The sequence below is a fragment of the Silene latifolia genome, chromosome 1 (genome assembly GCF_048544455.1).
Source record: "Silene latifolia isolate original U9 population chromosome 1, ASM4854445v1, whole genome shotgun sequence".
Classification (NCBI taxonomy): Eukaryota; Viridiplantae; Streptophyta; class Magnoliopsida; order Caryophyllales; family Caryophyllaceae; genus Silene; species Silene latifolia.
The window spans coordinates 108,956,833-109,028,921 of record NC_133526.1 but is presented as its reverse complement, the minus strand read 5'-3'; the positions used below and the strand labels follow the sequence as shown (position 1 = coordinate 109,028,921).

The window sequence follows — 72,089 nt, the reverse complement described above, 5'->3', positions numbered from 1 at the left end:
ATGGACCAAGATGGAACATCAAGACAAGCTTCTCGGGTCCAATGATAGATTCCAAAGTTGTATTTATGTTCATTTTGGTAGATAGGCCACACTAGGACGTTATTTTTGTTTTTACGTTTTCCATTCTTATTGCTTTTCTTCACATGATAGTTAGTGCATCACTTTCCGCCTAAACCAAACCACCTACTACTTAAATGCATGAAAATTGACTCATATAGTTCGGATATTAGTCATCATGGACATAAAGATGTCACACAATTTTAAACCATCATCTTAGTTTATTCATTCTCGCATGCTAGATATTAGTTCACTTAAAATGAATTAAAATAAAATTGATGGGATCTTCCTCTAAAACTGAAATTGAGACTAGTCTTTATAGGCGAAACAGCTATGAATCCCTTCTTCGTCGGTAGGCATATATGACCTTACTCTCCATATGACCCCTTGTACGTTGGGTAAGTAGTTTATGTTGACTTAGTTTACCTCAACATTATAATCCGAAGAGTTTCTCGTGATTATGATGGACTAAAGATAGAATTTACAGAAATTTATCGACCAAGAATTCTAATAGTAGAATTAGCCAAAAGGTTGGCTTATCAATTTACAGATAACTGAGTCTTGGAATCATTTATATAATTCTTGAGGGAGGTCAACTGTATAAATGTCTTTGAGTCTTCGCGTTATAACAAAAAGATTGCATTAGACTTAAATCATAACGATGAGTATGCTTATTATATTTTTCTTCTTTTCGCAGTGTAGAATACGTTTTATTTTGATAATACTGCTTACAACAAATGGCTGGAAATAATGATATCCCTATGCCAAGTGCCACACTTGGACGCGAGTCCTGGCTAAAAGCTTTCATGGACCACAAGAATCAGTTCACACGACTGAAGAATGACGGGTCCAACTTTGCGGACTGGGAGGCATCATTGTGGAATGCTGCCATTGCTGACGGTAAGCTCAAGTACTTAACTGAGCCAATACCGCCAAACTCAGGCCCCAATGCAAGAGCTAACGAGTCAATTGCTTATAGTGACTTCGTTATGGAAGCGGGTGCGATAAAGAACGTACTCATTTTTGCAATGAAAACCAATTTGCAAAGACGCTTCATTGCCCAAGGTGCAAACAATATTTTCACCACGCTCACTAATGAGTTCTCAAAAGCACCGAGAATCGTTACTTATGAGCATACCTGTCGCTTCTTTGATGCGAAACTCCAGAAGGGCCAACCGGTTAGCCCACACATTCTTAACATGATTGAGAATGTCGAGAAGCTGGAGGCACTTGATTGCAAAATCAGTGAGAGCATAGTCATTGACCGTATGCTTCATTCACTTCATGATGGTTTTGCCCTCTTCAGGGCAAATTACTACATGAATGACATGAAGAAAAGTCCTTATGACCTACACTCACTTCTCGTATAGACCGAGAAGGATATGAAATTGAGTGGGAGCATGAAGCAAGATGTTCTCATGATTTCCAACAAGAATAAGGGTAAGGGCAAGGCTCACGGCGACCTAACTGTAGGAAAGCCAAAGTTTAAAAAGTCAGGAAACGGTAAGAGTGGGCCTGGTGAGACTAGTGGCTCACTAGGCAAGGCAAAGAGCAAGGACGGTAACGTTGAGTGCCACCATTGTCACAAGACTGGACATTTGAGGAGGAACTGTCCCGTGTACCGTGAGGACATAAAAGGAGGCCGCGTCACTCCTGTTGGTATGTCATCTTATATTCATATGATTGAGATTAACCATGCAAGTTTGAAAACTTGGGTACTTGATCTTGGTTGTGGTTCTCATCTGTGTAATTATTTGCAGGGCCTAAAAAACATCACACCTCTCGCAAAGGGTGATGTGGACCTGCGAGTCGGGAATGGAGCACGAGTTGCTGCAGTCTCAAAGGGAACATACGTAATCCAGCTCCCTAGTGGGTTTGAGTTATATTTATATAACTGTTACTATGTACCCAGTTTATCTAAGAACATTATTTCTGTTTCCGTACTTGATAAAGACGGTTTTTCATTTTCAATAAAGGACAATAGCTGTATTTTTTCTTTTAATGAAATGGTTTATGGCAAAGCAGTTTCCATGAATGGAATTTACATCTTAGATCAAACCACAGATATATTACATATGAATAATAAGAAATTAAAGGTTGGTGACAAAGATCAAACTTATCTATGGCATTGTCGAATGGGACACATAAATAAAAGACGTGTAAAGAAACTCATCGAGAATGGGACTATCCCCACATTTGATTTTTCTTCATTTGGCACGTGTGGATCATGTCTTATCGGCAAAATGACTCGAATTTCCTTCAAAGGTGTTGGAATGCGCGCTAGTGACCTATTAGGACTCATACATACTGAAGTATGTGGACCTATGTCAATTACCGCAAGAGATGGCTATAGATATTTCATCACTTTCACGGACGATTTGAGTAGATACGGATACGTCTACTTAATGAAGCATAAAAGTGAGTCCTTTGAAAAATTCAAGGAATACCAGAATAAGGTTGAGAACCAACTGGGAAGAAAGGTTAAAGCACTCCGTTCAGATCGGGATGGCGAATATCTTTCAAATGAGTTTGATCAACACCTTAAAGATCGTGGAATAGTTTTGCGATTAACTCCACCGGAACACCTCAATTAAATGGTGTGTCCGAACGGAGAAATCGAACATTACTTGATATGGTTCGATACATGATGAGTCACACAAGATTACACGATTCAAGATGGGGTTTTTCTCTTTTGTCATTTTGCTCTTATACTTAACCGAAGTCCGTCTAAAGCTGTCGACAAGACTCCATATGAAATGTGGAAGGGAACGGTCCCTAACTTGTCCTTTATTCGGGTTTGGGGCTGCGAGGCTTATGTCAAGTGGAGACACGAGGATAAGCTCGGCCCGCGATCGGTCAAGACATACTTTATTGGTTATCCAAAAGGAATGTTTGGTCATTACTTCTATTTGCCTACCGAACATCGAGTTTTTGTTGCGGCTAGTGCAAAGTTCTTAGAGAAATAATTTCTCGAGAACAAGTCAAGTAATAGAACCTTCGAGCTGTCGGAGATTCAAGAACCAACAACCGAGGAACAGATGGAGGAAGTTGTTCCTTCAACTGATGATACGGTTAATATTCCTCAGAAACCTAGGAGGTCGGGTAGAGTCTCTAATCCTCCAGACAGATACATTGGTATGGTCGAGGAAAATGACGTTTTACTCCTAGAGAGTAATGAACCCGCTACCTATAAAGGTGCCATGGCCTGTTCCGACTCTAAGCTATGGCTTGAAGCCATGCAATCCGAGATGGACTCAATGTATGAGAATGACGTATGGGATCTTGTTGATTTACCTAACAAGGTACGAGCTCTACAGTGCAAATGGCTTTGCAAAATAAAGCATTCTGTAGACGGGCAACCAGATACCTATAAAGCACGACTAGTGGCAAAAGGTTTCACTCAAGTGAACGGATTGCATTATGATGAAATTTTTGCACCCGTAGTTATGCTGCGTTCCATTCGGATAATATTAGCGATTGCCGCTTTTCATGACTATGAAATTTGGCAAATGGATGTGAAAACCGCCTTCTTAAACGGTTATTTGGAGGAGGAGTTGTACATGGTACAACCCGAAGATTTCATAGATCCTGAAAATCCTAAGAAAGTGTGCAAGCTTAAGCGTTCCATTTATGGACTTAAGCAAGCTTCTCGGAATTGGAATCATCGTTTCGACCAGGTGATAAAAGAGTATGGTTTCACTCGATCGGTCGAGGAACCATGCTTATATATCAAGTCGAATGGGAGCAAGATTGTTTTCTTGATATTGTATGTGGATGACATACTCTTGATTGGGAACGACATTCCTCTCTTATCTTCGGTAAAAGGATGGTTGAAGAACCATTTCCAGATGAAAGATCTGGGTGAGGCACAACGCATATTGGGAATCCGTATCTATCGAGATAGATCACGACGGATGTTATCACTGAGTCAGAAGTCTTATTTAGATAAGATTCTTGAAAGGTTCAGCATGACCAACTCCAAGAAGGGGAACCTTCCAATGACGTCTGGGATGCATTTGAGCAAGTCTCAGTCACCTACGACACCTGAAGGGGTCGAGCACATGAGTCGTGTTCCCTATATGAATGCGTCAATTCTTACAAGGACTATCCATAGTTCCTAGTTCGAATGACTCAATCACCATCTATTGTGATAATAGAGGTTCCATCTTCCAGGCTAAGGAGCCTAAGTCTAGCAACAAGTCTAGACATGTACATCGGAAGGCTCACCTGATCCGTGATTACGTGGAGCAAGAGGAGATAGTGGTTGACAAGATTGCTTCGGATGACAACATCGCGGACCCTCTTACTAAACCATTGACATATGATAAGCATGAAGGGCACGTTATTTCCATGGGAATTAAACGTGTTCCTGAGTTGTACTAGTTGATTATGGATTCGATACATTATCTTTTTCATATGCAATTTATAACTTCATCGTTTTATTTCATATTTTGTTTTTCATGTGGATTGTACGACAACATTGAACGCCACAAAGTGAACTGAATTACATTATATTTGTTTTGGTCCGTAATCGCCTACATGAGCTGATAACTCTGGCTATTATTTTGTGAAGTTGATTGATGGTGGGTTCAACGAGCCATAACTCAATTTTTATTTTCTTTTAAGATACTAATTATGTTGGAGCTTGTGTCCTCCACAGTTAGTGTGATAACATATATAAATCTCTTATAGGTTCACAAGGGTATACTTAGTATTTTATCAGTTGATTAACGTTTACTTAATAACGGTTGGCTTGCTAGAAGTTTGACGTTATTATTATACTGATGGTGGTGATCAACTGGTCCCTAAAAGTCACACCTAAAAGATGTGTGTTGAGAGATGTGATTGTATGAAAATATAATCACATTGATGCCTTATATGACTAAAAGGTTAGTCCATGTATTTGACTAAACAGTTAGTCAATGTGATGATGAGACGATTATTTAATACAATTAAATAATACCAGCTGAGACGAATTAATTGTTAAATTCGTAAATTGAATATAAACTGTTATATTTAATTAATGTATATAATGTTAGCTTAAACGAATTAAAATGTTAATTCGTAATTAAACGTAACCAGTTATATTTAATTAGGGAATTATAAATATGTTATATTTATAGTTAATGTATATATTATGCGAAATTGTCATAATAAAATGTTGACAGACCGGTATTAATAAATCGACTACAAACTGTTGTATATAGACTTATTAATACATGTCGACATAAATTGACAATTAAGATAATTAGTACACATTTATACATTTTGATAACCAACCTAAAATAAGAAGATAATTTTCTCCTTATTTTTCGTGGTTGGTGGAAAAAACCGAAATAAGAGAAAAAAGGGAAGAATAATATCTTCCCCTAATCATCTCATTTACACGGTTTTAAGTAAGGCAAGAGGGAGATGATTTTCTCTCATTCTTTTGACCTAATTCTATCATCACAAAACTAAAAACCCTAAAAATAATTATCATTTTTTGGGGATCTCATTCTAGCAAATTGAGAGGCATTTCTCAAAGAATTTTGGGTGCAACGATTAGGAGAATATCGATTTCGATATTGTTCTTAGGCCATTTTGCTAGGACTAAAGGTTAATTCTAAATCTCTATTCTTTTTGTTTATGTAATTTCATTTATGACTAGTAATTTCATATTTATAATTTCGTTATAATCCGAAATTCTTGATGAAGTATACCGATATTTCCCACAAATTAAAGGTCATAATGTAAAACAGGAAATTACACCACAATCTACTATTTCAATATGTCAATGATCAAAACTCAAAATAGCACATTTGTTATTTAAATAGTGTAAAAAACTTTCAAAATGCTAAAAAAAAAATGTTCAATCTGCCGTTATCAAACAAAACCTAAGTTTCTGCATTTTTTCGTCATGTTCAACTTAATCTTTACGGGATGTAAAAATGATGGAAGTTCAGAAAGTAGTGATTAGTTTTCTGTTAGTTAGATGGACTTTTCAAGAGAGAGATGAAGCTTTGCATTTTAGACCATTTTATGTGTGAACCGAAGGGATGAAGTAGTGGGCTAAAGGTTATTTCTAGTGGGAATGAGATTGATTGCGACGAGTTCGTTGACTAAAGTTTTTCCTTACTAGATCTAGAAAGGGGATAATAAAATTTGAAGAAAAAAGGACAATAAGAATGAGATGGAGATAGTAAGATTTATTTATGCAAAATGAAATAAATAGCAAAGTTCGTGTATATATATAATATTCAAACTTATTCAGTTTACAAACATAATACCCAAACACTTTGTTTGAGTATCTAGAATGGAGGTAGAGGAGGGGACCAGAAAAAGATTAGAAAGGGAAAGGGAGAGAGATAAGAGGGAAGATTGTTTCTTAAACTTTTTTTTTTTTAAGGAAAAATAAATTGTCTTCGATAAGGGAGACGAGGATCCATATCATCTGGAGTAAAAATTGGTATTTCATGGAGGTGAATGTGATTTATGACTTCTTAGATGTAAAACTCGGCAGAAAGGTAGTGATAGTGGTAGTGGATTGGAGGTTGTTTCGAGTATTAAGAACTAATCACAGTGGATGATGTTTTATTTTGCGGGTAAATTAGTGGGGTGGAGGGAGGGTGCATTTGTGGAGGGTGATGAGTTTAACAAGGATAGTGATAATAAATAAGGTTATTTATCAGCAAAATATCGCTTGCATTAAAACATAAAGGTAACATGAATAATAACAAAAAACCTCAAAAGATCATACTGATAAATTTAATCTTGACCCCATCAATCCAAATTAAAGTAAAATCTTAATTCTAACAACATTGTCGAGAGCAAGGGTTAGTTTCCATTGGATTGTGGATTTTTCTAGAAGTAGGGGTTTAGTTTTTCACTTGGTTGGATAAATTTGAGAGAAGTTTCGAACACGTACAAGGATCGATCTTTCAAGGGATGAAATTGTATTAGATCATGTGTGTGAATAGGGAAGAAAAATAGGGGTCTGCGTGAAGGATTTGTTAGAAATCTATATCTCATTATTACAACATATTCTTATATGTTTCAAATTTAATTTAGTCATAAAATTAATTAGAACTTATGAATGCAAACATAAGTAAATATTAAGGAAAAATCATCATTCTTACATTGATATTTCGGATCAAAGGGCACAAGTAAGATCTCCTTCTTACTTGTTCTTGAGCACTCCAAAATGGAAGAACAAAAGGATTCAAGTATAGAATCCCTCCCAAGTAATAATACCCAAGGTAACCACTTAATAAAATTAATATTATTAATACTAGAACAATATTAATTTAAATAAAAATGACCCAAAAATATTTATTTTGGTCTCTTAATTTCGGTTAAGAGAGGAAGAATTTGGAGTTTTTCTTTCTCTAGTTTTCTTAGAGAGATTTTAATTTCTTACACTAGAAATCATGTAAATTGTGAATGAATGAAAATGATAGAGAAAAACTCTCTATTTGGTCCTCCAAAAACCGGTGGAAGGAGGGATTGGGGAGCCAATGCATGGGCAAGGTGTTCTTCACAAGAGCAAGTAGGTTTGCATGACTAGGTTTAGGTAAAATGATTATGTTCTCCACTTAATTAATCAACACAATATTTTATTCTAAATCACCCCATATTTCGGTCCATTTAAGATAAAATGGATTCCATTTTATCTTTGTCAATTTGTCAATTTGTCACATGTCACAAGTCATGTAAAATTGTAATGCATTTTTAACATATTAAAAATCAACGTATTAATAAAAATACGCCGTGTACAAAATCGACTTAGTAATTCACAATTACTTGTACCAAAACACTTTACCAATTATAAATTATTCATTCAGTTCCATTGTTTCCGTAAACAATAATTTCATCTAAGCAATAAAACAATTCGATTACTTAGACCGTATCTTATTTAATCAAATTACAAAGAGACACGTAAATATTACTTCCAAATTCGTCCGTCAATTTTAAGTAATTTAATTAACCCGTATCGTCAAACGATCAATTAAATAATCAATTAAGAGTGTTACACTTTAGGTATGACCTAAGGGGATCAACTTATCGCCACCGTCGCACGACAGTAATGTCAAACTCTAGTCAGCCAATCATTACCGATATGTGTGGACCAGTTGACAGTAAAATATTACTTCCCAATTGTATTCTTAAAAATGAGACTTAAACATGTGATCATCATGATCGACAGTTGTGATCGCATTATTGTCGGAGGACCCATATTCCAACAATCTTCCACTTGTCCTCGACAAGTGTGCGTCACCAATTCTCTTATCCTATTACTATCTCCTACTCAATGCAAGGTGTCTTTCAGGTCGTACTTGCAAGTGATCATATCGAGAGTGGTTTCCTCGATCTGGAGAATAACTGATTGACCGGATTTATCTACCATAGATATCTTCCGAGCGTGGCCACGCATTTCCAGTTCATTACTCCTCGAGTGGTCCTGAGATATTGTTATAACCCTGACTAGGGGTGGACAATTCCTATCGCACTCATTCCCTTCGATTAGCCACAGCCATCATAACCCAAAATATGCCAATTTGACCCCATTTACGAAGGTCGTAGTAACACAAATCAAAGTTAATCTGAAACTGTGCCATCTTAGGCGAACAGTCTTTAGTCAAAAGAATCGACTCATTAGAATACTATAGTAGCTCTCGCCACGACCAGGCTATATAAATTTGCCAGAACTCTATAAGCGGTCATAAGGCCCGACAAAGTGTTCCTAACAGTCTGCCTATGTGATCGACTAGTCATTGTCATATGACTCCATGGCATTTAAACTTGCCATCAATCGCATCACACTCTAGTCACTTCGAGACGTCACCTCATACAAGTGACTATAGGCGAATACTATGTTAATCCGTGTTCACTTTAACGGGGTTCAATTTGTCACTACAACCCGTTTGGATGTAACAATGTATAAAGAAAAGTTAAAAGACAAGTGTGATTATGAACATGAACAAAAACAACACTTTTATTTCATTTAAAAATCTAACATAAACTTGGTACACGTTTAAGTCCCATGGACGCAACATGTCCATCATGCTTGGCCTGCGATAAGGGCTTGGTGAGCGGATCGGCTATGTTGTCATCCGTCCCAACCTTACATATCGCAATTTCCTTTCTTTCAATGAAATCTCTAATTACATGATATTTTCTAAGTACATGTCTAGATCTATTACTAGACTTCGAGTGAAACCATTTCCAATGAGTAGTATGTCATCGATATACAAGATTAGGAACACAACATTGCTCCCACTAAATTTCATGTATAAACATGGTTCCTTAACACTTCGAGTGAAACCATTCTCTTTTATAACATGATTGAATCGATGATTCCAACTTCTAGATGCTTGCTTAAGACCATAAATGGATCTCTTAAGCTTGCACACTTTGTTAGGATTCTTGGAATCAACAAAACCTTCGGGTTGTATCATGTACACCTCCTCTTCTAAATGCCCATTTAGAAAAGCGGTTTTGACATCCATTTGCCATATTTCATAATCATGAAATGCGGCAATCGCTAACAAAATCCGTATGGATCTTAGCATGGCTACGGGGGCGAAGGTCTCATCATAATGGAGACCTTGGACTTGGGTAAATCCTTTTGCCACTAGCCTAGCTTTTTAGACATCATCATGTCCTTCTATGCCATTCTTGACTTTGAAAATCCATTTGCATTGAAGAGGTCTTGCCCCTTTAGGCAAATCTACCAAATTCCAAACTTGGTTTTCATGCATAGAATCCATTTCGGACTTCATGGCTTCAAGCCATAAGGAGGAATTAGGACTAGAGATTGCGGCCTTGTAGGTGGCGGGCTCGTCACTTTCCAAAAGAAACACATCGAGTGTTCCATCTTCTTCGATAAGTCCCACATATCGATCGGGATGGCGAATAACTCGGCCCGTTCTTCTAAGAGGAGGAGGAACAACCATGCTAGACGACGAAGGAACATCTTCTTGCGTCTCTACTTCGGTTTGTGGCTCTTGAACTTCATCAAGTTCAAAATTTCTCCCACTCTGTCTCTTAGAAATAAATTCTCTTTCTAAGAAGACAGCCTCACAAGACACAAACACTTTGTTTTCTTGAGGTTTGTAGAAGTAGTATCCTCGAGAGGTCGAGGGGTAACCTACAAAGATGCATTTTTGGGATTTTGGGGCAAGCTTGTTGTCAGTCTTTGCCTTGATGTAAGCGTCACATCCCCAAATTTTCATGTAGGATATGTTAGGAACTCTTCCCTTCCACATCTCATATGGAGTCTTTTCGGTTGTCTTTGTGGGACTATTGTTCAAGGATCTAATTGCGGTTTGAATCGCAAATCCCCAAAACGAGTTTGGTAGCTCGGTTTGACTCATCATTGATCGAACCATATCACGTAGGGTTCGATTTCTCGTTTCGGCAACACCATTAAGTTGTGGTGTTCCGGGTGGAGTAAGTTGTGATATAATACCACAACCTTTCAAGTGTGAATCGAATTCAAGGCTAAGATATTCTCCACCACGATCGGACCGTAGTGCCTTAATTCTTTTGTTTAATTGGTTCTCTACTTCGTTTTGAAATTCCTTGAATTTCTCAAAAGCTTCACTTTTGTGCTTCATTAAATAGATATACCCATATCTACTCAATTCATCGGTGAAGGTTATGAAGTAGTCAAAATTTCCACGAGCGGTGATACTCATTGGTCCACACACATCGGTATGTATGAGTCCCAATAGTTCACTTGCTCGTGTCCCTTTGCCACTAAAAGAATTTCGAGTCATTTTGCCAAGAAGGCAATATTCGCATGGTCCATATGATTGAAAATCAAATGGTGTAATAACATTAGTCGAAATTAATCTTTTGATGCGATTCTCGTTTATGTGACCTAATCGACAATGCCAAATGAATGATTCATTTGGGTCACTTGATTTGAGTTTCTTTGATTGAATGTTATAGATATCATTGGTCGGATTCGAGGTTTCTAAAATGTAAATGCCATTAATGGAAGAAGCTTGGCCTATAACCAAATCATTCCTCGAAATAGTACAACGATTGTTCTTAATGACAAAACAAAATCCGTCCATGTCTAACATAGCGATAGAAATAATGTTTTTAGAGAGTGTAGGCACATAAAAACAATTATGTATATACAACTCAAATCCATTAGGCAAAGCTAATACATAAGTTCCTTTGGATTCGGCCGCTACTTGAGCTCCATTTCCAAGGCGTATATCCACATCTCCTTTGCTAAGCCTCTTCACGTCTCTTAAACCCTGTAAATGATTACAAAGGTGAGAACCACACCCGGTATCCAGTACCCATGTCGTAGTGGAAGTATAATTTATATCAATAACATAAATTTCTTTAGGAATTTTACCTTTTGGAACGATGATTCCTTCCCTTATATTTCGCAAATATACGGGACAATTCCTAAGCCAATGTCCCATGCCATAGCAATAATGGCACTCATCTTCAACTTGCTTGAAGTTTTTCCCTTTCTTTCCCTTCTTCTTGAACCTTTTGCCCTTTGAAGCAAGAACTTGATTGCTTGAGCTCCCACTAGTTTTGGCATCTTTATCTTCCAAGGACAAAGATCCTATAGATTTTATGAGGCGGTCTTCCTGAGACCGGATCACATGAGATCTTGTAGGAGGTTTAGAAGAAGTGATGAAGTTTAGGTTTCCATCCGAACCAATCCCAAAATGAAGTTCTCTAGTAGTGTCGAAATTATTGTTGAAGCAAACTTCGTCAAAAACATTGTGGCAAGACTCAATAGTTATCGGTGTAGTAGCGTTTGATGGATTCATTGTAATGAACTACAAGTATGGGGGAAAAGGAAATATTAACATTTGTCTTTTTAATATCATACTTGTAAAATAAATTAACAAGATATGAGCATTTATATAGTGACCTCTACCCAACTATTATAAATGATTCCAAGATCCAAATTTATATTAACATGGGCACGGTGTGGCCGATACATCCCTTATCAATATAACTCGGTGGATTAACTCTTTAATCGATTCTACTTTTAGAACTCTTGGTCGATAAAATTTCATTAACATTTATCTTTAGCCCAAAACACATCCGACAAGGGCACGGTGTAGCCGATTCATCCCTTATCAATACTTTTGTTGAGTTCAACCCAAATTTCGAATAAATGTGTCCATGATCCAAATCCATATTAACTTGGGCACGGTGTAGCCGATTCATCCCTTATCAACATGAATTCGGTGGGTAGACATTTATCACCCACTTCCCCTACGTAACAAGGTTTGTACCCCGGTGTGGCCGAGTGCACTCCCTCACGAAATAGGTTTTCATGGTTTCTACTTATTGGTAAGGCTAAGTCTCAATTGTTTATTTTAGCGAGAGGTCATGTCAATTTATTATCTATCACGTTTTAAGTGAACTAAAGCGGTGAACTACGATAATTATAATTGACACGGTCGATAAACTCGATCAATAGATGATGCATGTTTTAGTTATGACGATTTAGCGATGCATGCGACATATAAATAAAATGCAAAGCATAAAAATAAATCCTAGTATGGCCTTCCTAAAAATAGTAAATCTAATAAACTATTACAAATTCGGAAACCAACTCCATTGGTCCCTTGAACTTCGGTTTTGGCACGCATCTCGAGGTAACACCGTCTTTAATGGATCGCTTTCTTGAGTGGCACCGTCTTCAAGGAACTCCGGAATAAATAAATTACATAACAAATTACATAGTTTCCTATTATACATTTGTAATTAAAATAAAAATAAATCTATTAAATTACAAAACGGTGATACCAGATCACAATAAATTACAACCGAATCTATATTCCCATACATTTCGGGTAATACCAATTAAAAACTAAGGCCATACTAAGTAAAATTACATAATTCAAAAATTACATAAAATAAAATTATGACAATCATAAATAAAATGCAGCATTATAATATGTATGAACATGCCCAATTTTATGCTAAATCGCCTTTAAGGAACCAATATCGTATATTAAACGGTTTTTACGGATTTGCGTGATTCAACCTTTTAAAATCACAATGTGAACAAGGCCCTCGGGAACTGCGTCCTCGGGATCCACACTAGGCATAATCGACTCGAGGTTCTTTCGAATCTAATTAAGACAAATTAGAGTCGCCACCAAGTTTTTTGGGAACTTGGAACCATTCAAGTCAACTTTACACCTTTCATCGAAAAGCATAAAGCCAATCGACTACGAGTGATTAAAGATAAAGACTTGTACCCTATATCACTCGGTTTGAATGACTCTCGTAATCCAATGGTATTTAGACGGATCCACAAACCATAGATCTTGACTAAGGGGCGAGGGTACGTGTTAGGAAGCCCATAAGGACACCTAACCCCGCCCGTCGATAACGGCCTCTACTAAGTCAAGTATCGGATTTCAAACAAGGTCATAGCTACTACGATATATGATATGCAAACATCGTTTTAAAACCCTAACATGTGACAACAATTTCTACGTCGTTTTAGATGCAACTAAACTAACTTTGTCAAAGTTGTAATTTAGCATGTGGGTTGATTGATCTAACAACATACAAAACAAAGCAAACAAGGCTTAGGGGGAATGGGGGAGTCGTTGGGATCTATCCTATTACAACCCAGGCATTTCATGCCGACACAACGATAAATTAAAGATACAACTCGATCTAAAATACAACGCTATACACAAAACCGTACATGACGCATTACACGGCCATTCGGCCTAGGAAAACGTGCAGAAAGGGGTGGCCCACGGCTTACATGACTCACGGCCTTGGGTCACTCCTCGTAATGTGTGCTTTCACTCAATCTCATCGAATTAGACATAGGGCTACGCACCAAAGCATGCATTAGCATAAATCGGGCCATGTCGCTTTAAACAACATGCGATTTACTACGCTCTTACACGAATTGGAGCACAAGCATCTAACCAAATAAGACTAAGGTTTTTGGAAGAGGTTTTGACTCGATAAAAGAAAGATAACTTGAAAATTACAACTCGATGAACAAACGATAAATTACAAGCGACAAAACAATAAAGAACAAACGATGTAAAACAAACGAAACAAGAAAGACCAAAGGACACGGCCAAGCCATGGCCACTCTAGACACGGGTACCCTAGGTCCTAGGTCAGGTTCATTAGTTAGATCAATTGATTGCGAAACAAGTTCGAAAGCGGGCTAGAAAACAAGTTAGAAACGACGTTGATCGATTGAAAAGATGTCTTGCAAATGTGTATTCTACACGGCCTAAAGGGGTCAAATTAGGTCAAGGAGTTACGATATTAACGCTACTCATCGAGTGTTAATAGGAAGGTGCTAATCACGCACTCCTATGCTAGCGAGAAATCGAGTGAAAAGAGAGATGCGTTCAATTAGGTTATAGAATTGTTAGTTGATTTTTAAAGCTATGTCGATGTACCCTAACGTGTCTAATTAGGTTATTAAATTGATCTAATGTCATCTAAACGAGTTATATGTTAACAATCGGAGGTCATACTAACAAGTGACGGGTCCTAGGGTGGGTCGAATTACACGAAACAAGAAAGGGGTCAAAAGCGAAGAGCGAAGTTAGAATTCGTTTTATTAATGCCCTACCTTGAACACGAGGATATGTAAATGAGACGGGGGTTATGACCGACTGATGTAGCGGATTTCTTTCCCATCTCAAGTCAACGTGGGTGTTCGTGGTGGTACTTTAACTCAAACTCGGACTAAACTAGTTTCGTAGTTAATGATAACAATCGATAAACAAAATAAAACGAAACAATAAAAAACAAACATAAAAAAACGAAATAAAAGGGAGAAAGAGGAGGATTTGATGCACCCTCAACCTACATGTATCGTTGACACCGTCTTGGGTCGTAATCGATCGTAGATTTTATCTCGAGAGGCCGTCGTCGACGAAGAAACAAAGCAAACAACACGTTTTTTGCAAATCTGGACAGCAACTTTCAAACTGCGATTTCTCTCTCGTTTCACGGTCAAAATTCGATTTAAAAGATGTTTTGAAAACTAGAAAGAGAGGAGAACAGAGATCTTAAAACAATCCCTGCTCGTTTTGAGTTATTGGGCACGAAAAACGAGCACAAACAGAACTGGACAGACAGGAAAAGCCGCGAAAACAGAGTGTATAACACTCTGTTTTTCGAGGGAATTCGTGTACTCTCAAGGGCAATTTGGCTCGTAAATCTTTGTCTAATGTGTAGATGGATGTTGTATGGTTAATTTGGAACAAGAAACTCGAATTTTGATGGAGGTTTGAAGGGAGAACGAAGGGTTTCAAAGAGGACACACAAACTGATTCTCAGTTTGTAAGTCGGTTTTGTCGAGGGTTTTTGAGAGGCAATTAGGGTTTGTTTCTGGAGTTTAAAGCTTGTGAATGACGGTAGTATGTATGGAGAACTTAGAGGAATGAATATATGGTGAATAGTGGGTATTTATAAAGAGTTAAAGTAGGGTAAAAGGGAGCCATAAGCAGTCGGGCTCGGTTTGCATAGCTGCTGCCCATCAGCTATTCGTGGGGTTTTTTAGGGTTTGTATGGGGGGTTTTCTTGGTGGTTAAGCTAAGGTAATATGGGTAGGATGCTAGGGTATGGGTTAGGATTAATGGGCACGGGTTTTGGTGGTATTTGGAGCGGGTTTTGGGCTCGGGATTTGGCACGCAAAACAGGGGGGCTGCTCGTGTTTTATGCGGGCTGTTGGGGAGTGTTTGGTACGGGATTTGGGCCTTGGTTAAGGGGGTTCGAACTGGGGTTGGATGGGTAGAGGCTTAGGTTGGTTAGTGTACTCGAGATTCGTGCCAACTCGTAAAGAAAACGGGCTCAAAAACCGAGTTATAATCGAGCTCCAAAACGCGTGTTTAAAACGGGTTATAAATTTTCAAATTCGATTTTTCAAATCAAATAACACATTAAAATAAATGATTTTTCAAATCAAATACACTCATAAAAAAATTTTTCAAATCAAATATTTATTTTATTTTCAATAAAATAAATTTGAGAAAATAAATTCAAAATAAAATAAAATGAATTCATCTTAAAAAAAGCTTTAATTTAAATATCATTTAAATTAATAAAATACTCCGTCGACAACGCTCATTCTACATCGTAAAACGAACCCAAATAATGACAATAACAACTAAAGAATACATGTGTCCTATCATCATCGGGTGTTTGTCGGGTTCTCTATAAATTCCAATATCGACGGATACGGGTATCTACACACAATAAATTACATAAAATCATATTTATGCACAAGTTAATTACCCTAACCAACTTAGGACTCAAAATTAGTCTCCACTAACATATTGACAATAATTAACTTATATTTCTTAAAATTGTTCATTAATGGACTCAAAATTACAATAAAATGCCATAAACTCCAAATAAATCACAAAAATTTCAAATAAATTCAAAATTTGAAATTTAAACTCATGAACATTCTGGAAAAATACCATGACACTCATAATGTTCAAAAAACTTAGGTTAAAAATTTTGAAATTTATCGGAAAAACAATGTTGCGGTTTATCGGATTTATCAATTATAATCATAAAAACATGAGAAAAAATATATTTATCAACTTTTCAATTTTAGATCTAAAAAAGGTAATAAAATGCAACATGTGACGTTTTTCCTTAGTCATGAAGTATGTTTTAGCAATTATTCACTAATTAAAGTCACTATTTATGCTATTTTTCATCAAAAATCATAAATCATGCATAAAGACTTTATTATAGCCTATTATTTTACACACATCTTATAAAATTGCATGTGACAACATACTAAATTTCTATGACCAGATTCGAAATATTTCTCATATTAACCTATTTTTCATTTAAAATCGATTTTTATCATGAAAAATCCATATTTCGAGCATAAGAACTACAAAAATTATGAAACTTTACAGGTCATCTAAAAATAATATATGTGAAAACATATCCAAAAACCACTGGAAAATTCGAAGTTTAGCTAATTTTAGTCCGAAAAAGACATTTTTATCATAAAATCACATTTTAATGCCATTATTAAATAAAATGAACAATAAAAATCCATAAATTAACCAAAATATCCTAAATACATTTTAGGATCAGAAACTTTAACATGCAAAATTAATTTTGTGATATATCATAATAAACACAAATTTATAAGTTTTATATGTTAATCGTATAACTCGGAAAAACTATAACCGATTTGTATGCAAACAACCTAAGGCTCATGATACCGCTTGTTAGAAATCTATATCTCATTATTACAACATATTCTTATATATTTCAAATTTAATTTAGTCATAAAATTAATTAGATCTTATGCATGCAAACATAAGTAAATATTAAGGAAAAATCACCATTCTTACATTGATATTTCGGATCAAAGGGTACAAGTACGATCTCCTTCTTACTTGTTCTTGAGCACTCCAAAATGGAAGAACAAAAGGATTCAAGTATAGAATCCCTCCCAAGGAATAATACCCAAGGTAACCACTTAATAAAATTAATATTATTAATACTACAACAATATTAATTTAAATAAAAATGACCCAAAAATATTTATTTTGGTCTCTTAATTTCGGTTAAGAGAGGAAGAATTTGGAGTTTTTCTTTCTCTAGTTTTCTTAGAGAGATTTTAATTTCTTACACTAGAAATCATGTAAATTGTGAATGAATGAAAATGATGAGAAGATGGGGGCCAATACTATTGCTAAAGGGGGGGGGTTTGGGGGTGTCATAAGCCCTAGCCGTGTAGTAATGCGTTGGAATTTGGTTCACATTAAAACGTACTTCTATAGTTTGACCAGGAGATATAACATTCTAACTACCTCTAAATGTTTTTACATAATTACAATTTGATCCAGCAATAATTAAATTATAGTTGTTATTCGAAAGAAGGAGATTTGTTGCATCATTGAGTTGATTATGCAGAGTAGATATTATTGTTTTCCGTGACCAATTGAAAAACAAACAGGTATTAATGAACAAATTCTAAAAACCATCAGTCCAAGTATCATATGTATAAACTTCATATTGGTTTTATTTTCCTAAAAAAAAAGTATTTATTAATCAAAAACTCTTTTATTCTTATGTCAATATTATGTTAACGAGAATTATTTGTTGGTCATGCGGCATACATAAAATCTTAGACATGAACAATGTACTATATGTCTATATTCCATTTTATTGTGAAATTTATCAGACATTATTTTAATATCCGTGCAACGCACGGGCAAGAAAACTAGTATTTCCCTATTTCTATCCATTTCTATCTCCAACCTCCATCCGTTCCCTTCATTTTTTAGTTCATTTTAGTTCTATTAATCCCTTAATAATTACTCTCATTTCAAACAAGCCCTAAAAATTAAAAGAGCAATAGAAAGGATGAAAGGGGAGGTCAAGGTGTTGGCAATTCAAGGAAGTTGGAGTCTATGACTTAGACTGTGACGTTAAAGAGAGCATCACCCACGGAGAAAGCCCAATTTTGTAATCAATAGTAGATCCCCACCTAAGGGTATATTAGTCATTTTCGTGAACACTTTATACCCTCAGTCTGTGACCTCGTAAACCCCTTTTAAAAGCGGTGAAAACTTTACTCAGTGTGAAATCATCTGTCAATATCACTCCACCATACTCTACAACATCTATCAATGGCGGTCTAGTTATTTCTCAGATTGTAAAAATGACGACAACAGGTGGGATTACGATTACCGATCCAAATGTAGATAAACATATGGGCGGTTGTATGTCTGCTTTCTTCAACATTTTCGACCGTTCTCGCCTTCTTACTGCCAAACGCCTTCCGCCTCCTTCTGTACGTCTTCTTTGTTAATTCATTAATTAATTACTCACTCCGTTCCAATCATTTATTTATTTTAATTGAAATGCCCCTCACAAAGAATAGAAGACAAAGGAAAATTGTTTAATTGGATTTTTTGTTTATTATGTTTTCAATATCTGGTTGTTTTATTAGGACGGCGATACGTTGTCGTGTTCTGGATCACCTGCATTGTCAAGGGAATTCGAGAAACTCCACTCACCTTTGCCGGAGAAGGAAACAGAGGCAGTGCCGTTACAAGTTAACGAAACGGTTAAGTCGCCATGGAAGTTTTCGCGAGAAGCTCCACGGCTATCCCTTGATAGCCGAGCTGTTACCGACCGTAAGGGTGGCTTGAGGCCGAGGGAAATACGAATTAACACCGTAGTGGCAAATTCGGGGAAAGCCATTGATGATGAGGAGGTTGATAGAGATAATCAGCGGCGTTCTCCCAGTGTTATTGCTCGGCTCATGGGTCTAGATCAGCTACCGAGCTCTGTTGGCTCGGACAAAAGATCAGAACTCCGTCGATCTGCTTCTGAAAGCAGATCCACGGATTATTACCGATTTGTTGAAACTTCCAGTTTTTTCTCTCCTGTTAGAAATTATACAAACGAAGGCGTAGGAGACACAAAACTTGATCATTCGATTGTTAATAGGCAATCGAACAAAGATGGAACCAAAAGAATTATTAACAACAGTAATAAAACTAGTAATCAACGGAGAACAATGATAGAGAAAAGAAGTTACTACGACACAACGGATTTCTTCCCGCCCGAAATTCCGCCGAAGCAGCAGCATCAAGCGGTCTCAATCTACGGCGAAATCGAAAGGAGATTGCGAATGAAAGGAATGGATGAGCCGTCCAAAGATATCGACACTTTGAAACACATTCTCGAAGCTTTACAACTCAAAGGTCTTCTTCACTCATCATCAACATCGGGTGCCACTACAATTGATGCCAAGCTGCAGCACACCGTTGCGTATAATCGGAGATTCTACAGTGAAGAGGAATCTCCGATTGTGTTATTAAAGCCGGGGAATCGCCAGAGAAACAACTGCCACGTGTCCGCTGGGGAGCCGGTATTGAGTCAAAGGAGAGAGAGGCCGGCAAGAATTTCGACACCTTCACCCGGTCGAGGTGACAACCGGAGTTCAGGTTCAGTCTTAAGGCGGAAAAATGGTCCCTTATGCCTCGAAACGCAGAGAAATGGTAATAAAACGACGGCGGTGAGAAGATCAATATCTCCGGTTCAGTCGCCGAGAGAGATGAGACTGTCTGAGCAGACGTTTAATAGGTCTCCTGGGAGAAGGGAACTAACGGCTGAGATTTATAAGGACGAAAGAGTATTAAGTGGTCCCACATTTGCAGAGGATGAAACGTCTACCGTTTCTGCAAGTAGTTTCACTACATCCTCATATACCGACAATGAGGTACATTTTCCTTTACAGTTCTGCATTAATGAAATGTCGGTTAATTAGTTATTAATTAAGTGCTAATTAGTTATTTGTATGGGGTTTTGGTTAAAGCAGAGATGGAGATTAGAGGATTACAAAGATGGGAGGAGTCTATTAGAGAGGTGTGGTAAGTTGTTACACAACATAGCAGAGATTACAGCCAACTCCAACTCCAACACGGCTGAGTCGCAACAACCAAGTCCAGTCTCGGTTCTCGACTCATCATTTTATAAGGACGACGAGTCGTCACCTTCCCCCGTCAAGAAACGGACCATTGACTTCAAAGGTGCATTCTTTTGATTTTTTTTTTCCTTAAAATGGAGTTTTATATCTAATCATACTACATATGACAGGCGTGTTCATATTCCATTATTCTGATACTACTATTACTACTTGGGTAGATGGAAACTAATTGTACCGAGTTTTTTTTACTCCAATCACCAAAATGACTAAAAAAGATTTCTCTTGTCCAATGAATCAAGGGTCCATGTTGGACTTTTGTGACATCTCTATCGCTAACTATACTTATCTTGTCGTTGGAGAAGTTATGTTAATGAAGTAAAAAAGATCATGTTAGTGTCTAAAATTATTAATGTTGCTACTGACTGATCAAATAAACTCAACTCAGAAAATTCTCTGTTATGTAAACTCTTCTTTTAATGAAATTCAATACAATAGAGCATCAATGGGTGAGATAGAGTAAAGATGTGGTTTCTTTAGGTGGAACCCTACCCATATACTGTAGTATTCTAGTTACATTATCAATCAGTAATTGTAATTATTGTGTGTGACCGTAGTCTGCTGCGTCAAATAATAATGGACCAATTTATGATAATCAAAGACCATTTTATGTTGAATAGTACTTCAATATAATTTATTTTATAATAATAATAATAAAAAAATAGTCACTTTTTAAGTGATTGGCACCATAGGGCGGTCTTAATAGTATAATTTGTGCATTATCATTTATCAATAGATTGTATTAATTCATTGATGTCCTTTAGTTTATTGGAAGAAGGGTTGGTCAATCATTATAATTGCTAATGTTAAATGCATAGTACAACCCCAGTAAGCTGTGTATATGTGGATGGATATGCATGTTATATGCTGACCACAAGGAAGGGTGACAGGCAATTCCATTGGTAAAAGAATTCAATATCATAACAGAGCTAAAAATTTGATGCAATTTGAGATTCTTGGGGGAACAAGAAACAAATTCTAAAGATTTTTAATACTTTGATAAATTTTATCAGGTCACTAGTTTCGTGTCAGGCGTCATGAACCTTCATTCATCGCTCGACCTCTACTCTTTGGCATCGAGATCGCTACTACCAAAGTCACTAGTTTCTTGTCGGGCGTCATGAAACTTCAATCCTTTCTTGATCCCTCTGCCCTTTGCCATCAAGATCGCTACTACTAAAGTCACTAGTTTCTTGTCGGGCGTCATGAACCTTCAATCCTTCCTTGATCCCTCTGCCCTTTGCCATCAAGATCGCTACTACTAAAGCCACTAGTTTCATGGCCTCTTAATAGGTCAAAAGAGAGTTGTCCTGTAATTTAGAGAATATGTAGCAAGAAAAAGTTAATCCAAATGAATCTGCTAAATCTGACCAATTAGAGGAGAAGTAGGGCTCATGTTAGTCTAGGTCAGTATTCCAGTGGGGCTGTTTCTTGAGAAATTTTTTTTAAAAAAATTATTAAACAGGTCAGGTGTGGGTGTCTTAAACCCACACATGATCAGCTGATCCCATCACGTGGGTTGCTCTTTCTCTATGCTTTATCCACTTTGATGATGACATCTTACTTAAGGAGTGGGTTAATGACTTAATTGTGTTTAGTTTATTGTCAAGTGGGGTAATTAGTCATTGATGAAATCAAGGTTTTTTTGGTTTTATGCAAAGTTGGATACAAAACTAAACCTGTGTTACATAAACTCGGTTAGAAATATACGCAGGGGCGGATCCAGCCCATTGGCTATATGGGCTGGAGCCCAACCTGTTTTCTAAGAGAAAAAAGACTAATAATTCTTCACTGTGATTGAAAGCCATGAGTCTTTGACTGGATTGGTGGTAAAGCATTCTTGTTATATGTCGGAAGTGGGGGTTCGAATCCCATTACATCCAAGAAATTTTGCTATAATTATTTTACGTCTTTTATTTTATTTTTCTTCCTTTGGGTTTTAATGTTTTAAACTAATTAATATACACCCATTATTTATAGGTGTACAAAAATTCCCTTATTTATTTAAGATAACACAAATTATTTTAGGTGTACTTTTATTGTTTGACATGATTTTTTTTAACTTTCCTTTGTTTATGAAACTCATATTATCCAAAAAGTCCGTTGATGTATGCTTATTACTTTAACGATTTATCGGTAACATAACTAGAATAGTTATATATACTGTTAATTAGCTTCTAAGTATTTAAGTAATGTTGATAAAGTTTCGAAATCATAATTTAGAATTATTGTCTCATCTATTACGAAAATGAATTAGATAGGTATATAATACGAGTAGTAAGGGATAAAATGAGTATAATTATCAACTTCAAGCCTTTGGTATATAATAATATCTCAGAATAAAAAATTTGTATCGACAAGCAAAATTTTCTAGCCCAACGTACATTTGATTCCTGGATCCGCCCCTGAATATACGACACGGGTATGTTACATACATACATTTAGAAATGTCATATTCTTGGCAATGGTGGAGCTAGGGGCGCTAGAGGAGTCGCCCCCCCCGACGGATGGAATTTTCGAAGTTTTAAGTTAAATTTTTCGAAATTTTTTTGAGGGTGCCTTATGAAATTAGTCGTTCGCCCCCCCTAAAATTTTTCGCCCCCCCTAAGTTTAAATCCTGGCTCCGCCACTTATTTCTTGGTGACGTATCGGTTAATGTATTCTAACTACGCTTTTCCAACATCCAAGTCATTTTTAGATTACGGTAACTTGTTGATACTGGTCTTCTAACTAATAACATTAGAACTATGATGTGAGGTTAGAAACTCATGAATGTTTTTATCTTTAGTAATTGAGGAGCAGTGTAGCGATGTCTGATCTTAAGTTTAATGTTATTCGTCCATGTTTTTTCCCAGTTGATATGATATCAGTTGAATTCAATTTAGTGGCCTGCATTACAAAAGACTATAACTGTCACTTCATAAGTAGTAGTATTAATTTCGTGCATGTTTTAGGCTCAGTAAATGAATTTCTAACTACAACATCTCCGTTTTTGGCTTCCAGATCAAGCAGTAATCGAATTGGAAAACGAGCTGTGGAGCCCAACATTGGCAGCGCAATTGTTAAAGCGTGATAGTGCCATTGATTCATCAGAGAGCTCTGAATTGAATTATGTTTCAGAGGTAATTAGAGCATCAAATTACCTCCCAGATGATGACGACTTGTTCTTTTTACTAGAAAGGCAAAGTTCGGCTAGAGGCATTGGAAGAGACAAGACCAAGGCCTCAATCCTTCAAAGGAAGCTTATTTTTGACACGGTTACCGAGATTCTTGGCCGCAATCGCCAACTCCCGCCATGGAAGGTGGCGTCGTGGTCCGAGATGAGGCCGGTGTTGGACCAGATATGGTCTGAATTTCAGAAGATCAGGGAGCAATATCCGTCGGAGGATCTGTTGGGGGTCATTTGTGGGGTATTGAAGAAAGACTTGTCCCGGGATTCAATAAATGGCTGGATGGATTCCCCGGTGGAGATGTCGGAAGCAGTGCTGGATATCGAACGGCTGATATTCAAGGACTTGATTGGAGAAACCATCCAAGATCTGGGCAGAGTACAAGCACCTCGTAGGAAGTTAGTTTTCTAAATGCGCGGGAAAATAAAGATTAGAAAATTAGATAACTTTTGTGGTGTTATGTTATCTCCAATTTAGTATAGCAACTAGTGATTTTTCCAGTAAATTTGTATGGAATTGTGGACTCAGATTTGAGAATGTAGGCTTTAGCTGAAACCCAAGCAAATCTAACGGTCACTTGTCCCTTCGTTTTTCCCAGCTTTACTAGTGCTTGTTTCTTCGGTGAAATAAAAAAAGGGGCTGATTTATATCGACGACGTTTTAGTAAATATCGACGACATTTTTCAAAAAAAAGACGATAACTGCCCTTCCACTTATCCAACACTTTCTTTCTCTAAAAAATTTCCTCTCAACTTCAACTAAATTAAAAAAAAAACAATAATAATTATTAACAACACGACGGATCTTGAATCACCGGTACTTAAACAACTTAATCGCTTCATTATTTGGTTAATTTTTTGTTGCGCACCGTTAAATCTATTCGATAATTGATTTACGTCACGTATTGACTTAGTAATAACAAACATTGAAATTTTTCTGCGTAAATCTGAAATTTGTACCCCCCAAGGTTAAACCATAGACCAAACTTTGAGATCTAACGTTCAGCCATGGACCAAACGTTGGAAACCAACGTTTGCCGTGGTCCAAACGTTGGAAACCAACGTTTGCCGTGGTCCAAACGTGGGAAACCAACGTTGGTCGTGGTCCAAACGTTGGAATCCCACGTTTGGCCACAGAGATTTATTTTTATTTTTTATTTTTTTCTTTAAAAAAAAGTTAAAAAAAAAAAAATTCTCCGTGGCCAAACGTTGGCCACGTGGGATTCCAACGTTTGGACCACGACCAACGTTGGTTTCCCTTGTTTGGACCATGGCAAATGTTGGTTTTCAACGTTTGGTTCATGGTTGATTGTTGAATCTCAACATTTAGTCCATGAGCTAGTTCATTTTTTTTTTAAAAAAACCGTGTTTAATACGTTTATTTGCCGATTTTTTAAATTTATTTAAGTTTTCTAGTCGATGTGCGTTAATTTCTAACATCTTTTAATTGGTTTAATGCGATGAGGGATCGAAATGTAGTTGGTTTTTAGTAGAATTTGAGAGAAAATTGTTTAGAGAGAGAAAATAGTGTAATTATGCAAAGGGCATTATCGTCTTTTGGAATGAAAACGTCGACGATATTTACTAAAACGTCGACGATATTTACAAATCGGTAGCACTTGTAAGATTATATTAATAGTTGTTGTAATTGTGAACTCAATATTCGATACTCCATTATAAGCAATGGTCATGTGAAGTGCATGCATGTGGTTGAGCAACAAAATGTACATGACAACATGTTGTCAGTTGTCACTATTGTGTGTTGTAGAGTGGAGACACTAAATTTTAAATTGGTAAATTACACTATTTTATCTATGTTTTTTATTAAAATAATTCTAACAAAGAATAAAAAAACAAACAAACAAATGAATGAGACAAATAGAGTACAATTTATCTTTTTTCTAAAATTCCTTTTATTACTCTCCGCCCTCCATCAAATAGTAACACGATTTAATGAAATAACAAATATAAAAAACTTGATTTAGCAACATATGTAAACTATAAATGAATTAACACATTAATAATTAACGAGAAAAAAGAAAAAAGGAAATAAAAACTGAACTAAACAATTTATGTGTATATATAGGCTACGACCGTTCAGAATCTTTTCGTTCTCAATCGTCATTTTTTTGTCCTTGTTTATGTAGTTGTATTTAGTTTTTTTTTTTTGGGAAATGTAAGCTTTCATATAAAATAACAAAGTCCATACAACCATTTCGAACCTAGGAATCCACCTTAAAGTAATCCCTTAGGTTCTAAGTTTCATGACCCAATCTATTACATTCCTATTCTTACTTTTCAAAGTAAACAGATTCAACCTATTTCGAACATCAAGCTTAACCAGGTATATGTAGTTGTATGTAGTGTATTTAGTTAACATTGTTATTATTAACAATCGGATAATAATATACAGAAAAATTAATGTTGTCCAAATACACAAAAATAATTAAAGATTCACAATAGTTATCATGCTTCAATCAAGATGGTCCCTTATGAAGCCTTGTATGGAAGGAAGTGTCGTTGCTCGATTTGTTGGTATCAAGCAAGTGATGTTCGTGATCTAGGACCGGACAAGCTAGCCGAGACGATTGACCAAGTGATGCTCATTCGAGAGAGAATAAACGCCGCACAAGATCGCCAAAAGTCTTATGCCGATGTTCATCGCCGACCCTTAGACTTAAAATTTGGTGATAAGATTTTCTTAACTAAAAAAACCGTTTTATTCAATAAATAGTAATACGCCAAATAATAACATCAAATGCTGAAATAATGTAATTATGAGCTAGAATTCTAAAAATCCCGCTCTCTTATTACAACGATAATAAATAATAATGCTAAAAAGACTAAGGCCTATTCTATTCTTACATCTTCCCTTTTCCTTTCTAGTTCTTGTCATTCTTCTTGTTGTCTCGACCTTGAGGTTGACGCTCTTGCGTTATCTCAGACCCAATCACCAACATCTTTCTCGTGGTCTTGCTTTGCCATTTCTATCCACCGCTATTTTCTCAGCAGGAGGGGTTCTCTTAGTCTTCTTCTTTGCATGGACAACTCGGAACCCAACTTCCTCTTCCTTCTCAGTTAAATTATTTTGATTCTCCCTCGCAACTTTGCGCATTTTATTGCCATCTGGCTCATTCTTCCTTAGTTTCTCGTGCTCTTATGAAGTGCTAGCTTTCGCCCATTGGTGATATGAATCAGATATCTATAACGAACCTACAGGAGTAGGTATCTACCATATGTTCCTTTGTGCCCAACGAAGAGCCCATTCGCGATATGAGTCACATGTGTGCGCCAACGGTGTTTGTCGTATGGTATCTAACTTCGGGATCTTCTGTCTCAAGCCAACTTGTCTCAAAAGCCTTTTCGGGAAAATGTTGATCATAAATTCCAAGCCGGGAACACAAACAGAGCGGGTAGGGATGAAACTAACTCCCTTCAAAGCCTTTAGGTGCCACCATGGAACAATCCATCTAATCAAGGGTCCTCCCTCACTTTTTAGCTGGTTCTCCTGATAGTTGCTGTAATACCCGTCCTTTTAGGGACCCATTGACCGTCGTTGACTGACCTTAGACATATGTCTAGACCTTTGGTAGCCATACGAGTTTAGTCTTGCGACATAGTAACCCTTGGAGTTTAGGATGCTCGATCTAGTGGAGGCTACTCGATCGAGTAGCTCAGTCAGTCGATCGAGTAGAGGCCACTCGATCGAGTAAGTTACATACTCGATCGAGTAACTGGAGTTCAGCGGTAAAATATAAATCGTGGAATCGTGAAACCAAAATCATTTCGTTTCATTTTCTCCTAAACCTAACTGCCGTCATATCTCTCTCCTTCACCCATATTCATCCTTTTGGAACCTTTAAGGGTTGAGAGACCATGGGGATGGGAAGCATGAGTTGGGTAGCGGTCTTGTCGTCGGAATGCTATGTATAGGTATGTTATCATCATCATCGTCTTCCTTAGTTCTGTTTATGGTTGTGGTAGTAGTAATAGATTGTCATACTGTTTGTATAGGTGGTTATGGTGGTTGCTTGTCGTCTTATGGTCGTATGCGGTATTGCTGCGGATTGCTAAAGGTAGGTTTTCCTACTCAGTACTGTTGGTTGTTTAGTATGTTGTTTGCAGTGTCTGATTGTATTGGTAGTGTTGATTGATTGTAGTTGGTGGTTGTGTGTTTGTCTCTGGTTCGCGAGGTGCGTCCTCGGCTGAGTTGAGTCACTTGCGGGAGTGGCTTCACGCCTTTGATTCGCTCTTTGTGGGACCCGCCACAAGAGGGGATGTGCACATTAAGGAACTTCGGTTTTCACTCGGTGATGATGAGCGGGGATTTGGTGGGTACGGCTGCGGTCCCCCACTGGCGGCGAGGATTACTGGTTGCGGCCGTAATCTGGCAGGACTTGACCTTCGGGCAGTCAGAGGAGTGTGGCGGTTGGGGGAGGTGTTGGGTGTATGTTTGTTGTATCTAGTTTCTTTGTGTTCCTTCAGTTACTGACCTTGTGTGGTGTTGTCTGTGTTTTCTTCAAGTGTTGTGTCTGTCGTGATCCATTATAATGAGCAGTCGGTCTTAGCAGGTTGAGATGTGGAGCTTAGCTGGGTGCTTTGGAGGGACGTGTCTTCCACGAGTCATGGCAGAGATAGTATCACGTAGTTGTTAGATGTCACGAGTTGTATCTTTTTTTTGTTGATAATTTGTAAATAAACATAATTGTTCTTTTATCGACATTTGATATTTACTGTTCCTCGGGCAACCGAGATAGTAACGCCCTTATCTGCTGGGTGTTTTTTTAAATTTCTACCAATTTAGGGTTAAAGCGGTCTTAGCATTAAGTCAATATTGCGATTTGGTGGTTTATTGTATTTTTGTATGTATGTTAGATTGTATGCGAAGATAAACGAATAACACAAGCAATTTTGGTTACGCGGAAAACCCGATATGGGAAACAACCGCGGGGGAGACGGAATCCCACCAAGATTTGCACTATAATTCGATGGGAAGTACAATGTGGACGATTATGCTATATTATGGAGGCTAGGGTTTTTCTTATGTATTTCTCAATGATCCTCATTGCCTTGTATTGATGCCCCTTATATAGTGGAGCTCCTCCTTCTAGGGTTCTTTGCTTCTTCGTCAAGTATTCTTAGTTGTAGACAAGGCCGGACTTTCCTTATTTCATCCGTGAATAAGCGGGTGTCCAATTCTGCATCTGCTTCCTTAACTTTCCGAGTGCTCAGCCTCCTGACCTGCTTCCTTGGCTCAGCCAATATCCAGAATTTGGGCCTAACAGTTTGCCCCCAGTTTTTCGCGAAAGTCTAACCCTAGATGTTTGAGCGGGAAATTGCAGTGTATCGTTGAATGACTTCTCGCATACTCCTTCACATTTTAAACTCCCACCTACTTTTTCCTATTTAATCTCACCCGCCTTTTTTTTCTCTCTCATCAATCATTTCCATCTTCTTAAAACCCTCAAAACCTCGATTCCCAAAATTCGTCTCCCCACTTTCCTTTCGCCGTCATCGCGGCCCTCTTCTTCCATCTTCCAGGTACTTCCATTCTCTTCTTTTCTTCATTTTTCCCATGGCAAAAACCCGTTTCACCACATCTTCATCCGCCACCATCGACCTTGTTGAGGACGATGTTTTTCCTTCCCAGGGGGTCCTCAAAAAACCGCATTCTTGCGACTCCCATTTTACCCAAAATGACATCCCTAGAATCAAAGCTCTCTTGGGTCTAGGCGATGATGTGGTGATTCTGTTAGAAATCAATATCTCATTATTTAACATATTCATATATGTTACAATTAATTTAGTCATAAAATTAATTTACAAATCTTATGCATGCAAACATAAATAAAAGTAGAGAAGAAATCATCAACCTTACTATATGATTTCGGTTTTATGGGCACCAACAAGATCTCCTTCTTGTTAGTTCTCGAGCATTCCAAATAATGGATGAACAAAAGGATCCAAAATAGAATCCCTCCCAAAAGTGAATACCCAAGGTGACCTCTTAAAAGACTAATATTATTAGATCTAGAACAATATTAATCTTACTAAAGATTGACCCAAAATATTGATTTTTGGTCTCTTGTTTTCGGTCAAGAGAGGAAGGAAGAAGGAGTAATTTTTCTCCCCAAAATTTTCATAAGTTTTTGATGTGTAGAGAGAAGAAGCATAATTTTTAACACTAGAAATTATGTTATCAAAGATAATGAATAATCAAGAGGAAAAACTCCTAATGATGCTCCTCTAAAACCGGTTGGGAGAGGGTAATGGTGCCCAATGCATGGGCTTGTTTTTCTTCTCAAGAAAAGCTAGACTTACAAGTCTACAAATAGGTGTGCAATCATTTTGTTCTCCACTCAAACAATTAACACAATTTAAACATAATACCCCTTCATTTTTTCGGCACTTATAAAATGGGAGATCCATTTTATATTTGTCATTTGTCAATTGTCACATGTTACAAGTCATGTGAAATTGTAATGTATTTTTACCGTATTAAAAATCAACGTATTAATAAAAATACGTCATATACAAAATCGACTTAGTAATTCATAATTACTTGTACCAAAACGGTTTATTAATTATAAATCACAACGTCTTGTATTTATAATAAATTATTCATTCAGTTTCAATTGTTTCCGTAAACAAAAATTTCATCTAAGTAATAAAACAATTCTATTACTTAGACCGTATCTTATTTAATCAAATTATAATGAGACACGTAAATATATCTCCAAAATCGTCCGTCAATTTTAAGTAATTTAATTAACTCGTATCGTTATACGATCAATTAAATAATCAATTAAGAGTGTCACCCTTTAGGTTTGACCTAAGGGGATCAACTGATCACCACCGTCGCACGACAGTAATGTCAAACTCTAGTCAGCCAATCATTACCGATATGTGTGGACCAGTTGACTGTAAAATATTACATCCCACATGTATTCTTAAAATGAGATTTAAACATGTGATCATCATGATCGACAGTTGTGATCGCATTATTGTCGGAGGACACAAACTCCAACAATCTCCCACTTGTCCTCGACAAGTGTGCGTCACCAATTCTCTTGTCCTATTGCTATCTCCCACTCAATGCAAGGTGTCTTTCAGGTCGTACTTGCAAGTGATCATATCGAGAGTGGTTTCCTCGATCTGGAGAATAACTGATTGACCTAAATTATCTACCATAGATACCTTCCGAGCGTGGCCACGCATTTCCAGTTCATTACTCCTCGAGTGGCCCTGAGATATTGTTTTAACCCTGACAAGGGGGTGGACAATTCCTATCGCACTTATTCCCTTTGACTAGCCACAACCATCATAACCCAAAATATGCCCATTTGACCCCATTTACGAAGGTCGTAGTAACATAAATCAAAGTTAATCTGAAACTGTGCCATCTTAGGAGAACAGTCTTTAGTCAAAAGAATCGACTCATTAGAATACTATAGTAGCTCTCGCCACGACCAGGATATATAAATTTGCCAGAACTCTATAAGCGGTCATAAGGCCCGACAAAGTGTTCCTAACAGTCTGCCTATGTGATCGACTAGTCATTCTCATATGACTCTATGGCACTTGAACTTGCCATCAATCGCATCACACTCTAGTCACTTCGAGACGTCACCTCATACAACCGACTATGGGCAAATACCATGTTAATCCGGGTTCACTTTAACGGGGTTCAATATTGTCTCCACAACCCGTTTGGATGTAACGAAGTATAAAAGGAGTTTTTAGATTTAAAAACTTGAACGACAAATGTGATTATCATATGAGTAGTCAATACTTGATTACTACTTCATATTCTATAATCCAATTTAGATCTTGTATGTAGTTGTTCATCTCAATTCAATTGAAATGACATGACTCATCATGTTAAGCCTATGAGAAGGCTTTGATTAGGGGTTTTATCAACTTCTTGTACCTTACTCAACCTTACTACATACTCGTTTTCCTTTGTAATGTATACATTTGCATTACAAAATTTTCTGAGTACGTGTCTAGATCTAATCTAGACATAAGCTCTCTAGCCTTAGAATTGCTCCCACTGTTTTCACAATGTGCGGGACTTATCCTTTTGCACATCTCATGATTGCAAGTGTACTCAATTTCCGTCGTAAATATTTCTCATTGTTCTTTATTGCCTAGAACGATTCTAGAAAATCTATTTTTTAAATAACATAGCCACAATGGTATCTTAACCATCCTAATGTGTTTTGATTATGGTTTTGTCGGAAACCATGCGCAATCTCAATTGTCAATTGTCACTTGTGTAACACCCTTACACAAAATTGCATCAAAAACACTTTGTATTACATCCTTAATGCTTCTGCAAGCACTTAAGGGTAATATTCATGGCTTACTTGGTAACTATTACTTAAATTCGATTTGAAACAATTCATCATACTCAAAGTATATGAAGTGTTATACATCATTTCCTATTTAATTGATTCGGCAGCGGAAGCAAATGGAATCAATCAAATGTGTTCAACTTGATTGAACTAGTCATGAATCTTATCAACATAAGACTTCTTTTTTGACGCTAATATCATGTAGATTTATCTCCATAAATCCGGATATTAAAGATGTATTATATTTCTCCAATGTCTTAAATCATTCGCAATGATCAATATGTCATCCACATATAAGACTAATAAAATTTTCGTAACTCCCACTAAACTTCATGTATAAACACAACTTCTCGACTTATCGAGAAAGGTTTTATAACATGATCAAAATAGTGATTCCAACTCATTGATGTCCTACTTAAGACCCTCTCTTAAGTTTCACATTATCTTAGGATTGTAAGAATCTACAAAACTCATAACATGTATCGAATACATTCCTTCTATGAAGAAGTGGGTTTTAGATTCACTCGCTATATATATCTCATAATGAAACACAGTTCCTAAGAAAATCCAAATAGACTTAAGCATTTCAACTAGTGCAAAACCCTTTGCAGCCAATCAAGCTTTGAAATCTCTCTTTATTAGTGCAAAACCCTTTGTCACTAATCAAGCCTTTTATTTCGGATTTTCATGGCTCTAAGCCTTGTATTGAGTTATGACTTAAACACTCTCATGTAAGTCATATGTTCATTACTTTTCAGAAGTAATCAACTTGAAGCAAACAATTTCATTGTAAGTTGTAAGCTCTTTACTTTCTTAAAAGTAACATGAATACATCATCTTCAACAAGTGACGACTTTAACCTCCTAGGTTTTGAAGAAACAACGTTTTACACAAAACGTCTCATGTAGCCAAGAAAGACCAGTTTCTTGTGACATAACATTAACATTATTTGTGGCTCTTTGAATAATTTCTCCCACTCTGTCTTCTAGAAATAAACTTGTATTTTAGAAAGACAGCTTCACGAGCCACAAACCCGTTGTACTCGTGATTATAATAAGGAAAAATGAGCATTTGTTTCTTTTGAAAACTTACAACCATGGTACCCTACCATTTCATATCTCATATGATTCGTTTTAGATTTAGTGGAAAAATAATTTAGACAAAATGATAAAATCCCCAAAAGGATCAAGTAACCCAAAGTGACTTGATTGAAGTCCAAACCATATCGAATAGCGTTTTATTTCTTATCCAACCACACATCATCCCATAATGCGTGCTAAGAGAGATTAATTCGTGATACTATATCACATTTCCTTTGGCTTATATCAAAGTCTTCACTTTGACAATCCCATCACGACTAAATCGTGATTCATGGAACTCTTTGAACTCCTTCAAAGATTTCTCTTTTTACCTTATTAAGTAAACATAATGGTGTCAACTTAAATTGATGGTAAAAGAAAATGATCAACTTATTCTGTATCAATGATTTACAACCTCGATTTCCTTTTCAACCAAAAAGCATGAGATATCTTTCTTTGAATACAAGATACGCATAAACCATTAACAATCTAATGGTTTCAAGAGTACTCGATAACTCTTTGCGTTCATCATTCTAGAATTTAAGGTTTAATCTTAGGTTACCAATTTGAGTCTTGCATCATCTTCATGATATATCAATCTAGTTTGGTTTAGAATATAATCACCTTGATAATGGGCTAGCCATACATCAAATCATGGTGTATAGTGGTCCGAAAAGTGAAACCTCTATTGTATCTTAACAAGTATATATTCTTATTTAGAGTTTATTCACTTAATAGTCATAATTAAGGTATAAATATAAACCCAAAACTAGATTCAGTACACAATGACTCTATCTCTCGCCATCATATGTTGCTAGTCGTCATATTCTAATCATCCTATGTATCAAACACAATGATGAAAACCACCACTGGTTTCTAATATTGACGAAGTAGTACTAGCAAAATTTATGTCAATCAAATAAACAATTAAATAAGAAGGTCCCATTAGATGTCCCACAACTAACTTGTTGATTCTTCAATAATTTGGGGTAGTTTCTTTTCTAGTGTCCAACATTTAAGACAGTGGAAACTTTATCGGTCGGGATTGATAGGTTTAGTTTCGTTATTCTCAATAACTTTACTTTTAACATTACCTTGTATCAATTCCATTTTAATTTTACTTCTTTGAACCTCATCCCTTTCTTAACGGTTTAAGAGAATGCCCCCACTCATTTCAATGAATCTTTTCTTAGAGAAGCAAGATTGAATTTCATGAAGACTACTCTTCATTCGTTTGTTTAGTCTTAAAACTTTCATTGAAGTGGTTGCGGTATTTTGGTCAATTACGATTTCTAACAAATCTAATTACCAAAACAATTTATCATTTCAAGGTACTTAACTCAATTAAGCATGTGAGAAACAATCCATTGTAAGTAGATGTGTTTAGTCAAGAATCAAAAACCTGTTTGATAATGAATAACTTTAATCTATACTCTTTACAAGAGATCCTTAGAAATGGTTCATTTGAGTTTTTAGAAGCAAATTCATATTTGTCTTTAGTTACGATGTTTTAATGGAGATTTGAATCAAAAATCGAAATGATATCGTATATGAATTGTGGTAAAGAAATAGAACAATATGATAACGGAATAGTGGAAAACTTAACATTTATCGTTTTATTAATACTTGTAAATAACAAGTAAAGCATTTACATAGTGACCTCTACCCAACTATGATAAATGATTCCAAGATCCAAATTCATATTAACTTAGGGCACGGTTTGCCGAAATACCCTTTATTAACATAACTCGGTGGATTAACTCTTTAATCGATTCTAGTTTTAGAACTCTTGGTCGATAAAATTACATTAATATTTATCTCTAGCCCGAAACACATCCGGAAATCGTCGTGAATACTTACGTTGAGTTAAACCCAAATTTTGAATAAATGTGTCCATGATCCAAACTCATATCAACTTAGGGCACGGTGTGCCGAAATACCCTTCATTAACATAAATTCGGTGGATAGACATTTATCACCCACTTCCCCTACGTAACAAGGTTTGTACCCCGGTGTGGCCGAGTGCACTCCCTCACGAAATAGGTTTTCATGGTTTCTACTTTTTGGTAAGGCTATGTCTCAATTGTTTATTTTTAGCGAGAGGTCATGTCAATTTATTATCTATCACGTTTTAAGTGAACTAAAGCGGTGAACTACGATAATTGTAATTGACACGGTCGAAATACTCGATTAAAATGATAATGCATGTTTTAGTTATGGCGATTTAGCGATGCATGCAACATATAAATAAAACGCTAAGCATAAAAAAAATAAAAATCCAAGTATGACCTTCCTAAAATAGTAAATCTAATAAACTATTACAAATTTGGAAACCAACTCCATTGGTCCCTTGAACTTCGGTTTTGGCACGCATCTCGAGGTAACACCATCTTTAATAGATCGCCTTCTTGAGTGGCACCATCTTCAAGGAACTTCGGAATAATTAAATTACATAACAAATTACATAAATTCCTATTATACATTTGTAATTAAAATAAAATAAATCTATTAAATTACAAAACGGTGATACGAGATCAAAATAAATTACAACCGAATCGATATTCCCATACATTTCGGGTAATACCAATTAAAAACTAAGGCCATACTAAGTAAAATTACATAATTCAAAATTACATAAAATAAAATTATGACAATCATAAATAAAATGCAGCATTATAATATGTATGAACATGCCCAATTTTATGCTAAACCGCCTTTAAGGAGCCAATATTGTATATTTATTGGTTTTTACGGATTTGCGTGATTCAACCTTTTAAAATCACAATAAATTACATAAAATCACATTTATGTATTAGTTAATTACCCTAACCATCTTAGGACTCAAAATTAGTCTCCACTAACATATTGACAATAATGAACTTATATTTCTTAAAATTGTTCATCAATGGACTCAAAATTTCAATAAAATGCTATAAACTCCATATAAATCATAAAAATTTCAAATAAATTCAAAATTTGAAATTTAAACTCATGAATATTCTGGAAAAATACCATGACACTCATAATGTTCAAAAACTTAGGTTAAAAATTTCAAAATTCATCTAGGAAAAACAATGTTGCGGTTTATCGGATTTAACAATAATTACCATAAAAATATGAAAAAAAAATTTCTTCAACTTTTCAATTTTAGATCTGAAATAGGTAATAAAATGCAACATGTGACGTTTTTCCTTAGTCATGAAGTATGTTTTAACAATTATTCACTAATTAAAGTCACTATTTATGCTATTTTTTATCAAAAATTCATAAATCATGCATAAGGACTTCATTATAACCCATTATTTTACACACATCTTGTAAAATTGCATGTGACAACATACTAAATTTCTATGACCATATTCGAAATTTATCTCATATTAACCCATTTTTCATTTAAATTCGATTTTTATCATGAAAAATCCATATTTCGAGCATAAGAACTCCAAAAATAATGAAACTTTACAGGTCATCTAAAAATAACATATGTGAAAACATATCCAAAAACCACTGTAAAATTCAAAGTTTAGCTAATTTTAGTCCGAAAATGACATTTTTATCATAAAATCACATTTTAATGCCATTGTTATATAAAATGAACAATAAAAATCCATAAATTAACCAAAATATCCTAAATACATTTTAGGATCAGAAACTTTAACATGCATAATTGATTTCGTGATATATCATAATAAACACAAATTTATAAGTTTTATATGTTAATCGTATAACTCGGAAAAACTATAACCGATTTGCATGCAAACAACCTAAGGCTCATGATACCGCTTGTTAGAAATCAGTATCTCATTATTTAACATATTCATATATGTTACAATTAATTTAGTCATAAAATTAATTTACAAATCTTATGCATGCAAACATAAATAAAAGTAGAGAAGAAATCATCAACTTTACTATATGATTTCGGTTTTATGGGCACCAACAAGATCTCCTTCTTGTTAGTTTTTGAGCATTCCAAATAATGGATGAACAAAAGGATCCAAAATAGAATCCCTCCCAAAAGTGAATACCCAAGGTGACCTCCTAAAAGACTAATATTATTAGATCTAGAACAATATTAATCTTACTAAAGATTGACCCAAAATATTGATTTTTGGTCTCTTGTTTTCGGTCAAGAGAGGAAGGAAGAAGGAGTAATTTTTCTCTCCAAAATTTTCATAAGTTTTTGATGTGTAGAGAGAAGAAGCATAATTTTTAACACTAGAAATTATGTTATCAAAGATAATGAATAATCAAGACGAAAAACTCCTAATGATGCTCCTCTAAAACCGGTTGGGAGAGGGTAATGGTGCCCAATGCATGGGCTTGTTTTTCTTCTCAAGAAAAGCTAGACTTACAAATCTACAAATAGGTGTGCAATCATTTTGTTCTCCACTCAAACAATTAACACAATTTAAACATAATACCCCTTCATTTTTTCGGCAATTATAAAATGGGAGATCCATTTTATATTTGTCATTTGTCAATTGTCACATGTTACAAGTCATGTGAAATTGTAATGTATTTTTAACGTATTAAAAATCAACGTATTAATAAAAATACGTCATATACAAAATCGACTTAGTAATTCATAATTACTTGTACCAAAACGGTTTATTAATTATAAATCACAACGTCTTGTATTTATAATAAATTATTCATTCAGTTTCAATTGTTTCCGTAAACAAAAATTTCATCTAAGTAATAAAACAATTCTATTACTTAGACCGTATCTTATTTAATCAAATTATAATGAGACACGTAAATATTATCTCCAAAATCGTCCGTCAATTTTAAGTAATTTAATTAACCCGTATCGTTATACGATCAATTAAATAATCAATTAAGAGTGTCACCCTTTAGGTATGACCTAAGGGGATCAACTGATCACCACCGTCGCACACGACAAGTGATAATGTCAAACTCTAGTCAGCCAATCATTACCGATATGTGTGGACCAGTTGACTGTAAAATATTACATCCCACATGTATTCTTAAAATGAGATTTAAACATGTGATCATCATGATCGACAGTTGTGATCGCATTATTGTCGGAGGACACAAACTCCAACATATTCACATCCCAAAACCCGATAAGAAAGCTGACGCCTTCCGTGAGAGGTGGATCTGCTTGTACACGTACCCCTTCATCCTTGGTCTCAGGTTTCCTTTCCCCTTAATAATTCAAGAGTTCATTCGTTTGAACTCCCTTCCAATGGTCCAAATTGCCCCATATGCATGGAGGATCCTTCTATCCACCGTTGCTCTCAATAATAGCCTGGGTGCTAAGATCGGGCTACCAGATCTAGCCCACAGGTTTGAGTGTCGGTCACTTGGGAATGGCCAATATACCTTTCGGGCCATGGAGAAGACTGAAAACTTTCTTCAGTCTGCCGCCAAAGGCAAAGAAGATGGTTGGTATGAGGACTTCTTTTACATCAAGATTGAATCCCTTCCTTTACACGCTAACTATCTCTACGAGCACTGGATCCAGGCCAAGAGTATGTATTCTTGCATGTCTCTTTTTGTGATTCTCTCTGCTACTCACTTTTCTTACTATGTGGTTTGCTGTAGAACTCAAGAACCCTGAGAAATCTGAGGACGAGGACGTTTCCGTTGCCAAGCTCTTCTCCATCCCTGAAGGACAAATGTCGTTTCCTGCTCTACTCTCTGGTCTAGATAATTCCACTGCTGAAGAAACCATGTCTTCTGGTAAGTGCTTCCTTCTGACTCTTGCTTGGTCCCGCAACCATCCACTTTGAATACCCATATTTGTGTTTTGGCGTGTTTGTAGGAAGTACCGGCCCTTCTGCTTCTGAGATCCTGATGCGCTAAGCAAGGAAAAGGACAGCTGAGTCTACACCCTCACCTGCTTCATCCAAAAGGAGATCTGCCCCCAGACCTACTCCAGAGCCTATCGAGGTTACTCCCATATCACGCGCTCCTGGCTCCCCTACCCGTGCCGATGACCAACTAATTCGCCTTCCTGCTGGCTTTGGGGATGCTGAACGTGTCAGCTATTGTCCCTCGTTGGAGCGGCTCTTGACACCAACCTGCACCTGTATGTTTGACGAGACGGATCCCCAGGAGATGACCGATCTAGCTGCTGAACATTGCTTCCTTGTAAGTCTGCTTTCTGCTGCCTCTATCTATTGTGGTCTATTGTCCACAATATCCCATTCTCTTCCTGTCTGACAGCTTTCTCTTGTACCCCAGGCCCTGCAATCGTCTCTTTACCTTCGTAAGATGCTGTAGAGAGCCAAGGTTGAATGCCTAGCATCTGTGGGGAAGAACAAGGAGCTCACAGCCACCTGTGTGAAACTGAGGGAGCAGCTTCATGCAGTCAAGAGGGAGAAGGAGGTGGCCAAGGACCAGCTTGCTAGGACGCAGGAAGCCAACTATGTTCTGACCTCCCGTCTCGCGAAGGTAGAGGCCCGCGCTGAAGAGATGGCTGAACTAGCCAGAAACGTGGGAGCCTATACCGCCTTTCAAGGGAGGATTGACTGCATCCGGGCCTATACTGAAAGGAGGCACGCCTCTTGGAATCTGGAGGAGGAGCAGGCAGAGTTTGCCCGTGCTTTCCTCAATGGTATGGATCTGAGTGCCCTACTCCCTGCTGGTGCTGAGGGTGCCAATCCTGAACCTGAGTTTCTTGCCATGGACATCTCTGAAACTATCTCTGGGGCTGATGCTGTAGAGGAGATCCTGGCAAAGAAAGCTGGTGGTGGCGCTGCTATGGCTTCCGAGCTATTCAGGTACCTCTCATTGTCCTTTTCCGGTTAACAAGGAATGTTGCGTTCCTTGTGGTTCCAGCGTTTGTAGTTTCGTGCATGCACCTATGTATATGGCCCTATGTTGTAGCTACGGATTTACTGAGATTAACGGTGAGGTACAGGTGGTCTTAGTATCGCCGTGCCCTGCTACCTCCATCCTATCGTATGCTCTCCATGTGGCTGACTTAGTAAACGTCTCGTAAGCCACATGGCAGGGGCTGGACCCTTAAAGTTTCCCTTGCCTGACAAGCAACCAACATTAGTATTCAAAGCCTTTCTTCCTAGAAGCGTAAAATTCCATAGTAGTACAAATTACCTGGTGCTATCTCATGGTGTTCCAAGGCAACAGCTGGACCCAGGAAGCCACAGCCTGGACTACTCGGTTTAAAAACGACTCAATTTGCTTTGTAAAACGAAAAACTAAAATTTAAGAAAATTAAAAAACTAACCAACACCTAAAGCATATACTACCCCTACCCCCCCCCCCCTTTTTTCCGAAATTTATTTTTTATTATTTATTTTATTTATTTATTTTATTTTTTTGCTTCACGGACTGTTGAAAGGTCCTCTGTACACTAAAGGTTCAGCACTTTGTCAGACAAAGTACTGTTTCAGATGACGGATGTTCCAGGGTTTGTTCAGGATCTGATCTTGCATGGTCATCAACCTGTATGCCCCATTTTGACAATGCACTCGACCTGATATGGTCCTTCCCATTTGTAAGCGAATTTGCCTGCCTTGTGATTTTTGGTATTCTCAAATACCCTTCTGAGTACCAGGTCCCCTACCGCAAGGGTCCTTACTTTGACGTTCTTGTTATATGTCCTAACTACAGATTGCTTGTATGACGCCATACATATGTAAGCACTCTCTCTTAGCTCATCAACGGTGTCCACGCTCCTGGCCATTTCAATTTGGTTTTGCTCTGCTGTCTGGCAGCCGTACCTGTGCGTGGGTACCAGAACTTATGACGGAATCACTGCTTCTGCCCCAAATACTAGGCCATATGGTGTCTGGCCCGTTGCCACCTTCGGTGTTGTCATGTCTGACTAGAGTACCAGTGGCAATTCGTCTGCCCACTTACCTCCTAGCTCCTCCAGCCGCTTTCTGAGGTTCTCCACAATGATTTTATTGCTGGATTCTGCTTGGCCATTGGTTTGTGGGTATTGCGGAGCTTACTTCCTTAGCGTTATGTTCCAACATGAACAAAATCCTTCTGTGTTATCTGATATGAACTGGGATCCATTGTCGCATATGATTTCAGAGGGTATCCCAAACCTGCTAATGATGTTGCGCTTTATAAAAGAAATCACTTGTGCCTCTTTTACTTCTGTCATAGCCTCAGCTTCAATCCATTTTGAAAAATAGTCAGTTATGACAAGCATGTATACGCTGTTGCCTGGAGCCCTGGGCAGCTTCCCTACTATATCCATCCCCCCACATCATAAATGGCCAAGGAGAGATGATTGGATGCATTGGTTCTTCTGGCTAATGAATTGCTGGAGCCGCCTTCTAGTACGAATCACAGCGTTTGGTATGATTAGCAGCGTCTGCCCTCATAGTGGGCCAGAAATATCCCTGTCTTAAGATTTTATTGGACAGGCTTCGTCCTCCAGCGTGATTTCTACACTCCCCGCCATGTACATCCTTTAGTACTGTATCAGCTTCCCCTTTACTAAGACATCTGAGATAAGGTCTTGCCAATGATTTTCTAAAGAGAACATTGTCTATTAGAACGAATCTGGAGGCCCTTATTCTGAAACTTTGCGCTTCTTTCTTGTCTTCCGGGAGTCTCCCATCCTTTAGCCATTCCACATAAGGTGTTCTCCAGTCTGGAACCCCCTGCTGATTTCCACCTGAGACCAGGACTCCTTCCCTACTTACGTGACGTACGTGTGCTTCTTTCTCTGGATGACCCTGCTCTAAGTCCTTCTGTATAGCCGAAGTTAGTACATGAGTAATTGGTATATTGGAGAGTTCCGCGGGCTGGAAGGTGGCTCTCAGCGTGGCTAAGGCATCTGCTTCCACGTTCTGATCCCTTGGTACCTGAGTAATTTTAAAGGATCTGAATTTCAATTTTTGCTCAGTGGCTATCTTTAGGTAGGCTATCATCTTCGAGTCACGCACCACGTACTCATTGTTCACATGGTTCACCACAAGCAACGAATCACTATACACCCTTAGGTTCCTAACTTTGAGCCCCCGTGCCATTTCCTTCCCTAATATATGTGCCTCGTACTCAGCTTTGTTATTAGCTGCCTTGAATTCGTACCTAACCGCTTGTACCATCATATCGCCTTTTGGGGACCTAAGGACCAAATCTACCCCAGCTCCCCGAGCATTAGAGGCTCCATCTATGTATAAGGTCCAAACTCTGCTTTCCTGGTCCCCTAATAATGTCAACATCCCTTTTTCTGCCTCCACACGGGTAGCGGGACAGAAGTCTGAAACAAAATCCGCCAGCGCCTGGGACTTTATTGCCGTCCTAGGTTCAAATTGTAAATCATAGCCACTCAAGTGTACTGACCATTTGGTCATTCTTCCAGATAGTTCAGGCTTCCTCATGATAGTTTTCAGTGGATAATTAGTCACTACGTGGATGGTGTGAGATTCAAAGTATGGGCGCAATTTATACGAAGCAGTGACTAGAGCTAAGACTAATTTCTCAAAAGATGTGTACCTGGTCTCTGCAGGAAGTAAAGACTTACTGATGTAGTATACTGGATGCTGCATCCCTTCTTGCTCTTTGACCAGAGCCGCACTTACTTCTGCTTCTGTAACTGACAGGTATAAGAACAGTGGCTCTCCTTGTTCTGGCTTTGCCAATAGTGGTGGCGTGCTCAGATAGCACTTAAGTTCTTTGAATGATTTCTCATGCTCCTCTGTCTACTCGAACTTCTGGCTCTTTCTTAGTATATCATAGAGTAGCTTGCATCTATCTGAGGCCTGTGAGATGAATCTACTCAAGGCTGCTACATTTCCTGCCAGCCACTGCACGTCTTTCGGCCTCTGTGCTGACTCCAGCTGGAGGACTGCCTTGATCTGCTCTGTGCTGGCTTCAATCCCCCTCTGAGTTACCATGTATCCTAGGAACTTTCCGGAGGACACTCCAAACGAGCACTTGGATGGATTAAGCTTCATCTTATACTCCCTCAATGTTTTGAAGGTATCAGCCAAGTGCTCCATATGCATATTGGCTCTCTTAGATTTCACCACCATATCATCTATGTACACTTCCATCGTCTTTCCTATCTGCTGTTTAAACATCTTGTTTACCAGGCACTGATAGGCGGAGCCAGCGTTTTTCAAGCCAAAGGGCATGACATTGTAGCAATATATGCCTCGTTTTGACATAAATGTTGTCTTCTCTTGATCTTGCGGATGCATCTTGATCTGATTGTAGCCACTCCAGGCGTCTAGAAAGAAAAGCACCTCGTGCCCGGCCATGACATCCACCATTGCATCAATATGTGGCAGTGGAAAAGGATCTTTGGGACAAGCTTTATTTAGATCCGTAAAATCCACACAAATCCTCCACTTTCCATTCTTCTTGGGCACTACTACAACATTAGAGAGCCACTCAGGGTAGCTGACTTCTCTGATTTTTCCTACCGCCAGGAGACTGTCTACTTCCCTGTCAATAACCTCGTTCCATTCTGCCACGAATTTTCTTCTCTTCTACTGCACTGGGGTACAGTCTAGATTTACGGTTTACTTTTGTGAGATAATAGATGGATCTATGCCGACCATGTCATCATGGGACCAAGCGAAATAGTCCATGTTCGTTTTTAGAAATTGAATTAGCTGATCACGTACCTCTTCACTGCAGGTTGCTCCAATTAGTACCGCTCTATTCGGGTGTACCTCATCCAGGTGGACCTGGTCTAACTCCTCCGAAGGTGGCTCCTTGTATTCCTCCGAGGTACCCCTGTCCTGTAATTGCTATGAGGGGAGCTTAGTTGTGGCTTTCAGGGCTTGCTTATAACAGCTTCTGGATTCCTCACGATCCCCTTTCACTGTGACCACGCCCCATGGAGTTGGGAATTTGAGACATTGATGATATGTTGAGGGGACCGCCATCATCTGATGCAGCCACGGTCTTCCCAATATTACGTTGTAAGTGGCTGGACCCTCGATGACTAAGTATCTTACGAATTTGTTGACTCCTTCAATATAAGTTGGAATGGTTATCTCGTCTACCGAATGCGCTGTCTCACCACTGAATCCCACTAGTGGCACATATTTCTTTACCAGGTGTTCCTTGTCAAAGCCCATTACTTTGAGAGTTTCAAACATGATGATGTTCACGGAGCTCCCGGTGTCCCCCAACACCTTTCGCACGGTGCAGTTCCCAATGGACAATGTTATAGTGAGGGCGTCATGATGCTGCTCTGTCTCATTCCCTGCATCAGTTTCATCGAACGTAACCACGGGCAAGTCACTTTGGCTTACTCTGCATGAAGTTTCTGGATGGTCTCTTTTACTTTCGGTAGCTCTTCTCTTGGCCGCAGAGTACGTTAAACCTGACAGCTCGGATCCACCTGTTATCACGTTAATAATTTTGGTGCATATGGGCGGAGCAGAAGGGAGCAGCTGGTTTGCTATTTCCCTCTTATCCTGCTTGCCCCCACGTGATAGCAGGTGGTCCAGATTCCCTCTGCGTACCTAAAATCTTACTTCCTTTCGTAGTCTGAAATAATCTTATGTCCGGTGCCCGATATCATGGTGCCATTCACACCTCTTGCTACTGTCCCGGTTATCATTAGGCCGGCTTTGCTTAGGCGGTTTAAGCCACCTTACCTGGTCACCCAACTCTTTTAGTGCTTTCAACAAACCTTCCATTCCTGTGTTGAACCCATACTTAGCTAATCTGGGAGGATATTGAGAATCCTCCACTTGCTGGGGCTTCTATGCTCCCTTGCTGATGTTTGGTCTGCTGTACGGCCTGGCTCTCTTGTCTTTCTTTTCTGTTGGGATCTTTCTGCTTGCCTTGTTGAAGGTTGCCGTTCCTTTTCTATACTGTATATCCTCCTCCAACCTTAATGCCGCTGTAGCTCGCTGCTGAACTTCCTCAAATCTCTCACAGGGATCCATTGTTAACTTCTTGTAGAGATCTGATTCCTTATTTAAGCCTTGTCTGAAGGCGTTAATGGCCGTAGATGTGTCACAACCCCGTACGGCAACCTTTTCTGTATTGAACCTGGTGACGTAGTCCTTAATTGATTCCTCGATTTCTTGGACAATCCTGTATAGATCACTTGGCTGCTTTGGAGTTCGGCTGCTACTGGCAAATTGTTGGTTGAAGGCATTGACTAGGTCATCAAATGAGGATATGGATCCGTTGGGTAGGCTAACAAACCATTGCCATTATGCCCCCGATAAGGTTGATCCGAATCCCTTGTACATACACGCCTCTTTCGAGGCTCCCGCTGCTGTAGTCACCATCATCTTCTGCTTATACTGGCTGATGTGATCACAAGGGTCTGTGGTCTCATCAAAGAGAGTCATCGTTAGGACATTGAATCCTTTTGGCGAAGCGATAGCGGCTATAGCGTCGGTGAAGGGCGAATCAGCGTAGCTTTCTGGCGTTGCCATATCCATGGGTAGAGGCATTCCCGAGACTCTCCGGAGAAGGCTACGTAGTTCCTGGTATTGCTGCTCTATATAGGCCTCCCTTCCAGTGAGTTGCTGATGCGCCTGTGCTTGCAGGTCCATAGTTCCTGCGAAATTCTGTTGTCCAGTTGCTGTCGGCTGGTGTGTATCTGCGGTGTTGCTGGACCCAAGTTACTCGTCCACACATATTTTGATTTATTCGGGACTGGTCCTCTGGCCAACGGGGCTGCAGATGTCAACCTGCCCTGCTGATGCTCCTCTATACATGCGCTAGAGAGGTTGTCAGAATGCATCAAATTATTCGGAGGTAGAGTACCTCATATGGATGTTGGTTTCTGGCGTGTTGGCTCTTCATATGGTGTTAGTGCCCCCAACCCTACTGGAATCAGGCCTCTTCTCTGCGGTGGTGTGGTTTCCATGTCTAGCCGAGTTATCACATCACGTGGCAGCGTGCGCATCTGCCTCCTCTCTCTGTCTCCTTCTGATGCCGCTGCGGATCTGGCATCCCGCATCTACGCCGCCAGACTGGAATTTTGGTGTCACAGTTCGTTGATCTGGGCCCGAAGGATATTGTTATCCTCTTCCATCTGGGATCTCATGCTCCTATTCTCGCTCTGCATTGTTCTGATGGTCCTTGCTAGGGTATCTAGGCCGCTTATCATGATACTGGTAGGACTTGGTGGGCTTGGGACCTGTTGCCTGGACTGCCCTTCTTTCTCTGTTTGTCCCATCCCCTGTCTACCCTGGTCGACACCTGAGTCCCTGATTTGTGCTCTTTCTGGTTGCCGCTGACTTGCCGGCGCCTGGGAGCTTTGGTTCTGTTTGACAGCTGATACCTGTGTAGCGCCGGCTGGCTGAGTTGAGGTTGCGCGTGCTGTCGTTGTGGAGGGAGGCGGTGCCCGTGTTGCTGGGACGCCGTCTTTCCTACCTGGATTTGCTTCTGGTTGTCCTGACATGCTGCTTCGTTCTGTATATTGACTAACGGAGACGACCACTATGCCCCACGGTGGGCGCCAAACTGTTTTGGTAAATTTCTACCAATTTAGGGTTAAAGCGGTCTTAGCATTAAGTCAATATTGCGATTTGGTGGTTTATTATATTTTTGTATGTATGTTAGATTGTATGCGAAGATAAACGAATAACACAAGCAATTTTGGTTACGGGGAAAACCCGATATGGGAAACAACCGCGGGGGGAGACGGAATCCCACCAAGATTTGCAATATAATTCGATGGGAAGTACAATGTGGACGATTATGTTATATTATGAAGGCTAGGGTTTTTCTTATGTATTTCTCAATGATCCTCATTGCCTTGCATTGATACCCCTTATATAGTGGAGCTCCTCCTTCTATGGTTCTTTGCTTCTTCGTCAAGTATTCTTAGTTGTAGACAAGGTCGGACTTTCCTTATTTCATCCGTGAATAAGCGGGTGTCCAAGTCTGCATCTGCTTCCTTAACGCGCGCTGCTCCCAATCTGCTTTCCGAGTGCTCAGCCTCCTGACCCGCTTCCCTGGCTTAGCCAATATCCAGAATTTGGGCCTAGCACTGGGGAAGGTCTTGTTAAGGCTCCTTGGTAGATGGGGGTGTTACAAAGTGGTATCAGAGCATAGGGCGAGTATGAGTAGTGAGTAATAGTTGACTCGCCGAATGGAATGTTTAATATATTGTAATCACATGTTGGACGATCAAATCTAGATATGCGTAAGTAAAACTAGAATAATGTTGTTGTTTTATATGTACATGTGAGTTGAAGTATGTCATAGTTGGATTACTTTGTAAAGTGTTGGTATAGGTGATACCGTCGTTTAGTACCAAAATTAAATTTATAATTCCAAACTAAAACTATAGCTAGTGATAGTAAGGGTCGAACCACAGAGAGACAAGGTTGATTTTGTTTGCTATTTTTCAGTCTATAAAAGTAACAATTAATTGGGGGGTTTTGAATTTGGTTGATTAACTGGCTAATTGCTGAAATGAAAATTCTCAACAAGATAAAAAGGGGATCGGGAACTTCGGTTCACCATGGCAAATATCAGGTCAGTAAGGTAGCAGAGGTCTTATAATACGGTCTCAGGGAAAATAAGCTAGCCTTTCGATCAAAGCTCAAATAACCTCACGGTCTATTAATTCCCTAAAATTTATCAAAGCTTTCGCTCAAGAGAAATTCCTAATCCAATGATAACACAAATTACCAATCTTTCAATCTAGTAAAGAAATTTATCAAAAGATAACAAGACCAATACGGAAGAACTCATACTACACAACAATCCTAATTTAATACCATGGCTCACCTTGTTCCCAATCAAAGAAATTACCTACGCATAATCATAACTATTCTAACTTCGAAATTAATAATAAAGAACAAACTTGACATAATGGAATCAAACTAAAACAAAAGAGAGAACTCAATTGCTGAAATTAATTGATGAAAACAAGAATCAAAATAACAAGGAAATAAGGAAGAGGAAGAATTGCATAAAAAGCTTACTAATTGAATTCGAGCATAAAGCATTCAAATCGAAGGTTTCCGTCTCCAAGCTAGATCTAAAACTGAGTTTTTTTCAGAATGAAAAGCATAACCTAAAAGTTGCTGCGTTCTCTCGATAAAAAGATACTGAAAGTTAATTACAAGTTGGGCTTTTAAAAGTCTAACACAAAGAGAAACGTATCAGCTCGAAAACTGGTCGATCGACCGGCCAGAGTGGTCGATCGACTGAATATGCGGAACAGTAGCATCTGATGAGCTTCAGTGGTCGATCGACCATGCAGCCTAGTCGATCGACTGAATATGCTGTGCAGTGGCTCTCTTGTTCCTTCCAATCAACTCTTCACTCCTTTGCACGCATCCCAAGGTGAGTGAATACGACTCTCCCTCTTCTTGGCTTCCTTAAACTTGCCTCCGGAGGACGAATTAGGCTTGATTTAGCTTACTTCCACTCGTTCCTACAATAAATCATAGAAAATGCAAAGTAAACCGTTTCGGGAGAAATAGTAGCCTTAAGCTAACAATTATGCATAGAAACACGTGCCTAAACCACAGATAAAGTGTATAGAAAATGCACGTATCAAATCTCCCCAAACCAAACCTTGCTTGTCCCCAAGCAAGCACTATGACCCGTATAAAAACTAAATGGAAAGGAGTATATCTCAAAGCTAACTACAAGCCAATGCCAAACCGTTTAATGCACAAAGTCAACTACTGTAAAGCTTAAATCAAGTGAACAAATTTATGCATATCATAGAATTAAGTCGGGCATTTGACCTTTCAAGACTCATACAATCGGACTCTCCCGGATCACTCTTCTCTCAGCAAAGCAAATGGTAAGATTATATGTAAAAGAGAGGGCAGAAAAGTACAGTCTCTCACCTAGACTGCGACCGACAAAACATGTATGCTTGTCTAGCATGAATAATGATTCTAGCTACCGTACATACGCATAACCACCGTCAAGGACTATCACATGCCAAACTATTGCAAGATTTGGATATGTGAGGCTAAGTGGGAAAGAGGGGCAAAACAATTATGGAAAAGTGAAGGTAAGAGCCAAGCTAGTACCTAACGAACCATTAGAAACCGTATCCCGTTCTCCCAACTCAACATAAAGACCATGCCTTTATTGACTAGGCAACACAAAATCTCAAACAAACGCCTCCAATTCATGAGGTAAGCACATGAGGCGTGTTCTTATTTCAACCAAGACCTTATTATTTTCAAAACTCTTTTTTTTTTTTTCTGTTTCTTTTTCTTTTCCTTCATTTTCTCGTTTTTTTTTCTCTGAACTGGTGGTCGATCGACCAGTGATGGCAGTCGATCGACCACCCTGCCACAACTAGAGCACTCTGCCCAGGTAAATCAACTCTTTTTTTTTTTTCATTTTCTGAATTTTTCTTTCTTCTTTTCTTCAGGCTGAAATAATTCCTTCACTTCTCAAAAATACCCGCTCCAACATTACAAGAGCGAACGAAAACAGCTTAAATCGACAAATTCCTCTACTACTTCCTAGCTTGGCACAATGGTATGCTAAGTATGGGATGTAGTTGAGGGCAACTGGCAGTTGTGGCTTATAGTGGAGTTAATGGGGTAAAATGAGAAAGGGGAGGATGCAATAGTTCTCAAAACATGCAATACCGGCCACAAACCAATGCGTATAGGCAATAAGCAATCAAAACTCATACACGTGCAAAACATGAAATGAAGGGAGTAACTACTCTCAATCCTAAATTAACCGGTCATAAATGTCACCAGTTATAGGCTCTATATCTCAGAAAGTATAAGTAGTTTGCCAAAAGTAATGAGTCAAGTCTAATTGCCCGAAATGAATTCCATAACAAAATTTGAGAGATCACTTTTAATTCTTTGCTAAACAGCTGTGAAAAGGGCATGGAATGGCATATTCGACTAATAGCGCAAAATCATCATTAATAACTCCAATCCGACTCAACTATATGCAAAAGTAAACATGATGTTTTTTATTTTCATGAATTTTTTTCAATTTTTTTTTTTTTTTTTTTTTTTTTTTTTTTTTTTTTTAGGGAATTGAATGAATGAAAACAAAAACACAAATGCAAATAGAAATGCACTAAACATGTGACTGAAATGCAATAAAGGAAACAAATGCAGATGCAAAACAAAAGGCATATGCATATACCCTCCCCAAACCAAAACACACAATGCCCTCATTGTGCTCAGCAGCAAATCACCAGCAGAAAAATGGGAGGATAAAAGCATAATAAAAGAAAAGAAAGCTAATAGAGAAAGGAAAATAACTCACAAAATACGACCTCCCCAAACCAGCCAAAAACGGGGAGGTCACCAGCATCTAATCTCCACCCTCGTAGTCAGAGTCTCTGTCCTCGTCGGACCCCGAGTCACTCTCCTCCTCCTCCTCCTCAGCTGCAGCAGCAGGAGTGGCTCTCCTGGAAGTGGAGGCACCAGCAGTAGTAGTGGGAGGGGGTCTCCTGGCAGGCTGAGGGTAACCGCCCGCAGGGGGGACAAAGTAAGAAGGGTGAGCCCAGTCACCCTGTGGAAGCATCCCCCCCCCCCCGAGCTAGCTCCTCGTAGACCGGGTACAGGGCTATGGCCGTGTCCAACTGTCTTTGGTTGAAACTCCTGCACAAATCACCCAAAACACGTGACATTGCCCTCTGGTCCATGACCGGAGGGACAACTAAAGGAGTAGGTGGTCGAAAAGTGGATGTACCAGCAGGAGGGGTGGTAGTGGAGGTAGAGGGTGCCTGTGAAGAGGAGGCACGAGCTCTCCTCGAAGTGCTAGCGGTAGGAGTGGCCGCCACCAGAGGAAGCCTGTAACTGGGCAAGGGCGGCCGAGCTGCCCCCTCACGTGGTAAGGGGCGGGACGGGAGGGTAGCCGATGTGGGGATGCGGTCACGAGATGAAAGAATCAATCTTCCACCGCATCTGTCTATCGACCCAATAGACACCCCTCGCGTAAGAGAGGTCCATGAAACGCAGGTCAGGGTCGATGGGGTCCTCCTGTCGAGGGAAAAGTAGAACAAGGCGGTTGGCGATACGTGTCACCAATCCGCCACAGGCAATGGTGGTCAAGGTGCCCTCACTTACAGTCTGAAAGTGAGCGGCAGTCAAGTAGGCAATGTTATAGATACGGGCTGCCCGACGCTCAACGTTCAGATAGCCCGCCAAAATTGAAAGCTCAATATTATTCACATTATTAGACTCTTTACGGCCAAAAATGGTATTACCCATTAGCCGTAGAAAATAACGAAGAGGGGGCAAGTGGACAGAAGTGCCCGTCCTTTTTTACCCGTAAAAATCACTGATACAAGACCACATGACTCGATGAGTATCAGAGGTGTCCGAGGTTCTGCCCTCGAAGTAAAGACCCAGAAAACCCGCAAAATCAGCAAGTGTCAGAGAGTAATTGACATTGAAAAGTCGAAAGGAAATGCAGGGTTTGGTCTGATCAGCCTCTAAAACTTTCGAGTTGAAAGCAAAAGACGAAAAGAATTTAAGGGTCAAAACGTAATACGTGAACTCAGCCATGTCCACTAAACCTATCATACCCGTCCCATTTAGCAGGGACACAACCGACTCATAACAGCCTAATTTCTCCAAAGTATCTTTATGGAGAAATCGGGTAGCTGTGACCTTCTTCTTCGAAACAAACAGAGAGAACTTAGCACGTTGCGTAGAATTAACAAAGATAACCTGCGGATAGTCAGGTAGACTATCCGTGGTGGCCTCTATCATCAGTGGCGGTCCGCATTGCCGCTTGGCAGCTCCTTGGCTCGATTGTCCCTCGTACATGTGCTCTTTCCCTTTTGTCATTTTTGTTACCTGCAATTAACTCATTAGCAACAAGAAATCCCCAAACAATGTCAATTAAAGGAAACCCGAAACAAAATCCGAACTGAAAAGCAAATTAGGGTTTCGAGATTTCGGGGAAAGCGGATTTAATCGCCTCCTCGCTGCTAGTTGGTGTCGAAAATCAAGGGAAAAGGGTAGAACAATCGATTAAAACATAGGAAAGACAAGAAATCAAACTCAAAAAGCAATTCCCCCAATTCGATTTTTCCATCTCAAATGCAAATAACTCGAAAATTACGCATAAAAACCGCAATAAAATCGAAAGTAGAGCATGGAAATGAGATTAGAAACATACCTTGAAGATTTACTTGGAGATTAGAGCTAGAAAAGAAGAGATTAGGGCGGAAATGGCAGGAAAATCGCGAGGTAGAAGAAGGGAATAAGGGATTTTCTGATTTTTGGGAAAATGAAAGAATAAAAGAATAAGAGTGAAGACTTCCCTTATTGTTATGTTCTGATCCCGCGACGTGGTCGATCGACCACTTTACTCGGTCGATCGACCAAAATCCCTGCACAGTAGCTTCTGGACTCTCCTCGTCAGTCGATCGACTGAATGGCCTGGTCGATCGACTGCAAACGCTGGCATTTAGACTTTAATTCGTCAAAAAATTCATTTGCCAACTTAATTTTCTGTCTTTCTCACACAACATCCAGTAAACCACTTACGCACTTTGCATAAAATAAATTCCTGCAAAAATTATCAAAGGCGTACAATTTTCCAAACCAAGAAATTGCGAATTTAAAGAAATTAAATAAAACCAAAAAGAAAATCAAAAATGCAAGTTGAATGAAATAACAAAATAAAAATCCTAAATTACAAAAAATTACAACCTGGGTTGCCTCCCAGTTAGCGCTGGTTTAAGAGGTCCCGCACGACCTTTTTACCTCACTTTTCTTCATCGGATAGCGGGTCGAAGTACAAAACCTCGACTTTCCCAACATATGCATCTGATCCATGATAGTGCTTCACATATTGGCCATTAACCTTGAACCTTTCTCCAGCAGAGGTCTCCAATTCAATTGATCCAAACTTTGTGACAGCTGTGACCGTATAGGGACCGGTCCACCTGGATTTCAGCTTACCAGGAAATAAACGGATACGAGCGTTAAAAAGAAGTACCTTATCGCCAATATGGAACTCGCGCTTGATGATTCTCTTGTCGTGCCAGCGCTTTGCTTTCTCCTTGTAGATCCTTGCATTGTCATAGGCCAGCAGCCTAAATTCCTCTAGCTCATTCAGCTGTGTCATGCGTTTCTCACGAGAGAGGTTAGGATCAAAATTCAAATCACAAATAGCCCACCAAGACTTACGCTTTAACTCAACAGGTAAATGACATATCTTACCATAAATCAATCGGTATGGTGACATCCCGATTGGCGTTTTAAACGCAGTTCTATAAGCCCATAAGACATCATCTAACTTAAGACTCCAATCCTTCCGTGATTTAGAAACAACTTTAGCTAAGACTTCTTTCAATTCTCTGTTAGAAACCTCAACCTTACCACTAGTTTGGGGATGATACCCAAACCTCTACGATGTTGGACACCGAATTTAGTCAATAAAGCACTAAGTTGTTTCTCTTTAAAATGCATTCCCCCATCGCTAATGACAACCCGAGGGACACCAAAACGAGGGAAAATGATCTTTTTAAACAGTTTAATCACGGCTTTTGCATCGCAATGGGAGTAGCAATAGCTTCCACCCATTTGGATACATAATCTACAGCTACGAGGATATATTTATTACCTTGACTGCTCGGAAAAGGTCCTTGATAATCAATGCCCCAGACATCGAAAATCTCAACCTCAAGAATGCCTACCTGTGGCATCTCATGTCTTTTGGAAATATTCCCCGATCTTTGACAAGCATCGCACTCAGCAACAAAATTGCGACAATCTGCATGCAAAGTTGGCCAATAGAAACCAGATTGGAGTACCTTAGCTACGGTCCTGGACGGACCGTGATGACCACCATAAGCAGAAGAGTGGCAAGCCTCTAGGATATCCTTCACCTCCCATTGAGGTACGCATCTCCGGATGAGACCGTCTGCGCATTCCTTGAAAACATAAGGATCATCCCAAAAATATTGTCTAGCATCATAAGCAAACCGCTTCTTCTGCTGCCATAAAAGCTCGGGTGGTATCCTACTGTCACAAACAAAGTTAGCAAAATCAAGCAAACCACGGAGGTGGATAAGACCCTGAAGTAGTAATAGCTAATGAGACTCTCATCGGGGAAAAGAATCATTAATAGGCAACGAATCCTCCCTTTCGTCGGCCATTTGTAGACGAGATAAGTGGTCAGCTACCACATTCTCTGCTCCTTTCTTGTCTTTGATCTCCAAATCGGACTCTGTGCAAAAGGAGTATCCACCTCAAAAGCCTCGGCTTCGCATCTTTCTTAATAAAGAGAGTTTTCAACGCTGCATGGTCAGTGTAAACAATAACCTTAGAACCTAACAAATAAGACCGAAATTTGTCTAAGGCAAAAACAATGACTAGAAACTCTTTCTCGGTGGTAAAATAATTGACTTGAGCCTCATCCAGAGTTCGGCTCGCATAGTATATGGCATTCAAAGCTTTATTCTTTCGCTCTCCCAGAATCGCACCGATCGCATAATCGCGGCATCACACATGATCTCAAATGGGAGGTCCCAATCAGCGGTGAATGATTGGCGCAGAAACTAGGGCCTCCTTTAACCTGTTAAAAGCGACATGGCACTCATCAGTAAATTCAAAGACAACATCCTTAAGGAGCAATTGTGTAAGTGGTTTAGCAATTTTTGAAAAATCCTTAATGAAACGCCGGTAAAAACCAGCGTGACCAAGGAAACTCCTCACTCCTTTAACATTCACGGGAGGAGGCAATTGCTCAATCACCTGCACCTTTGCCTTATCAACATGTATACCTTTATCAGAAATCAGATGCCCTAACACAACTCCCTCATTAACCATAAACTGACACTTTTCCCAGTTTAAAACAAGATTAACATCTATACAATTTGCATGACTTTATCAAGGTTAGCTAAACAACGATCAAAGTCACTACCATAAACTAAGAAATCATCCATGAATACTACCATAATATTCTCTATATAATCAGAAAAAATCCCCATCATGCACCTCTGAAAGGTAGCAGGGGCGTTACAGAATCCGAAAGGCATTCTACGATATGCAAAAACACCCTGTGGACAGGTAAAAGTGGTCTTACTCTGATCGTCCGGATGAATAGGGATCTGAAAGAACCCTGAATATCCGTCTAAAAAACAGAAAAAATTGTTAGAAGCAAGTCTTTCAGTCATTTGGTCAACAAAAGGGAGGGGAAATGGTCTTTCTTGGTGGCGGCATTCAACTGTCTATAATCAATGCACATCCGCCACCCTGTCACTACTCGAGTTGGTATTAATTCATTTTTATCATTTTTAACCACGGTAGTCCCTCCTTTCTTCGGGACTACCTGAACTGGGCTAACCCACTTAGAGTTGCCAACTGTATAAATAATACCTGCATCGAGTAGTTTCATCACCTCAGCCATAACAACTTCCTGTATCTTCGGGTTCAACTTGCGTTGACCCTGTCTGTAAGGCTTGTGGCCTTCTTCCAACTCTATCCTGTGCATACAAACATCAGGGCTGATGCCCTTAATGTCATCCAAAGAGTAACCCAAGGCCTTCCTGTTTTTCTTAAGCACACACATCAAAGCGAGGCAGTGGTCATCATTAAGCTTAGAGCTAACAATAGCTGGGTACCGCCCCGTATCATCTAGAAAAACATACTTAAGATTAGGAGGAAGTGGCTTACGCTCCGGCACTTTTACCTCTACAGCATAGACAGAATCAGCTTCAATGGTGTAGCAAGTGTTGACAAAGTTTTCATTGGCCAAGCTTAAAAGCTTCTCATCTTCTTCCTCATTGAGCTCGTGGGTCTCCATCGAGGCCACCAAAGCATCTGGCTCCTCAGCATTCTCCACTGTATTACCTGCACACTCATCTAAACGGGTTAGATCAGCTAAGGGATCCTTGGCTAAGGATTCCCTCCAATTACAAGTAACAGCCCTGTCTGTTGGGAAATGTGTCCTCAACAATAGTGCGATCACATGATTTAAATATCATTATTAAATCTCATATAAAGAATACGTAAGGGATGATTCAATTATATAGTCAACTGATCAACATTAATCGGTAATGATTGGCTTGCTAGAGTTTGACGTTTCGTCGTGGGGACGGTGGTGGTCGATTGATCCCTTAAGGTCACACCTAAAGGATGATGCCCTTATCTATAAAGTTAATTAATTGTATGTTGATACAAGTTGATTAATTCCTTAAAAATGAACAATTTATTTTTAATGACAGGAAATATGTATCTTATTATAATGTGATTAAATAAGATCATATTTAGTGGATTAATATGTTAATTCACTAAATTATGTTAAGGTTTTATAAAGTTTCGAGGTAGAGGTAATTAGTTATTTACATTTACAAGAGGTTGTGAATTTAACTAACTAGCTATTATGGGACCCATTATATGTTGATATAATGATAAAATATTACTCAATAAGTTGAGTGAGTATATGTTTATTAATTTGTGTCATAATTGTTGTATGATCAAATTAATATTTAATTATGTAAGATAATTAATCACAAGACTTATAAGCATTTGTGGGACAAATATTATAAGACAAAAATGGACTAAAATAGTCCATGTGTGCCGTCCCATATAAGAATGGATGCTTGATTTTAGCTTTGTCATTTTCTTGTTGGAAGATTCTCCAACATATTATGACATACCTACACTATTACCTAAACTTTTTAGAACATTGTGAAAGGCATTTTGAGAAGACCAAAATGCTCTTATTAAGAGCACTTTGGCCGGTTTTTCCATGTAAGAGAGAGGGGAACATTTTTGTAAACATTACTCTCTTATTCTCTCATAAGTTACTCTCTTATTCTCACATGCAAAACCTCACATATGTTCATAGTTTTCTCTCTATCAAAATATGAGTTTTGATTCAATTTGTTCATAAAGATTACTAATATTATTAGTGTAATATATGAGTATTAGTAATCAATTTTAAGGTAAACTACTAAACAAATATCTAGCAAATATTATTTAGTGGGGATAAGGGATAATCTTGGGTGCAATCAAGAGGAGTGACTTCTATACTTGAGGTCTTGGAGGATCATCCTATTACTCATCATAGCTCAAGAACAAGTGAAGGTAGGAGACCTTACTTGTGCCCATAAAACCGAAATTTACAATGTAAGGGACATTGTTTTCTTATAAATCTTTCATTTTGTTATGCATGCACTAGATCTAAAGAACAAATAATTAACAAGTTAATTAGTTCACTATTAGAGGAGTCTAATAATAGGTATATGAACCTAACAAGTGGTATCAGAGCATAAGGATGTTGCATGCATAATCGGTTATTGTTTTTCCGAGTTAAAAGGTTAACATATAAAACTTAAAAAAATTTGTGATTTATTAGTATAAGCCACGAAATCACCATGCATGTTATATATTCTGGTCCTAAAGTGTTTTTAGGTCATTTTTATGATTCATGGAAATTTATTGCTCATTTTAAGGATTTTTGGTCATTTTATTACATTTTTATGACTAAAATGGGAATTAAAATGCTAAAAATAGTTAAATTTCGTTTCTGACCTTGGAAAATTTATATGACCTCACATGCATATTTTATAAGTTGTATGTAAAAGGACGAGTTAATTTGATTAATTTTGCATGATTTATGATTTTTATGAGATAAAAATGGATTAAAAGAGGTAAAATGGTTAAAAATAGTAAAATTTCGAATTAAGCCATGATCTTTTAATATGATGTCACATGCAAGATTTACAGAGAGTATGTAAATTTCTAGATTTAAATATCTTCTTAAGCATGATTTATGGATTTTTGAGTAAAAATAGCATAAATAGTGACTATTTTAGCAAAAATTAGCTAAAACGTATTTCATGGCTTGAGAAAATTATTTTAAGTTGCATTAATATCCCACTAATCAGATCTAAAGTTATAAAAATTATTGGTTTAATTTTCGTATACTTTATACATTTTATGAGATAAAAACGATAAAAATGCAACTATATTTTCTCAAAATTAATTCGAAAATTTTAACCATGTTTTTTGACATTATGAGGGTCATGGAATTATTCCAGAATGTTCAAAAATTTAAAATTCAAATTTTGAAACTTTTATGATTTAATTTGGATTTATTTCATATAAATAATGATTTTAAGGTAAAAAATGAGCATAAAATTAAATCAAGTTGAATTATTGTCAAAAATTTAGTGATGACTAATTTTTGAGTCCTAAAATGTGTTAGGATAATTAACTTGAGCTTAGATGTGATTTAAGTGTTAATTAGTGATTTTAAAAGGTTATTATCACGTATTTCCATGAAACCGGGTTATATGTACGACATAAGTTAAATAGGGCGATTTGGCACATGATTTTGCATGATAGGTACATATTATAATGCTGCATATTTCAATTGTTGAATGTCTTTTACTTATATAATTTTGAATTATGTAATTTTATCTTAGTATGGCCTTAGTTTTAATCAATATTACCCGTAATGAAAGGGAATATTGATTCGGTTGTAATTTAATGTGATCTCGTATCACTTTTATTTTTATTTCATTAGTTTTTCATTTTACAAATGTATAATAGGAATAGCTTTGTATTTTTATTATTATTTGTAATTATGGAGCATCTTCAAGACGGTGCCATTCGGAAAGGTGATCCGACAAAGACGGTGTCTTGGGAGGCGTGCCAAATTGAAGATTCAAGGGACCAAAGGAGTTGGTTTCCGAATATGTAATAGATTATTTGATTTTCTATTTTAGGAAGGCCATACTAGGAATTTTATTTATTGCTTTGCATTTCTTTTAATATGTTGCATGCATTGCCAAATCGCCATAACAACACATGCATATCTAATCGAGTCATCGATCGTGTCAATTATAATTATCGTAGTTCACCAATTTAGTTCACTTAAAACGTGATAGATAATAAATTGACAAGACCTCTCACATATAATAATTGAGATAAAGCCTTACCAAATAGTAGAAACTCATGAAGTACCAATTTCACAAGGGAGTTAATCCGGCTTCACCGTAATACAAACCTTGTTACGTTGGCGAAGTGGGGTAGTAAAAAGTTATTACATCGAAATTTGGATTGAGCTCAACGGAAGTATTGTTGACCGTAGTCGCATGTGTTCCGGGCTAAAGATGAGAATTAGAGTAATTTTTATCGACCGAGAGTTCTAAAAGTAGAATCGATTAAAAGGTTAATCTACCGAGTTATATTAATAAGGGATGAATCGGCTCACCGTGCCCAAGTTAATGTGAATTTGGATCTCGGAATCATTTATGTAATTGGGTGGAGGTCACTATATAAATGCAATACCTGTAGTTAAATTTACGAGTATTATTAAAACGATAGATGATAATTAATTCCTTCATTTCCGTTTTTGTAGTTAATTATTCGCAATGAATTCATTTTATACTCCTAGACCCATCACCTAAATTCATAGCTCCTATCATACGATGAAAAATGCTCCGATTATGACAATGATACGATTAGAGAATTACGCATTGGCTTTAGTAAGGATGGAAATCTTTGTCTTTTTACTACTTCTTCACCTCTCACTCACATACTCATGCCTACCTCTCAGGTAAGAGGATTATATGAGGGGAATCTCACAGATTCCAAGATATCCATGTTTGATGAAACAAGGAGAAATATCAAATTAAGTGGGAGTTCTAGCAAGAGTGTCCTTGCAAATGAAAGGAGTATTGGTATTAATAAAGGAAAAGCAAAGAAAGGTAAAGAAACCCAAATCCGATTGTGAATTGGAAGTTGATAGTGATACTACCACAAAACCAAGATGGGTATCCAATCCTACCATGGATTTCATTATTGTAAATGTCATGGGCCATTGGAGGCGAAATTGCCCCAAGTATTTAGAAGATATCAAAGTTGGGCTAGTTACTCCAAGTGGGACTTGGAAATGTGAAAAAGCTAAACAAGAGTGATATGAATCTCCGACAATGAAATGGAGCTCGGGTAGCCGCCACTTCATGAGAAATTTATGTACTTGTTTTTGCTAATAGCTTTGAGTTATAATTTACATAATTGTTATTATGTATCCACTTAGTCTAAAAACATTATTTCCATGTGAGACATGTAAGGATCTATATTTTGTCTTCAAAGACAATTGTTGTATTTTATTGAAAATAGACATGGATGTGAGCCATGTCACTTATCTTTATGATACACAAGTTTTAGACAGTTCCAACTCATGTAAGGATATCTACATAATACGCACCAAAAGACTCATAACAAGTAATCCAAATGATTTGTACATTTGATTTTTCAATTAGGTTACATAAATGAGAAACGCATTAAAACGCTAGTGTCGACTAGAATTATTGAACCATTTGATTTTCAATCATATGGAATATGCGAATCTTGTCTCCTTTGCAATATAATTTGTACTCCCTTTAGTGGTAAAGGGACACAAGCAAGTGATTGTTGAGACTAATACATGCCGATGTATGTGTTCTAATAAACATCACCGCAAGGGGAATTTATGACTACTTCGTCACTTTTACCAATGATTCAAGTAGATAAGGGTATATTTACTTAATCTAATAAAAGGTGAAGCATTTGAGAGATTTGAGAAATTTCTAAAATGACGTAGAGAACCAATTGAATAAAGTTCTAAGCATTACGATCCAATCGTAGTGGCAAAGATCTAAGTAATAAATTTGATTTATTAAAGATGGATTATGACCTAGCGTCACTACTCATAAGATCAAACTAATATGAGTCGGTTTGAGTTGATGAACTCAATTTTGGGAATTTGCAATCCAAAACGGACAAGTAATTCTAATTGGATGGTCAACCATGAGATACCTAGAATAGAGAGTCTATTAAACAGATGACATGGATAAGACTCGTATATTATCTAGCTGCCATGTTAGGTTGGCCCTTTGAAAGCTAATACATAGTCTAGATAAACACTAATACTCCGTCAAAAATATATGTTTGTGACTCACAAGGCTATCTCTCAAGAAGATAGATGTATTTCTGAGAGATAGAGTGGGAGAAGATTGTATCGTCACAAACATCTCTTATAGTTGAAATGTTACTTTGTGAAAGTAATAGAATTATAGAGTGGGAGTTGGTATTGAACTATTATCTATGAAGATAGTATGAGAGCATAGTTCAGTGGGAGTTTATCGCACATGTCTTATTGTTAAAACATTACTTTGTGAAAGTGATAGTATCATGACCTTGTTACATACGAGCCGAAGCATTACAATCCAAAAATTGTAACTCAAGAGTAGATTTACTTTAAGGCGCGGGTCTCCTCAAAAGTAAATAGAGCTCCAGAGTACTCAAATGCATAAGATTTACATGAAGATGTTAATCAAGATCAATAGTGTTAGGAATTGCCGCATTTCATGAAGAATGGCAAATAAAAATTCGCTTTTCTAAAATGGGAATTTAGGGAAGGAAGTGTTTGAAACACAAAACCTTAGATGAAGACCTAAGAATCCTGACATATTATGCGTAGCTTTCTTAAGTGAACCTAGAATGGTCTTAAGCAAGCATTAAAGGATTATACTTTTCGTTCATGTGATTATAGTGAATTGTTTCATTCACATGATTGAAGAATCATGATATACATGAAGTTAAGTGGGAGCTATAATTGTTTTTCCATGTCTTATATGTGGATAACATATTAATTATTGAGAATAATGTACCAATGCTCTCTTCTGGCAAGAGTGATTGGGAGACTTGGAAAGAGGTGCAATATACTTTAGATTACCGAATCTATGTGAGAGTATATTGGCATTGAGTTGAGAGTCTTATGAGGATAAGATCTTTTGTATCTGTTGTAACATCAACAAGGTTGAATGGCTTATTCATGATGATGAAAGTGGAATTACTATGATGGAATCATAGTCGTTCACTGAACCCATTAAGTTGTTGATTACATGAAATCGATTGCTAATGTTTCCGCCATTAGAACAATTATGTATGCCAACAGACGCACGTGATGTGATGAAACATATGCATAGGGCATGATAAGTCAATAACAAGTTAATTCCCATCATATGGCTTGTGAGAGCCTTAAAGAACATCCTTGAACTTCTTGAGAAGAGTTAAGGATTCATTCATATGTTTGGATGACAAACTAAGTTAGGTGTTGAAGAGTTGCACAAACTTTAGTTTCCAAACTCAAAAGGGATTTGTTGAAATCCTAGGGTGACCTATTGACTAAGGAGTAAGAGACTAAGAAAGGCATTTTAGTATCACGCATTGCAAATTTTACAAAAGGAGTCTAAGTATATAGTGATTAAATGGTCAAGGTAGGGATTAAGGGTGAATCCCTCTACAAATGACTTTATCACAAGTTATGCGATAACAGTGGGATCTTCTTTCAAGTTAAAGAGCTCGGGTCTAGTATGAAGTCTAGACATATACTTAGAGAAATTCATGTTATTAAGAGATGACATTGAATGGAAGGAAATAACAATTAATAAAGTTGGAATATATGGATATCGGGTATATCCACTTTCCAAGCTTGTATTGCATTTTAACTAGTGTTATTATACACTAAAGATTATAGAATATGAAGTAGTAATAGTGTATTGACTATTCATATGTGATAATCACATTTATCGTTTGAGTTTTATTAAACTCAACCGCTACCTTGTCGTATCCGAATGGGTTGTAGAGACAAATTGAACCCCATTAAAGTGAACTGGATTGACATGGTATTCGCCCCTAGTTACTTATATGAGGTGACGTCTCCAAGTGACTAGAGTGTGATGCGATTGATGGCAAGTTCAAGTGTCATAGAGTCATATGGGATGACTAGTCGATCACATAGGCAGACTGGATGGGACAATCTGTCGGGCAGTGACCGCTTATAGAGTTCTGGTAATTCATAAAGCCTGGTCGTGGCAAGAGCTACTATAGTATTCTTATGAGTCAATTCTTTTGACTAGAGACTATTCGCCCAAGTTAGCACAACTTCTGACTAGCTTTGATTTATACTCTACGATTTCGTAAATGAGGTCAAACTGGGTATATTTTGGGTTATGATGGGTGTGGGTGAACGAAGGGAATAGGGCGATAGGAATTGTCCACCCCTTGTCAGGGTTTTTTGAAATCTCAAGGCCACTCGAGGTGTAGTTAATCGGAAATGCGTGGCCACGCTCGGAAGGTATCTTTGATAGATAATTTCGCCAGACAGTTAATCTCCGGATCGAGAAAACCACTCAAGATATGATCAAATGTAAGTACGACCTGCAAGACACCTTGCATTGAGGGGGAGATTGTAATAGGACAAGAGAATTGGTGACGCACACTTGTCGAGGACAAGTGGGAGATTGTTGGGAAATGTGTCCTCAACAATAGTGCGATCACATGATTTAAATATCATTATTAAATCTCATATAAAGAATACGTAAGGGATGATTCAATTATATAGTCAACTGATCAACATTAATCGGTAACGATTGGCTTGCTAGAGTTTGACGTTCTTGTCGTGGGGACGGTGGTGGTCGGGATTGATCCCTTAAGGTCACACCTAAAGGATGATGCCCTTATCTATAAAGTTAATTAATTGTATGTTGATACAAGTTGATTAATTCCTTAAAAATGAACAATTTATTTTTAATGACAGGAAATATGTATCTTATTATAATGTGATTAAATAAGATCATATTTAGTGGATTAATATGTTAATTCACTAAATTATGTTAAGGTTTTATAAAGTTTCGAGGTAGAGGTAATTAGTTATTTACATTTACAAGAGGTTGTGAATTTAACTAACTAGCTATTATGGGACCCATTATATCTTGATATAATGATAAAATATTACTCAATAAGTTGAGTGAGTATATGTTTATTAATTTGTGTCATAATTGTTGTATGATCAAATTAATATTTAATTATGTAAGATAATTAATCACAAGACTTATAAGCATTTGTGGGACAAATATTATAAGACAAAAATGGACTAAAATAGTCCATGTGTGCCGTCCCATATAAGCATGGATGCTTGATTTTAGCTTTGTCATTTTCTTGTTGGAAGATTCTCCAACATATTATGACATACCTACACTATTACCTAAACTTTTTAGAACATTGTGAAAGGCATTTTGAGAAGACCAAAATGCTCTTATTAAGAGCACTTTGGCCGGTTTTTCCATGTAAGAGAGAGGGGAACATTTTTGTAAACATTACTCTCTTATTCTCTCATAAGTTACTCTCTTATTCTCACATGCAAAACCTCACATATGTTCATAGTTTTCTCTCTATCAAAATATGAGTTTTGATTCAATTTGTTCATAAAGATTACTAATATTATTAGTGTAATATATGAGTATTAGTAATCAATTTTAAGGTAAACTACTAAACAAATATCTAGCAAATATTATTTAGTGGGGATAAGGGATAATCTTGGGTGCAATCAAGAGGAGTGACTTCTATACTTGAGGTCTTGGAGGATCATCCTATTACTCATCATAGCTCAAGAACAAGTGAAGGTAGGAGACCTTACTTGTGCCCATAAAACCGAAATTTACAATGTAAGGGACATTGTTTTCTTATAAATCTTTCATTTTGTTATGCATGCACTAGATCTAAAGAACAAATAATTAACAAGTTAATTAGTTCACTATTAGAGGAAATAATTAACAAGTTAATTAGTTCACTATTAGAGGAGTCTAATAATAGGTATATGAACCTAACAATGTCAACAATATCAATGGAATAACACGTATCATCGTCAGCAATCGCCTTGTGAGCAAGACTGAACTCAATGGTGTCATCCCCTACCTCTAAGGAGATGGTTCCGCTTTTGACATCTATCACAGCCCCAGCTGTATGTAAGAACGGTCTGCCTAAAATAATAGGTATCTGACTGTCCTCTGCAATGTCCAAAACAACGAAATCGACAGGAATAAAAAACTTACCCACTCGAACGGGTACATCCTCTAGAACACCTATAGGTCTCTGGGTCGATCTATTTGCCATTTGAACGGTAATATCACTCACCTTAAGTCTACCAATATTTAACCTTTCGCAAACAGAATACGGCATGACACTGACACTGGCCCCTAAGTCACAAAGGGCCTTTCCAATTACGTGGTTACCTATAGTGCAAGGAATTGAGAAACTACCCGGGTCCTTTAATTTGGGTGGCACATTAACTTGCGAAAGAGCATTACACTCCTCCACAAAAGCAACATTACCATCATCGCGAAAATTTTTCTTACGATTTAAAATATCTTTCATAAATTTAGCGTAAGAGGGTACCTGGGTAATTAAATCAGTGAACGGAACTGTTACCTCGAGATTTTGGACCATCTCCAAAAACTTACCAAACTTGCGCTCCAGCTTACTATTCTTCAAACGCTCCGGATACGGGACTGCAACACTGGCCGTAGGATCAGTAACCTTCGGCTTCCGTAAGTTTAAAACCTCCATCAAATCATCAATAAGTGAAGAATCATGCAAACTAGTTGACGGAATTGCGTCCTGTACTGGGAGGTCAGTCGATCGACTGATATGGTTGGTCGATCGACCAACTTGGCTGGGCGTGAACAGTTCCTGTTCAGAATTGAGTTCGTCAGGTGATTCAGTCGATCGACTGGTGAGGTTAGTCGATCGACCACTCGGGCTGGGTGTGAATAGTTTCTGATCAGAAACTATTTTATCTGACACCTCAGTCGATCGACTGAGAATGTTGGTCGATCGACCAGGATTACTGGCAGTTAAGCTCGTTTTTTCGCCATAAACTGAACTAGCTTCTTTGTCATTTCCCGAGTCTTCTTCTAGCTTGTCGGGACTTTCACAAGAGAGGCCGCTTCTGAGGTTGATGGCGTTGATCGTCTCAATTGGTCCTTCACATTTGTTTGAAGAATTAGCAACTTGTTTAGCCTCAATATTCTCCAATTGCTTCACGAAATTCTTTGAGGACTCAATCCCGGCTGCTTCCATATTTGCCACTTGAACCAAGAGAAGTTGAACCATTTCTCTCAACTTTTCGGTCTCGTCTGAATTATGGGTAGGAATTTCAATTCTTTCCTTGGAAGCTTCAGAGGCCTCGAGCCTCTCGAGACGGTCAGTAATAGAAGTAATAAGTGTCACAACGGCACTCATTTCATCACTTTGCTTTCGCGAATTTCCACGTGAACTTCCAAACTCAGCTCTATGGACTGCCATCTCCTCAATAGTGTTCCAACCTTTACTTTGACCGGTATTATTTTGGAACCTACCATTAGCAATTTGCATCCAAGATAACCTTGTAATCATCATATAAAGCATTGTAAAATAGGTTGCAAAGATACCATTCTTTGGAAACCATGATGAGGGACACTCGGACCAAACTTTTGAAACGTCCCCATGCTTCACAAAAATCTTCGTCGGCTCCTTCTTTGAAAACTCGTGATTTTACCCTTCAAGGCATCAGTCTTTGAAAGTGGGAAGTACTTCTTGTAGAAGGCTAATGCTAAAGATGTCCAATCCGTGACTCCAGCTCCTACCCTATCGAGGTAGCGGTACCAATCTCGCGCCGAATCCTTCAAGGAGTACAAGAACATAAACCCCTTTACTTCATCTTGAGTTACCCCAGCCGGTATAGGTATGGAACAACAATAGTCTGTGAAAGTTTCCATATGCTTCAAGGGGTCTTCATCTGGCAGACCCGCGAACTGATTTCGCTCCACTAAATCAATATAAGAGGAACGAAACTCGAAATTTCCGGTAGTAGGGGTAGGTAACTGGCGCCCCTTTGGAAGGTGGTGCTCCTTTGGCTGAAAATTATTATATATTGTAGCCATAATTTCCAAAGTGAGAGTACTCAAGTCTTCCTCTCAAAAACCTGTCTTCTAACTGTGCAAAAGCAAAACTAGAAGCAAAGGTAAGCAACGGCCTCAAGGAACCAAAGTTCCTTGAGACAAGAAAAATAAACTAAAATAAGGCAAACAAAATTACACCGTCTTCCCGGCAACGACGCCAAAATTTGATACCGTCGTTTAGTACCAAAATTAAATTTATAATTCCAAACTAAAACTATAGCTAGTGATAGTAAGGGTCGAACCACAGAGAGACAAGGTTGATTTTGTTTGCTATTTTTCAGTCTATAAAAGTAACAATTAATTGGGGGGTTTTGAATTTGGTTGATTAACTGGCTAATTGCTAAAATGAAAATTCTCAACAAGATAAAAAGGGGATCGGGAACTTCGGTTCACCATGGCAAATATCAGGTCAGTAAGGTAGCAGAGGTCTTATAATACGGTCTTAGGGAAAATAAGCTAGCCTTTCGATCAAAGCTCAAATAACCTCACGGTCTATTAATTCCCTAAAATTTATCAAAGCTTTCGCTCAAGAGAAATTCCTAATCCAATGATAACACAAATTACCAATCTTTCAATCTAGTAAAGAAATTTATCAAAAGATAACAAGACCAATACGGAAGAACTCATACTACACAACAATCCTAATTTAATACCATGGCTCACCTTGTTCCCAATCAAAGAAATTACCTACGCATAATCATAACTATTCTAACATCGAAATTAATAATAAAGAACAAACTTGACATAATGGAATCAAACTAAAACAAAAGAGAGAACTCAATTGCTGAAATTAATTGATGAAAACAAGAATCAAAATAACAAGGAAATAAGGAAGAGAAAGAATTGCATAAAAAGCTTACTAATTGAATTCGAGCATAAAGCATTCAAATCGAAGGTTTCCGTCTCCAAGCTAGATCTAAAACTGAGTTTTTTTCAGAATGAAAAGCATAACCTAAAAGTTGCTGCGTTCTCTCGATAAAAAGATACTGAAAGTTAATTACAAGTTGGGCTTTTAAAAGTCTAACACAAAGAGAAACGTATCAGCTCGAAAACTGGTCGATCGACCGGCCAGAGTGGTCGATCGACTAAATATGCGGAACAGTAGCATCTGATGAGCTTCAGTGGTCGATCGACCATGCAGCCTAGTCGATCGACTGAATATGCTGTGCAGTGGCTCTCTTGTTCCTTCCAATCAACTCTTCACTCCTTTGCACGCATCCCAAGGTGAGTGAATACGACTCTACCTCTTCTTGGCTTCCTTAAACTGGCCTCCGGAGGACGAATTAGGCTTGATTTAGCTTACTTCCACTCGTTCCTACAATAAATCATAGAAAATGCAAAGTAAACCGTTTCGGGAGAAATAGTAGCCTTAAGCTAACAATTATGCATAGAAACACGTGCCAAAACCACAGATAAAGTGTATAGAAAATGCACGTATCAATAGGATGGAATAATATGTGTAGTGTTCGGATGAGATAGTCGTGTTGCATTTGAGTTGGTGCTAATGGACAGTAATTGGATGGAAATAATCAGTGACGAGTTCCAAGTACACCTTGGACTCGGAACAAGTTGTTGTTTTGCAGGAATCGTTAACCGAATTCGTAACCTTTGACCTTGTTCCTAGTCTTATTGGACCGAGTACGAGTGCCTACACGACCGAGTAGACCTTACTCGATCTAGTAGTTGGGTTATTGGATCGAAATCGCTGGATCTGCCAGTGGAAACTCGATCGAGAAACTCCAACTCAATCGAGTAGAGGCCATTCGATCGAGTAACCGAGTCACTCGATCGAGTAAGTGCTACCCGTATTATAACGGGATTCATATATTCTATTTCTTTCATTATCTTCTATTTCTTCATCTTATTCCAAACCCTAACTCTTATTAAAACCCTTATCTCTCAAATCTTAGGTAGTTTGTGATTGAAATCTTCTTGCTACTGTTGGAGTAAGAGTCCTCGACAATAATGCGATCACATGTTTAAATCTCATATTAAGAATACTAAAGGGGAAGTAACATTTTATTGTCAACTGATCCACATTAATCGATAATGATTGGCTGACTAGAGTTTGACATTACTGTCATGTGACGGTGGTGATCAGTTGATCCCTTAAGGTCAAACCTCTAGGGAAACATTCTTAATTGATCTATTAATTAATTGTATGACGATACAAGTTAATTAATTCCTTAAATTGAACAATTGATTTTGTGAGTAATAATACGTATCTTATTGTAATTCAATTAAGTAAGATTCGTACAAAGTAATTGAATTGTTTTATTACTTAGGTTATTTATTGTTTATGAAGCAATTAATATAAAGAATGAATTGTTTATTATAAACACAAGTAGTTGTGATTTATAATTATATGGCCCATTTTAAGTAATTGTAATTGTGAATTACTAGTTAATTTTTGTGTGTGATTTATTTCATTTATATAATGATTTTTAATTTGTTAAAAATGCATTATTTAAATGACATGTCTAGTAACATGTCGAATTTGTCAGACAATACAAATTAACAAGTTGACAAAGTTAAAATGGATCCATATTACACATTTGAACCGTGTAAATGGAAAGGATGGGAGGATTTGTGCTTAAGTTAATTTAAATTAATGGATAACATAATGATTACCTACTAATCATAGGTATGCATACCTATACTCTTGAGAAGACAAAAATGAAAATGCATTGGGCACTCTACCCACCTAAAACCGGTGGTCTCCTCCATAATACACTCAAGTAGTGTATTTTCTTTTCTCTCCAATTCATTCTAATTAGTTTTCCTAACTAGAGAAAAACTTCTCTCTCTAGTTTTGTTGATGAACAAAATAAAAAACTCACACAAATCTCTAATATTATATATATATTACTAGAAGTAGTAATCACCTAATATTAGTATATTTAAGGGAACAAATATTAATTTCTAGTAACAAAATTAATATTTGTATTAAGAAGGATTTCCTTGGTACAATCCTTGAGGAGTAGATCTTGCAACTAGATCTAAGGTTTTTGGGGCATTTAGATTATTCTTAAGAAGACGAACTTGGTAGGAGACCAATTTAGTATAAACCAAATTTCGGCCCTCCTTGTAAGAAAGACTAAATTTATTCTCTTTTATTTAAATTGTTATGCATGCATAAGTTCCTTTAAGTTTTATAACTAAACTTATAAACACTTAGGTATTAGAGGAGTCTAATAAGAGATATACGATTCTTACAATTGGTATCAGAGCAAGAGTTGTTGCATGCGTAATCGGTTTTGTTTTTCCGAGTTAATATGTTAACATATAAAACTTAAAATTTGTGATTTATGAAGATAAATACCACGAAAATTTATCATGTTATCGAAGGAAATGTAGATCTATATACACTAACATACTCATATATGTTTAAATTAATTTGTCATAAAATTAAATACGGATTTTATGCATGCAAACAATATGATAAAATAGAGGAGAAATCATGTTCTTACATTGGTGATTTCGGTTTTATTGGGCACAAAAGAAATCTCCTTTTCTTTTGTTCATGAGCTTTCCTAAGATGGAAGAACAAGATCCAAGTGTAGGATCTCTCCTTAGGATTAATACCCAAAGCTTACCCTTAATTTAATTAATATTACATGAACTAGTATAATATTAATGTAGTAGAAAAATGACCCAAAAATAATATAAACACTTAATTATTTTCGGTTTTGTAGAGAGAAGAAGAGGAGGATTATTATTCTCTCTAGAATTGTATTTTTGGATGAGTAAATGAATAATAATAATTTACAGCATTTTGTATATTATTAGGTAAAAATTATAGAAAAACCATGATGGGTTTTTGTCTTCTCAAAACCGTGTAAGAGGAGGGATTTTGGGGAGCCAATGCATGGAAAAATTGTTCTTCACAATAAACAATAGGGTTGCATGGCTAGTGACTAGGGTAATCATCATGCCCTCCACTAATTACAATCAACATATAATTAGCTTAAAAACCCTCTAATTTTCGGCCCACTTGATAATATGGATTCCATATTATTTTTGTCAATTGTCAATATGTCACATGTCATATGTGACATAAATTTGTTATGTATTTTTAACATATTAAAAATCAACGTATTAATAAAAATACGTCACATACAAAAATCGACTTAGTAATTTCATAATTACTTGTGCCAAAATATTTTACCATTTATAAATCACAACAGATTGCATTTATAATAATTCATTCAATTTCGATTGTTTCTTTAAACATTAATTTCATCCGACTAATGATACAATTCAATTACTCAGACCGTATCTCATTTAATCACATTTCAATTTGATACGCAAATTTTACTTCCAAAAATCGTCCGTCAATTTTCAAGTAATTTAAGTAACTCGTAACATTATACGATTAATTAAATAATCAATTAAGAGTGTTGCCCTATAGGTATGACCTAGGGGGTCAACTGATCACCACCGTCGCACGACAGTAATGTCAAACTCTAGTCAGCCAATCATTACCGATATATGTTGACCAGTTGACAGTAACAATATTACTTCCCAATTGTATTCTTTATAATGAGATTTAAACATGTGATCATCATGATCAACAGTCGTGATCGCATTATTGTCGGAGGACACATATTCCAACAATCTCCCACTTGTCCTCGACAAGTGTGCGTCACCAATTCTCTTGTCCTATATATTACTATCTCCCACTCAATGCAAGGTGTCTTTCAGGTCGTACTTGCAAGTGATCATATCGAGAGTGGTTTCCTCGATCTGGAGAATAACTGATTGACCGGACTTATCTATCATAGATACTTTCCGAGCGTGGCCACGCATTTCGATTCATTACTCCTCGAGTGGCCCCGAGATATTGTTATAACCACTAGGGGTGGACAATTCTTATCGCACTCATTCCCTTCGACTAGCCACAGCCATCATAACCCAAAATATGCCCATTTGACCCCATTTACGAAGGTCGTAGTAACACAAATCAAAGTTAATCTGAAATTATGCCATCTTAGGCGAATAGTCTTTAGTCAAAAGAATCGACTCATTTGAATACTATAGTAGCTCTTGCCACGACCAGGCTATATAAATTTGCCAGAACTCTATAAGCGGTCATTAGGCCCGACAAAATGTTCCTAACAGTCTGCCTATGTGATCGACTAGTCATCTCACATGACTCTATGGCACTTGAACTTGCCATCAATCGCATCACACTCTAGTCACTTCGAGACGTCACCTCATATAAGTAACTATGGGCAAAAACAATGTTAATCCATGTTCACTTTAACGGGGTTCAATTGTCTCTACAACCCGT

General features: G+C 37.7%; 3 protein-coding genes across 3 annotated transcripts; 1 reads left to right on the top strand and 2 right to left on the bottom strand.

Annotated features, from left to right (window-relative positions):
• The first annotated feature begins 18,533 nt into the window (after positions 1–18,533).
• LOC141608384 (protein LONGIFOLIA 2-like) lies at positions 18,534–24,309 on the top strand. Its single transcript, XM_074427744.1, has 4 exons — positions 18,534–18,856; positions 19,016–20,293; positions 20,393–20,603; positions 23,561–24,309. Exons 1-4 carry the CDS (start codon positions 18,725–18,727, stop codon positions 24,136–24,138), a joined length of 2,199 nt encoding a protein of 732 aa, XP_074283845.1. The 5' UTR covers positions 18,534–18,724; the 3' UTR covers positions 24,139–24,309.
• Positions 24,310–41,444: 17,135 nt separating this feature from the next.
• LOC141652703 (uncharacterized) lies at positions 41,445–42,665 on the bottom strand. Its single transcript, XM_074460295.1, has one exon. It carries the CDS (start codon positions 42,663–42,665, stop codon positions 41,445–41,447), a length of 1,221 nt encoding a protein of 406 aa, XP_074316396.1.
• A 1,209-nt stretch (positions 42,666–43,874) lies between these two features.
• Positions 43,875–44,774, bottom strand: LOC141652691 (uncharacterized). Its single transcript, XM_074460271.1, has 2 exons — positions 44,733–44,774; positions 43,875–44,549 (listed from the first exon to the last, which is right to left on the bottom strand). Exons 1-2 carry the CDS (start codon positions 44,772–44,774, stop codon positions 43,875–43,877), a joined length of 717 nt encoding a protein of 238 aa, XP_074316372.1.
• Between the last annotated feature and the right edge of the window lie 27,315 nt (positions 44,775–72,089).

Excerpts from the sequence above, each read along its gene's own strand:
- LOC141652703 (XM_074460295.1), bottom strand. The coding sequence starts at position 42,665 with ATGCAGCATCCAGTATACTACATCAGTAAGTCTTTACTTCCTGCAGAG.
- LOC141608384 (XM_074427744.1), top strand. The coding sequence starts at position 18,725 with ATGACGACAACAGGTGGGATTACGATTACCGATCCAAATGTAGATAAA. Across the intron at positions 18,857-19,015 it reads AACGCCTTCCGCCTCCTTCT|GACGGCGATACGTTGTCGTG; the intron begins GTACGTCTTCTT and ends TTGTTTTATTAG. Across the intron at positions 20,604-23,560 it reads ACGGACCATTGACTTCAAAG|ATCAAGCAGTAATCGAATTG; the intron begins GTGCATTCTTTT and ends TTTGGCTTCCAG.
- LOC141652691 (XM_074460271.1), bottom strand. The coding sequence starts at position 44,774 with ATGGAAGGTTTGTTGAAAGCACTAAAAGAGTTGGGTGACCAG. Across the intron at positions 44,550-44,732 it reads TAAAAGAGTTGGGTGACCAG|GATAAGAGGGAAATAGCAAA; the intron begins GTAAGGTGGCTT and ends GGGGGCAAGCAG.